The sequence below is a fragment of the Rhipicephalus sanguineus genome, unplaced genomic scaffold (assembly GCF_013339695.2).
Source record: "Rhipicephalus sanguineus isolate Rsan-2018 unplaced genomic scaffold, BIME_Rsan_1.4 Seq3799, whole genome shotgun sequence".
Classification (NCBI taxonomy): domain Eukaryota; kingdom Metazoa; phylum Arthropoda; class Arachnida; order Ixodida; family Ixodidae; genus Rhipicephalus; species Rhipicephalus sanguineus.
The window spans coordinates 1-72,089 of NW_023615134.1; the positions used below are offsets into that span (position 1 = coordinate 1).

Sequence of the window (72,089 nt, forward strand, 5' to 3'; positions counted from 1 at the left end):
CCTTTAGCGGGAGATGGTGTGATTTTTTTCGATCATGTCGCGTGGCGGTAATAGTTTTTTTGTGGCGCGTGCGACGTTGTTCGTTCACTGAACGGCTAAACTTTTTCCGGAGGGGCCAAGGCTGGGCACCGCCGAAGCGGATGCGAATGGTCGTGCGTTTCGCTTACAGAACACAAACTATTGCGCCGCGGAAAGCTTGGATGAAGTGCTTCTTTTTTATTTTTATTTTTTACTTACACTAGGGAAATGTAAAATTTAGTACAAAGCAGAAAAATATCCTAGAATTCCTGGTCGCGGTAACAGGTAGAACACGTTTACAATGAAGGTCTCACCGTTTTGTGCGAAGCGGCCAGGTTCCGTGTCTCGCAGGGGTCCCGCTCAATGTCGAACAAGTAGGGACCCTTTTTCGGCGGCTTCATGCTGGCTGCAGACGCGCACTTCACCGTCGCCTCCTGCGTCCAGTTCTTGTCAGATTCGAAGCGGAGTCTACCGTACAGTGACTTGAACACCCTAGCCGTCCTGCGATAAGGCACATTGTATTGGTATGGAACGACGGCAGTATCCTTGTGGGTGTTTTTATTGCGATAGCAATTATATGGACAGTCTCGGCTGGATTTTGCCGTCGCCGTCATGCACCGTATATGTATAAGTATGTATATATATATATATATATATATATATATATATATATATATAAAAGCCCCAAAGAAAAATAATTCAGAAAAATGCTTCCGAAGCGCGGAATCGAACCAGGGACTTCTTGCTTCGCAGCGAGTGGCGCTAACCACTAGGCCACGAAACGCAGATCCCCCACGTAGCTAACGGCGAGCGTTATATACACACACACCCTTTACCACTGAACGGACTGAGAGACAGCAGGCGCTTATAATTTCTTCATTACCAGCGAGATGGCGCTAGGAGCGCGACGGGCGCATTTAAAAGTCGTCGGCGAGCTCGCTCGCTTCTTCTTACATTTGCGCAGGGAGAACCTTGCCCTTCCGCTGTCTGCTCGCGCGGTTTTCTCGTGGTGAGGGGAAGAGGGATGTTTTGATCTTTCACCGTGATGTCCGCGCTCATGTTACGGAGCGTAGCATAGTCACTCGAGCTCAAGGGACGACGCTAAACGAACAAACAGAAGATGAGCGCGAACTATCAAGTGTCACAGCTCGACACTTGAAGCACGCTAGTTTCCTTCGCTGCTTCGGCCGCCTTTGCAACAGGAGTGCTGTTCAAACTGAGAGTATTCATTGGCGAGCCTCACTTCGTATAGCATTTTACAGCGAAAGCTGTTATGAGATCATTTCACCGGCCGTTTTTGGCGCCGTAGTTGTCCGCCGCTGCCGCCGCCGCCGGTGTCCGTAACCAGTATCGCTCGAAATAAGAAAAAAAACGATATAAGGAAAAATTCCAGGATGGAACGAGGTTCGAACCTGGGCCCTCTGCGTGGGAGCCCAGTATTCAACCTCTGAGCCATGCCGGTGCTTGAAACTGCTTTGCAAAAAGGTCCTATACAGGCTTCATGTCGGGAAGGAACCACATTAGCATATGCAATATAGCGTGGTAGAAGAGTAAAATAAGCACCAAGCGTCGCACAACGCGAATTCTGTAACCAGGCGTCACACAATGCGAATTGCGCAACGAGTAGGTTGTTGAATGCTTCCAACACATTACAAAGGGCTCTGCCATAATTCTTCATCGTCATCAGACACAGCATCAACAAAGTGCGCATAATGCCTTACATGCGTTAGCAGCTACCAATGCTCTCCGTAGAATGACGAAGAGAGAGAGAGAGAGAGAGATAAAGGTTGAGTGAAAGGCAGGGAGGTTAACCAGAAGTTTTTCGGTTTGCTACCCTGCACTGGGGAAGGGGTAAGGGGGGATAGAAAGGTAAGGAAGAAAAAAAAGAGTAACAAAAAAGAAAAGCGCACACACACTCAAGCACGGGAGCATCATAGTCGTTTAGTGAGGTCGGTTGAGCGGAGAAACTTCAGCAGCGCCTTCGTCGCTTTCTGGTTGGAAGCTAGAACGTTCCGGCACTCCAAAATTGATTGTTCAGAAAGCGGCTGGTCGTCGAGGCGCGCTAGCGTTGCTGAGAGCAGTTGTCTTTGAGGGCAATAGTGAGGACAATGACACAGGACGTGCGCAATGGTTTCCTCGCTGCCACAGTGAGCACAGGCAGCACTGTCTGCCATTCCGATTCGGTAAGCAAAGCTGTTCGTGAAAGACACTCCAAGCCACAGGCGGCAGAGGACTGTTGTTTCGGATCGGGAGAGTCCGGACGGAATTTGAAGTTGAAGTGACGGATCCAGGCGGTGAAGGCGGGAATGCAGAAAACCGGACGTATTCCACATTGAATGACGAAAAATGGCACAGTGCCTGCTGCCCTACATCTCAAAAATTACAAGGATATATAGCGTAGTGGGTTCCTCGCAAGTGCACTTGTATTGGTTGCCAAGGAAGCCCATAAGCGCATGATCCACTTCCTCGTGGTCTCAGTAAAATACAATGATTTATAGCGTAGTGGGTTCCTCCCAAATGCACTTGTATTGGTTGCCAAGGAAGCCTATAAGCGCATGAGCCATTTGCGCATGTCGTCGCTTCAACGAAGTGCACATAATGCCTTACAGACGTGTAGCTGGTGCCTCGGTTCTCCGCAAAATGACGAATAATGGCTTAGTAGGTGCTTCGCAACTTCACAAAAATTGTGATTTATGGCGTAGTGGGTACCTTGCTAGTGTACTTTTATTAGTAGCCGCAAGAGAGCATGCAACGGGCTCTAGAAACGCCGCTCTTCCAGCTTTCGCTGTGACTGTGCTGCGGTTTCAGCGCAGGCCTGGCAATTTATTTATTGAGGTCAACTTTCCTGGCTCTCCTGCCTCATTCGCCTAGGAATACGGGGAAGGGTATGGGATATGGGGTCGTAGGAAATACCCGGTGATGAAGAGCGCCAGTTTCCCAATTAAAATTGTACCTCCCCTTTATGCATGTAATCACGAGGTTTTTAAATGCGAAGCATTTCTTAGCGAACTTCTGCGAGTTTGAGCGTATCTATCTATCTATCTATCTATCTATCTATCTATCTATCTATCTATCTATCTATCTATCTATCTATCTATCTATCTATCTATCTATCTATCTATCTATCTATCTATCTATCTATCTATCTATCTATCTATCTATCTATCTATCTATCTATCTATCTATCTATCTATCTATCTATCTATCTATCTATCTATCTATCTATCTATCTATCTATCTATCTATCTATCTATCTATCTATCTATCTATCTATCTATCTATCTATCTATCTATCTATCTATCTATCTATCTATCTATCTATCTATCTATCTATCTATCTATCTATCTATCTATCTAGCCGCCTAGGACTTTGTGCTCTCCTGGTCGTTTCGTTAATCGTATGTATACCAAAATTGGTATGGAATAACATGACCGTATTACGAACATAAATGACAGGTCATAACATGAAAATGATGACATGCATGTCATGAACAGCATGATTTACATTCCACGGCCTTGGGGCTCTTGCGGTCATTCCGTTAATTTCACATATACCAAAACTGGTATGACGTGACAAGAGTTCATGGCGAACATAATGACTGGTCCTAACGTGCAAATCATGACACTCATGTCATATGCGGCATGATTTACATGACATGGTCTCAGGACGCTCGCGGCCGTTTAAATGAATGGATATATACGAAAACTGGTATGACGACATATTTCGACATGACGAACATAAGTGACACGTGGTAACACGAAAATCATGACACGCGTGTCATGGACGACATGATTTACATGCCACGCTCATGACGCACTCGCGGCCGTTTCGCTCGGTTGATATACACCAAAATTGGTATTGCGCGATGTGACTGTATGAAGAACATGAATAACATGTGGTAACATGTAAACCATGACATGCATGTCATGTATGTCATGATTTACATGCCACGCTCATGGTGCATTCGCGGCCGTTTCGCTGTCTTGATATACACCAAAGTTGGTATCGCACGACGCGACTGTATGACGAACGTAAATTAGAGGTGGTAACATGAAAATCATGACATGCGTGTCATGTACGACATGATTTACAAGGCACGCTCATAGTGCGCTCGCGGCCGTTTCGCTAGATTGATATGCACCAAAATTGGTATTGCGCGATGTGACTGTATCAAGAACATGAATAACAGGTGGTAACATGAAAACCATGACATGCATTTCATGATTTACATGCCACGCTCATGGTGCATTCGCGGACGTTTCGCGGGCTTGATATACACCAAAATTGGTATTGCGCGATGTGACTGTATGAAGAACATGAATAACAGGTGGTAACATGAAAACGATGACATGCATGTCATGTATGTCATGATTTACATACCATGCTCATGGTGCATTCGCGGCCGTTTCGCGGGCTTGATATACACCAAAACTTTATTGCACGACGCGACTGTATGACATATATGACAGGTGGTAACTTGAAAATTATGATATGCATATAATTTACGGCATGATTTACATGCCACGCTCATTGTCCGATCCCGGCCATTTCGCTAGCTTGATATACACCAAAATTGGCATTGCGTGACGCGAATGTATGACGAACATAAATGACAGGTGGTAACATGAAAACCATGACATGCATGTCATGTATGCCATGATTTACATGCCACGCTCATGGTGGACCCGCGGCCATTTCGCTCGTTTGATATACACCAAAATTGGTATTGTGCGATGTGACTGTATGACGAACATAAATGACAGGTCCTAACATGCGAATTATGTTATGCATGTCATGTAGGGTATGGTTTACATGACATTGTTATGGTGCGCTTCCGGCCGTTTACGTAACTGGATATATACCGAAATTGGTATGGCATGACAGGAGCGCGTGATGAACATAAATGAGCGGTCATGCAGTGTATATACCAGAATATACGTTTCATTGGCATGGTATATACCACATTGTGCATGCACGCGTGCATGGCAAACATGCGATATGTGGTGAACTAGATGCAATGGCATGAATGATTTCATTTGGCTCAAAAATAAACAAAGCGATGTATCCAGCTCTTTGCTGGCTGCTTCGCATTACATCGATTCCCACAGTGCGTGGGATCTGCCGAATTTTTTGTACATAGACCACACGTAGGAACCAGACGTATATTACTAGGAGTTTTGTATCTACAGCAAACAAATAATAATCACTTCAAGGTGTACTGCAAACGTAATACAATATTTCGCCCGCACGCCTTCTTTTGTTGTTTTTATATCTTATATCATTTGGGACTAGGCGGACAGCATTCAGGCTTAGGACAGCAATACCTGTAGTAAATGACGTCTTCTATCAATCTTTTCTTCATCGAGACAAACGACTCAAAAATAATTACGTGCATTGGTATAACTTTATTTGTTACAGCGGATCTGGTTTAATGATATCAGACGGGCAGTTTACTTATGCTAGCAAAAAAAATAAAATAAAACAATGTCAGGAAACTGCGCGAGGTACGCCGAATCCTATGGATTTTTGGTCATAATAAGAGCATCTTGCATAGCAAGTCGGACGTTTTCAACGAAGTAAGAGCCTCGCATTTCAACTTCTGAATACCAACACTTTGATTATTAGGCATGCCAAAGTAGACGCTGGCGTGGCTAAATCCAAGAACACCCCTGCACATATATTTAGGGGCACCTTAAAGTACCCCCCCCCCCCTCCATGGCCGACATCCCCTGCAACGTCATGCCTGATAATCGTGCCGTGTTTTTGGCGCGTAAAAGCTCACCAATGATTATTACATTACTAACCGAAGCGTACCTTGAAGCTGCGCGCAGCGGCGTCAAGTCGTCCAGTGGATGATCCATGCCTTTCACAGGGTGGCGGTTGTTCTTCAATTTGGTGTCGTTTTTCGATGCCTGAACCAAGAGCTTGTAGCGGCCCACTCTCAGCGCCATGGCTCTGCTCACTGGATCCACGTTGTGGAGTATCTCCTGCCGCGGCCATTCGGTGCCTTCTGATAGCGCATGCCACACATCGAAGCCATCCGTAGGACCTAGGTGTTCCACGTTTCCACCTAGAAACCCGATATTAATAGGCAGCTTGTTCTACTTTGAACATGTGCTAACGCTTATAACACTTAATCAAGGCACACCGTGATCGGCGCAGTGAAAATTGCCGTTATGAAATGCGCATGATGCAGCGATTCTCACGAAAAGCGTCTCGTTTGGAGAGGCTTAGTTGCGCAACGGTTTCACAGTTTTGTTGTATTTGAATTGACTTTAAACAGAGCCCCGCGAAATAAAGTTAATCTCTAAGCATCCTTTATCCCAAGGTTGTCTAGATAGAAGGTCAACCACGTTATTGGTTGTCGTTTGTGCACAACTTTTTATTTTTGAGACTGAGAAAAAAATTAACGTAGCTTGCACTGGAGGCACAAGGCTAAACAGACAGGGAAGCTGATGTGCGCCTAGGTAGTTCTTGATTTTGCTCTTTTGCTAAGTTTTGCAAGATCTTTCTTCCTTTCTTCCTCTATTCCTTTCTTTTCTTCTCTTCTCTCTGTTCTTTGTGGACGTCTTTTTTGTCTATATTTCTTTGTTCTTTCTCTCTCTGTATTTCTTACTTTCTCTTTTTGCCTTTCTGTGCTGTGCTTTACTGTCTCCCCTACTCCTTCCAAACCTACTCACGCTGGCACCTGTCCTCCTGACCCTCACTATCCTTCCCCCTCCCCCCTGCTATACTATACTATACAAGGTTATGCTATGTTCTGCTGGTGTGCCTGGATATCCGAGCAGTTCAGACGCTCGCCTTCGGACAGTGGTTACGCGGGTTCGAATCTCGCCTAGAGAAGAAAGTTTTTCCCTTAGAAGTTCTCTCTTTCTCTATCTTTCTTTCTCTTTTATTTTCTCTCTCTCTCTCTATTTCTTTCATTCTTTCTCTCGCTTTGTGCTCGTTCTCTTGCCCATCAGAGTTATCGCATCACACGCCGGACAAATCGGCACACGTGTTCTGGGAGCGAAGTAGAAGAGGAAGAAGATGACGAAGAGAGCGCGTGCCGCTTCATGATGACAATTTTCTATCTTCGACACACGGCAAAACTCGAGCGTAACAAGTCTGATGTAATATATTACTTCGTGGGTAACCCTTCGTGATCCTTACACAACGTTAATTGTCCCTTAGGTCTCGCAATGTTAATTAATTGTTTTGTCTCGCCCATAATGTTTATTGAATCCCGTGCCGGAGACATCGGCGCACGTGTTCTGGCAGCGAAGCAGAAGGTGTAGGAGACGACGACGATGAAGAAGAGGACGGAGAGAGCGCGTGCCGGTTCGTAGTGATGATCATTTCTGTTCGCAGCTCACGGACTAACGGCCGCCTTCAACAGCCCCGCTTTTAAAAAAAGAAGCAATGAAGCACACCACTCTATTAGTAGTAGTAGTAGTAGTATCCCCTACTGCATCCATGGCTCATGCCCACTCTGGGGGATTGGCCAGGAAGTCATCTTATGAAAAAACTTTTTTTTAAAAGTATTTTGAGTATTGAATGCTGATGCCAATAAACAATAATAAATATACAAAAACAACGTACGCATCAATGAAATAGTGCAATAATAGTTTTTCAAACATTCAGATCAGACACTTTAATCGTTGTCCGGAATAGGAATTCGAATAAACATAATAATAAGAAGCACAACAATAATAAAAATAATATTAAAACCTTTGTTTTCTATTATAATAATACTTTTACAACATTCAGTCGAGGTAACCTTACTGAGCTCCTAACACACAGTTTCGCAGCTGGAGACAAGTTATTTTCCGACGCAGTTGAAATATACGCACATACGGCGCTTCTTCCGGCCTCATTCTGCTGCTTGCGATTAAAGTGAAGTGCTTACTAACCTCTTTTCACTTTTTCTTTAAGGCACATAACACTTGACACCAATTTAAGGCAAGGCCCATGATGACTCGACCTTTGTTCCGCCAAGGCATTTCCTTGTAGGTTGGCACTTAAACCCTCAACATTACCGCCGACTGGCCTTGTTTATGAAACTGTTGATGCAGTGAGGGCACCTCCATGGATGGCGTTTATGTCAGAAGTGTTCTGCGAATACGGATCCTACCGCACCTGCAAGTATGGGTGCATGAAATAGTCGATAAAATACGGACCACGTCACCATCGCCTTTCTATATGGTCTTAAAGGGCCCCTAGACCGCTTCGAGCTCAACGACGAGAGAGTGGTTTCTATCTCGCCCTCACTACCCTTTCAAAGGCGCTGTCTTCTCCTCGCCACTTATTCCTCGCAAAACACGGGCTCAGTGTCAGCACTGAGCGTTGAGCCTATCGGCATTTCTCTCATTTCGGCCCACGCTATTATACCCGCTTGCTCGGTCGAAAACGCACAAAACGAGGTGAAATCAGATGATCGGGCACAATGGTCATACGAGATAAGGCAGGACGGGCGTGTGACTGCATAAGCAGGATAGGATACAATTCACAACTGATAATCCGCGTATATGGACCAATTGAGAGCCTTATTTTCTCATGTGATCACGTGAACAGTCTGCTGGAGTCAGGAATACTGTTTAAAAGGCGGCAAATGCCAGGGGGTAATAACACGCTCGTTGTTTATATCTTTAGAGGGTGTTCAGGGGCCCTTTGATAGTGACATAGCTCGAACTCTTGATTCCACGCTTTATAAAGAACAGCCGATGGTTGTTCCTCTAGGGAACCCAAACTCAAGTTTCCGGCGCGACGACAGCGCGGCGCCAGCCGCGCTGCGGCTCTGTCGGAACGCTCTGAACCTTCGGCGCGGCTGACTCAGCCCCTTTCACGGTAGCGGTAGCGCACGTGCGCAGGCGTTCTTCTCTCGGTGCGGGTAACTGGGGGGCCGTCAGCTGGGTACGTTGAACCGAGAGGCTTGCTGTGCGAAGCTGCGCATTTCAGCGATGGCAGAAGCGACCCCGCGGAAGCGCAAGCGTGGTCCGAAGTATTGCGGTTTAGCGGCCAGCCACAACAGTGCAGACAACACCAAGGCACGCGATTCACGTGTTAAACTGTATTGTTTCCCGGGCGTGTCGTACGAGAAATAAAGGCGGCAAGCGTGGATAGCTGACAGCGCTGTCTCGCCTTCTATTTTGGCTGTCTGAGTTCATCGCTTTCGTTCGTTCCGACTACCTGAATCGGTAAGTAACGCGGCGCATGCACGCAGCGACTGCATTAATGATTACTCGCTGTCTTCTCGTATTGTTAAAGTCCAGTTACGGTTTTAGGTGAAGCAACTTTGTGTTTTGATTCCCCGTGTTCGTGAGACCTACCAGTCGTTGTTGAACGTTCACATTCGCGTTATACCGTTAGCATTGCGCGGTTGGTTGAATTCAACTGAACTCGGCACATCGTCAGAAGTTCGGCGCCTGCATTTCACGCGTCGGGACGGCTGCTTTATCACGCCAGAACGGACGTCTGTGCATTTGCAGCAAGCTTTGACATCGTTCTGCAGGTTTGCTTTGTTTTTGTCACTTTATTAGGGTGATATATATTTAAGCCGCTAAATATAACTGGCACTTAATACATGCTTTGCAATTGCAACCTTGAAGTAACCACCTTCTGACTTTGTGCGATTTTCTAGCCGCGTTCACGCAGCAGGTTTTATACGCCTGTCAAGTCGATATCATAAAAAGAGACTGCAAGCATGACGCGAGAGCCGAAAAAATGAGGCGAGCAGTTCATCTTGCTTCACAGTGGTTAAAGCTCAGCTAGCTGCCTCGCGTCTTAATCGGCGGGTGATTCTCCAGCGGCACGGAGGACTTGACTCTAACCTTCTCAGGAAGCAGTGCCATGGCCGTATAATCTTTTTTTCGCACGCCGCAAACGTTTGTTCACGAAAGTACACGGCTGCTACTGTAAGCATGCCATATCAAAACAACAATCATATGATTCGTAGTCCACGCCGCAGAACATCGATAGCGTGCACGGCTTCATTTCGGAGTGCATGTGGACCATTATTCATCTTTAACATGACAGAATGAGACTTACCTCGAGGTATACGTCCTACACGGTGTAATCGCGACTTGGGAAATGCATTTGGCTTTGAGTTGGGCGTCGTTGTTGTCGATCGTCTGCTCTTCACCGTTAACGTGATTGACGAGCCTTTCTCATTTTCTCAAGTTCGCTTTTCGGAAGTGCCAGTCAAGCTTGAAAATCCTTTTGAAGCCGCACTGCAAGCGGTACATTGTGAGGCGGCGCAAGTGCACCGTGAGAGCTCTGCACGTGCAAAGCGAGCGGCAACGCGGTGGAAAGAAGGGAAAACGCGCGCTGCTAACACCCCAGTTTCTCTTTTTCTGCCAGAGATGGCGCTGCCTGTCAAGAGCAGCAGCGCCGCTAAGCGTTGCTTGGGAAGCCTATAGTGCCCCTGCTTCACGTGTTATACACGTTATGCAAATCACTCACCGGCAGCTGAATACAGAGTCGGTAGCCAGTCGACGATGTGCATCAATTGACGCGACAGCCGACGCCGCTTCTTGAGCCGCGTGCTCCAGACAAATCCCGGAGCCCGCAACCCGCCTTCCCAGAGGGTGGCTTTGTACCCACGGAACGGCCAGCTGCTGCCGCCGCTGAAATCTGCACCTTGGAGAGATGCGCCGTTGTCCGAGCTGAACACGATTATGGTGTCGTTCAGCATGCCGGTCCTGTTAAGAGCATCCACCACGGCCCCCACCGACTCGTCTAACGCGTCTACCATGCCTGTAAAGAACAAAACAAAATGCACTAGTCACTCGCAAACGTTTGAGTTACAAAAACAACAACAGCGAAATATTGCGGGCTGTTTGCACTACGTCGCGCAAAGCTTGGCACAGCGAAGCACGGGCCCGTCGCCGCTCGTACTCCCCGTCGACCAACACGTCTAGATTGGAGATGCGCGGCTTCCTCCTCGGGAGTGCACAGCCAGCCTGTGCACTACACAGCGGAGGTTGCGCGCGATGTCTGCGCCGGTGAGTGTGGCTTAGCTACAGCGCATGCGCTGCTTGGCCAGGTGGTGCGGTATCTGGTCGCTAGACGACGCGAGGCTTCCTTCCTCTTTCTTTCTATCTTTTTTAAGGGCGAAGCTCTTAAGCTCCAGGAAAAGCGTCCGCCGTCGGCAAAAAAAATTGCAGTGGCTTAGCTCGGCTATGCCAGGATATACGTAGCGTTAGCAAAGGTTCAGCTGATTATTCTGAGCTCCCCAGATTGTCTAGGATTAGCTTGATTGTCATGCTTACTGCTGCTCCAATGACACACATTCGGCAACATCGTTCAGAACCGGTGGACCTGGCGGCGTGGCCGGGTAACGATACCAATTGGTAACGCTAAAGAGCGGAATGTTCTGCTTAAAGGGGTCATGAACCACTTTTCCAGGTAATGATCTAATGGCCTCAGTATCGGAGTGTACTGCCTCCCGAATCGATTGCCGCAAAAATTTCTCGAATCCGTCAAGAATCAGCGGAGTTACGGGGGTTTGGCGCACGCTCCCAGCGCTTTCTCTCTTTTCTCGTGCCGACGAGCGCACTGGAAGCTAGACAGGGAGGGATGGCATGGGGGAAAGAAGTTACGCCAGCGCGCGTCATGAAACGCGATCGCTCTCCCGCTGTGATTCGCTTGCGCGAGTGCGGCTACCGTGTACTGAGGAGTGCGGCGCCGGCAAGTGGCGGCACCCCGCGGCAAGAAGCGCATCTGATCCGAACGCCGCTCTCGATTTACGTCGGCTATCGGCCAATAAGCATGCTATGTCTCTTGCGACGTACAGCGGACAGACGCCCCGCCCACCGACGAGAGTGAGAACCGGCCTCTGTTTGAAAAGAGGGTGCCTGGGGAAACGGCAACTTCGCGCTCCGCTTGTGGCCATTACGCGGCGCGCACGACTGTAATATTTGGCAGAGCAGTTCATAGCCGTGTCAGCTTTCCGCAGGATGTGTTTTTTCAATCAGTCCAAGGGGTGCTTCATGACCCCTTTAACGAGAAAGTTCTTGCAAGTTGTACAAACCCGCGCCACGCTTTCACCCCACTCAGGCGCCGCCACTAAACTCAACGTTTCACGCATGGCACCACTTAGCGGTGTCATGTCTTTCATGTGCCATAGTCTTTCACACGCGTCGCACACGTATCCAAACGGATTGTTTACGAAGTCCGTCTCGAAGGTCCGAGTCACAGTATAGGTAGTCGAAGGTCACAGTATAGGCAGTCGACCGGCGAGTCTTGACGTCATCGCCGGAGTCTTGTTGTTGCTGCTGCAGAGGTGGTCGGGCACGTCGCTCAGCATCCTGGCGACGCCGCTTTGCTAGACGTTCCTCCCTTTCCTCCAGTGTCTCCGCAGCACGTTTAGCCTTCCTCTGTTCATTCTACGTACGCTGAACCGCTAATTGCCAGGCAACTACTTCGGGATCCGATGACATAAGCTTCTCGGCTCTTCTGCGCCGTTGAGCAGCATTTGCGCTCTCCTTCTCCATGGCGTTACCCACCTGCAAACGCCAGTCAGAGGCGCTATCAAGCGGCACCAGCGCGTTGTCAGACGAATAGCTGCGCGCGCCATGGCTACGACGTCACCCCTCTCGAATGCGCAGAGCAGCAGCGGCGAGTCGCGCGCGCCGGAGCCAGTCTGTCTGCCCGGCTACGATGCCAGATGCCACTCCTCCCGCTCTCCGCTATCAGCAGCGGCGAGCCGCGCGTGGCGGTGGCGGAGGCCGCCTCCGCACTCATCCTCGCGCATGCGCAGCACGGCTCATGATGACCCACGCGAAATCGGCTCCGGCTAGGCAAGTGTAGCTAACGCTACAAAACCCTTCTCGCCTAGCCGGCGAGGAGCAGCCAACCGCCGTCTCACGCCCACTGACGGAGACAGTCCGCGCAGCCGCCACGCCGAGTTTGCCCAGCGTGGCTCGAGCCGATTACGAGCGACGAAAGGGCCGCGCTTCTGCCGGGGGTGCCACAGCCAGGATTGCACGTTAGTTTCTGGCGCTGGAGTTTGGGCATTCTCGCAAGGTCTGTGACAGACTGTGGTTCGGCTATGTCAACGCCAAGGAAAGACCTAGGATCAGCCAAGGAGGCCATGTTAAGCCCCTAATATCGACCAGCTTCGCTATATATATATATATATATATATATATATATATATATATATATATATATATATATATATATATATATATATATAGAAAAGCCACAAAGCAAAATAATTCGGAAATACGTTCCGACGCGCGGAATCGAACGGGCGAGGCTAGGCCACGAAGAGTACCGTCTTTCAGCATGCTTACGGTGAGCTATTTATATATGCCATTTACTTCCGCGTGTTTTCTTGCTCACCAGCGAGATAGCGCGATGTGTGCGAGGGGCGCGCTTTAAAGGTCGTCGCCCCGCCCGTAGTGATGCGCTCACGCCTCCGTGCACTTCGCCCTACAGGGCATGGTCGCCTGCGCGCGCGCTTTTCTTGTGGAGTGGGGGCGGGGGTGAGGGGAGGGTCGCTTTGTATGTCTCGTGCTTTCACCGTGATGTCCGCGCTGAAGTTACAGAGCGTACGAAGGTCCCCCCGCTTACTGCCGCGGCCGTGTTTGTGAAACGAGCGCGTTGTTCAAACAGAAATAAGTAACAACTGAGGCAGTTGTTAGTTCGCGCTCGTCCTGTGTATATTTGTGCGTTCGTTTCATGCGTCCTTTATGTTTGAGAAGCGCGCTTTAAGTGTCCAGCTGTGACACGTAATAGCTCGGGCTCGTCCTGTGTGTGTTCTTTTCGTGCGTCGTTTGCTCTTGAGCGACGCGCTAGAAATTTCGAGCTGCTTTCCGTTCTTCGCGTTACATTTCAATTCGTTGCTATCGCATTCATTGCGTCGCCGTTGCGGCGAAACTGTGACTTTTTTCTTTTCCGCATGTCTTTCTCTCGATTTCTCGGTTTCTCATTATTTCTCTGCTAAACTTTACTGTCCCCTCCGCATTTCCCTTCTCCTCACCATCGCATCTCTCCTCCTCATGCTCACTTTACGCCAAGCTAGAACGGTTTAGTTGTTTAAACGTAGAATGAATAACTCCTCAGTCAGGCAGTAGTGCATGCGTCATGCCGGTGAATTATAACATATAGACATAAGATAACTGTCAACTAGGGGTGTGCGAATATTCGAAAGTTTCGAATATTCGTCGAATATTACATTCGAAATAATTGTATTCGATTCGAAAATCGTGTATTCGAAAAGTCTCGAATATTCGATAACTTCGAATATTCGAAAAATTCGAATATGCGATTCGATTATCATGCATAAAATAACTCTTCTTCCACATTTCTACTGCGCTCGTATAGCTAAAAAACGTTTCTGAGAGGATAAACATCGTAGAACACGGAGGCACGATACCTGCCTGCGACGAGCGCCCCAATACGTATGATTTATTGCTGGTGCATCTCCGACGTGCAGCGTTGTTGGCGATCATGTAACCGTACATTTTCAATATTATGCGGCCGTAACGGGCCGCACTACCACTCGTTCACTATGCGGGACCACTTCTGAAGAAAGACAGTGACCCACGTGACTGGTGGCGGACTGTAGGCGCCTTCAGATACCCCAGTCTGGCAAAGCTTTGCCCCATGTAACTCCCTATACCAGCCACTTCTGTTCCAAGCGAGCGTGCCTTTTCAGTGGCGGGGGGGGGGGGGGGTGTTGTCTCTGTTAGAAGGGAGCGCCTGCTGCCTGATCATGTGGAGCAACTCATATTTCTTCATGATAGCATCTAGTCATTACTTTCATTGTGCCGTGATATTTGCTTGTGTTGTGATGTGCATTGTGCTAGCCTGGACATTGTGTTCTGGAGATAGCAGTGTATTTTGTGTTGCCAGTAAGGCTGTTAATGTTTTTTCTTTTTTTTTCAAATAGCTACATGTTAAATAAAATATTGTTACTGTGGAGGCATTTTTCCTTTGATATTCGATATTCGATTCGATATTCGAAGGTGGATATTCGTATTTGATTCGTATTCGAAAAATTTGACATTCGCACATCCCTACTGTCAACACAACGTAATCAAACAATTATATAGATGTGCACAGTTGCGTTAAAATAAAGGGAATATTATACGCATTAAAGAGGCCATGAAGCACCCCTCGGGCTTGTTGAAAACAAAAACACGTCCTACGGAAAGCTGACACGGCTATGAACTGCTCAGCCAAATATTGCAGTCGTGCACGCCGCGGGGTGCGCGAAGTTGCTGTTTTCTCAGGCGCCCTCTCTTCAAACAGAGGCCGGTTCTCAGTCTCGTCGGTGGATGGGGCGCCTGTCACTTGGCGTCGCGTATCTGTTTCTCCGCGTCGCAAAAGACATAGCATCCTCATTGGCCAATAGCCGACATAAATCGAGGGCGACGTTCAGATAAGATGCGTTTCTTGCCACGGGGTGACGCCACTGGCCGGCGCCGCACTCCTCAGTCTGCTAACTTTACACGGTAGCCACACTCGCGCACGCGAATCACAGCAGGAGAGCGATTGCGTTTCACGACGCGCGCTGACGTAACTTCTTTCCCCCGTGCCGTCCCTCCCTGGGTAGCTTCCAGTGCGCTCGTTGGGACGAGAAAAGAGAGAAGGCGCTGAGAGCGTGCGCCAAACCCCCGTAACTGCGTTCGTTCTTGACGGATTCGAGAAATTTTTGCGGCAGTCGATCAGGGAGGCTGTAAACTCCGATACTGATGTCATTAGATCATTACTTGGAAAAGTGGTTCATGACACCTTGAAGAGCGGCTGACAATGCTCCTTTCCTCAAGAATTTTTTTATTGTAACTTCTGCAAGGCTCTTGCTGGCCATTTGCCCAAAAGATTATTTACGCTGAATGGTCAGCGATCTAATGTCCTTGGAGTTGCCTTATGTCGGCCTATTAGTGCATTGTTATTCGGGCAAGCTAGGGTGAGGTGGTGTATACCTTCGTCTGTGTGTTTCATATAGCCATATATGATTGATAGCCACGACAAAAGAAAAAAAAAGAAGAAAAAAGTTACACGCTTGTAATACCTGTGTCACACGGGCACTTTTGAACGGCCATCCAGTCGTCCAGTCGAAGGCCATTGAAACGCCACAACTCTCTCGACTCGATGGAGTTGTTCAGCAATTCTGAACGGCCGTTGAGTGGTTCGGGCGTCTCTCGCAAAAACTGCGTGGCGCTGCGGATCTTTATTTTTGTATTCATGTCACCGAAAGTTAAATAATACAAATCCGATTAAAATCACAAATATGCCTGTTGTTTTTGTTTGAACATTTTCATAAAGTGTTTATTTGTAGTTAGCAATACATATTTAATTTTTAAGTTGTTGAGCAGCGAAACTGTGGCGAGTGATACACGGCAAGACGGCACGATAAAGACAAGCACGTTGCTGATGTCGAGAGTATGTGCAATTCGCACATTTCAAGTGGCACAAATACTTTATTAAATAATCGATAGCGCTCACTTGTACTGCTTTAAAGCATACTGGTTAACGTTTTCTTTTTTCAATCGTGGGTTCGGGTACACTGTGAACGAGAGGGCACGTTTGCGCTGTTTCCGCTTCTGTCGCTCAATAGCCATCGAAGTTTCAACGGACGTGTGAGGTGCTCCGTTGACTCGATAGACTATTGACTCGATGGCCTTTGAAATCGCCCGTGTGGCAGCTCGCGCTTGACAGTTGAGTCAATAGACAACCGGTTCAATGGCCTTCCAAATGCCCGTGTGACACGGGTATAACATAAGGCGAAGGCCCGGCTGCACTCATGTAAGACAAGTAACCTGCAACGAGCAAGTACCTGTGTTTTGGGCTAAATTGACCGTTTGATGGGCCGTGCGATCACGCTTGTCTTTGCATGTCCTTTTCAAAGGTGTGCAGGCTTCAGCGAAGTACCCTTTACGCGCCTGTAAAGCAGCACACGCAACCACTAAGCTGCACACTTTGTTCATGCTGCTGCTGCTGATGATGATGGTGATGATGATAACGACGGCGATAACGAATGGATGACGAATGCTGGTTGAGCCCTTCGTCATTGGTGAGAAGCTTTATCACAATACGTATAGTATGACGCCTAGTGCAATTCTACGCTTCTGTCACGCAATATTACGTCTGTCGCGCAATATTGCATCTTTTCGCCCGACATGACGCCTTTGTCGAGTCCACGCAGAATGCCTGGGTTCGAGTGCACATGATGCCTTACAGATGTGTAGCGGCTGTGCTGGGCAGCATCGAAGATACATGTATCTTAGATACTGTTTGCGTATTTTGTGTCTGTATCCCGATACATCTCGCAAGAGATGTGTCAGTATCTGTATTTCCGATACATGAAATAATGCATCGTGTACCTTAAGATAGAGCATACAACGATCGCAACGCCACCGTAACAAACAATAAACATCGGCTGATCTCCGCTTCTCAAACTGATACTACTCCGACTAGGCCGCCTGAATAAAAGTAGAGGCAGTGACATCTTTCCGCCAGAGTTTTCCAGTGAGGGCATGACAATGTCCTGCACTCGTCCTGTGTTTAATGTGTCTTTCGTCCCGTCCTTCGTGCTGTTCTATTTTGCAAACATGGCAATGAAGTCTGGGCGTCCCCGGGTGGAGCAGCGTCACGTGGTGGCGCTCGCGCCGTCTCGACAAAAACAAGCGCGCGAACATCTCCGCACAGCCGACTTTTTGTTTTCTCGATTTTTTTTTCTTTCGTTTCAGTTGTGTCAGTGCCATGACACTCGCGTTTATCCACTGTCCTGAGGCGTGTACTCGCATGCATGTGGCGTCAATTGCGCAAACTCTGATGGCGCTACGGTGTCGTAATCAAACTTTCGCGTGCGTGGTGCTTCCTTGCGTAGTCTGAAGAACACAAGAATGTGGTTGCTTTTCATCTCGTGGCCTTCACATATCTGCGATTTGAAGGATCTCTTGGATGTCAGTTCGACCTAAATGCCATGAGATTGGCTTATATGCAAGTAGGATTCTAACAACCATAGCACTATCGCTGCCGATTTTAGACCTAAGACTGAACAAGCGTTTTCCCAACAGAAGGTATCTTGGCGTACCGTATCTTTTTTTTATTGCTATCTTTATTCAAAAAAGTTTTTAAAATAATAATTTTATTGTTAGCACAAGAGCTTTCGTAGCTGTCCTTCTTTTGCATCTCATACACCACCTAGGTCACTGTCCTGTTTTTCCTGGTATGTTTACTTCAATATGTTTTTGGCAATGTGCTACCAAAATAAGCTCTCCGCTTTATTCTTATTTCTAACCGTCTGCTTCGTTACATATTTACATTCCACTTGAGTTTGCTGTTAGGCGATGCTGTGGACAAATATTCGCAATGCCCATAGACTGTCGCGCCACCGAGCGGAATTCAGGAGCCTCCTCTCGAGGAGGGTTAGTAGACGACAAAATGGCGGCACTATGCAGTCGCTCCCTTGTTCGGCTGTGCTAGCCTCAGTGTTAACGCGTTGGCAAGAAAGGAACACTACGACTTTGCATGTTCCCTGCATCAGTGAACAAACCGGGCCCTCCGTGACACGAGAAATCTGATTCGTTCTTGCGAGACGCGAAGTTATTTTCGTGAAAATACGTGGCAACTCGCGCTTTCAATGCTAGCCCACATGGTACACATACTATCAGCTTCGCGAGGCTTTCTGTAGCCACGTAGGTAAGTTAAATGTTATCGTCTGACATATTCAGTTGAAGCTCACCCTGTTTTACTAGCATATATAATTGGTCAGTGTTTCTTGTAGTGCATGAGTCCCATAACACTGTACGCGGGAGGGAGGTCGCGCGGACTCGCGATGTGCTCATGTATAACTGAGCGATCTCAAGTTGGCGATACATTAAAATAGGGCCTGTATCCTTTGTCAGCAAACCGCTGTTACGAATCGTGCGAGCGACGTTTCTATCATTCGAGGACGCGTCTGCTCGACGCCTTTCGTGGAGGGAACGCTTTCCATCCACGCCGTCCTTCGCCAGTGTGTTGGGTTTCATAGCCACCGCTGCGCCGCTTGTTTTTGTACGTTTGTTGATAGGTGGCAGCACACTGCAAGCAATTTGCTTGTTGACCGGTCTGAGAGCAAAACGTTCTCCGCGCCAAGACGTCTCTCTAATTGTAAACGTGGTGACGCGGAGTGGTCGAGGTCGTTCGGCGGAGGAAATTCTTCAGATTGCTTTCAGCAGTGATGTTGAAAGAAACCATCTTGACGACGAGGATTTTTCACTGGACGTAGAAGACTGTGAAAGCACCGAGAATGACAGCGACGATGAACCACCAGCTGCTAACTCACGAGGAGCGAGTTGCACTTCACGTCCCCTCGTGCGTTAATGTTCTTTCACGCTCGTAAGTCACTTTGATTGTATTTAATGTATAATATCCTTGAGCGAGATTAAAATAAAAGCACAGTTCCTCTTGTGCATTGCATGTATCACAATTATTGTGGATATTATGGAGCGCCGCATGCCGCCAACACGCTCGAGCTCGACCAGCGAAGCGAAATGGTTAGAGCGATGGAACGTGCAGTCACCGCCACAATCCACGCCTCTCGGCGAACTTCTTCGACGTTGCGAAAAGCATACGTGTGCATTCTTTTCGATATTCATGTTTCGATCGTGCTGATCGAACCTGCAACATGCGAGTGAAGTACACACGGCTAGAGTCTCAGCATGGCTGTGACACAAGCGCTACTGAATCATGTTAAATGCTTGTGTTCCGTTGAAGACGTAACTCCGCGTTTCCGACTGCGCAAGTAATGACGACGGGGTATTATCACAGAACACTTTTGTTTGCAAGCCATCATCACGCGCAGCAGCGATGGCGCTACTTGCTGGCGGTCTACTACTGCGGCAAATCCGTCAGGCAGGCTCGGTACGTACTACCTCGGAGTGCCGTTCAGCTCATACGTTAATTCTAGTTCATACAGGTTTATGTAGCACGTACAGCATTTCGCAAAGCATCGTTATGCACGGTAACGGAGCTGAAATATAAACTTTCACTTCGCAGCAAATAATTAGGTGGCGAGAACTTAGCACTTTCCATGGTTTGGGAAAGTATTTTAGTCTCATATCCATTTCAGCGCAGCTCATGACTTCATCCGGTGAAAGTGGCACGGGCCCGTGCCACTTTCACCGGATGAAGTCATCTGTTCCTATGCTAACAAACGGGTTGACCCTCCTCCTGGCGCCATCTTGAAAAGCACGGCGCGCCACCTATAGTTCGTGGGCATTGCGATATGGCGTACCTGGGCGCACAGTAGTAAAACCTCTGACTACTTCTTTGTAAAATAGCGAAGTTGAGTAGGCATTGTAGTAATGGAAATTATTACGAGCCATCTTAAAATGTTATAGGAATAGCATTCGAGATGCTAGGTCATACCAAATGCCCAGTTTTTCTCACGAGCACCCAAGGAGCCGTTCTATGCTATTTCCCATAGTCACTGTATTTTCTGTTGTCTAACCCTAGCATGTAAGTTGACGACAATTTACGATTAATTGTCATTGCTATTCGGGGTGCCGCCTGTATCGTGTTTCTATAGTTACTCATTGTGTAGAAGCTTGGTAAGCTGGCCCAGGTTGTAATGGTTCATGGTCCAACAGCGCCAAAAAAAAAAAAAAAGAAGAAAGATGGACGAGAACACAGAAGAACAGAAGAATACGCAAATAGGCGATGGTCATTGTGATTCATTATGATTGTTTGATACGAAACCGACTAGTATCTTCTTACTTCTATTGTTTTTCCTTTTTTAGGGCTTCCTAATTTTTTTTTTTTTTTACTGTTAGTAAACACCAAGTATACGGAGCTATAAGTGGCAACAGTGTGTATAGTGGCGGTTGCCTGTGACGCTTTGTGCAACTATACGATACGTCTGAGACGTTTCTGGACTACATATATCCTCTCGTAGAAGAAAGACTTTAAGATATTGGACGTTAGGGAGCACATCTCTAGCGCATGCTTTACGCCAGCAGGTAAGTAGAATATGAAAGGACATCGCAGTTTTATGTCCTCTACGTATACACCACGCGTCACAAAACATGCCGCTACGAGCGTTGCTGCTGCTGTATGCCTGTCCGGTGATTTGCTATTGTGTAAACGGTAATACGTTTGGGGACAAGCTAAAACCGCTATTTGCGCCATCGTGCGAAGGGTTCTTGTTGCGCTTGTAGTTAATCGGCATCCCACTAGCTGTCGGCTACCAGAACAGCGGCTCCCATCAGTTACTAAAGCGACAAGCAAAAACAGCTGACAGCGCAGTGTATAAAGAGCTGTCACGTTAAGCAGCTAAACAGCGCCAATAAATTATTTCGGAAGGATACTAATTTTCTTTGAGCAATAAATGCTGATCTTTTGATATCATAACGAACATTTTATTCAAGTGAAACAAATTTGGTTGCAGTTACGAAACCTTCAAGCAAATATTTATGCACATAGTCGCTTACTGCTATATAGACCTATAATAACAAATATGCGAATGTATTGAAGTATCTCAAGATACAATTACGAAATATTGTATCGGATACAATAATTGCGGTAATATTTTGTATCCGTATCTCAAATACTTCTTGCCCGAGTATCTTCCATCGTATCGCGATACAACTGCAAAGTACCATTGCCTAGCCCTGCAGAGTAGCGGGTACCTCGCTTCTCCGCAAAATGGTGAATAATCGCATAGTAGTTGCTTCCCTACTTCGTCAAATTATGATGATTTATGACGTAGTGGGTACTTTGCAACGGTACTTGTAGTAGTCGTCCCAAGAGAGTTGACAAAGGGCTCTGAAAAGGCTGCTCCTGCTTTCGCTGTGACAGTGCTGCGTGTTCCGCGCAGGCTTGCCGTATTCCTTTATTTTTCAAGGCCAGCATCTCATGAGGCACTTAATGCTTTGGCTTGAATAAGGAAAGGCGGAGGTTTCCACAACAAAGTTCACACGGCGATGTCGTTACGCACTGTTGAGTAGCTGCCGACTTCTGGTGACATCGGTACATGACTGCCGTTGAAACCTATCTAATGCAAATTCTCTGAGATCCTCTAAACGCTGCCTTGTGGCCTCGAGAATACGATCTAGCCATCTTGTGTATATGAGCGGGAAATTTTCAAAGTGCGTTCGACGATCGTGAATTGTGGTTATATTATACCCGCTGTGGAGTATGTGAAAGCCGGATGAATGCTCATCAAATATGTTCGGGTGCTATTTAAACTTACGCATCATCTTCTTTAGTCACTTACCTGCGTAGTAAGTTCTGTCCTTGTGACCAATGTAAGAAAACTTTCTCACGTTCTTTTGAGGCGCTTGAAAAGGATCTGCATATCCTCCGACGTGCGGAGCTATATGGCTGAAATAGCCGAAAAATGGCTGAAAAAAAAAGTGACACTACGTTGTCATTAGGTATCCATGGAGAGAAGTCACAATGTGTTGTGCTACTCTTCTTGAAAGAAATCGCCTTAACAGTCGTGACAGTTCTAGTGATTTAACTCATCGGTGGTATTTCGTTCGCAAGCACCGGATCTTCTTACAGTTACTATCGTGTTAATCGGTCTATCGATTGTCCAATTAGTCAACGAGCTTTTTCGTCACATTATTGGTATACTATCAGTGTATAAGCACGGAAACGTGACTGGTCCGCTCACCTTAGATTTGTCGTGATTCTCAATGAGATTAAGGAACTTGTTGGTGAACAGGTGAGTAGCGTAAGTTCCGTTTTCTCCCCAGTCCGGCGTCTCGTTATCCCTCAGGTCAAGGCCGACGTGCTCCTGCAACGCAATGTGCAAGATGCATTGTTCTCGCTCTCAGAACTGGAGAAACTTGGTCAATTTGTTAGACATTCGTCGTAGAAGAACAAAATAAGGCTTGCACACATGGACATGCAACGGACGTTTCGCATAGCATATTCCTCTCTGGTGTGGCCTACAACTACGTAGACGCACTTGACCTCTGTTTTAGTTTTACGGAAAGCAGGCGATACAAGCAGTTAGTAATGATAATTGTTGGGGTTTTACATCCGAAAACCACGATGTAATTATTAGACACGCCGTAGTGGAGGGCTCCGGAAATTTGGCCCTGGGGTTGTTTAACGTGCACCTGTGTCTAAGCACACGGGACTATCGCATTTCGCCTCCTTCGATATGCGGCCGCCGCGAATACGAGCACTTGAAAACATCCCCTACTCTAAAAGTACAATTCCATATTTCAGCTAACATAAGATATTACCGATAAAGCATTGAAAGTCACTGGAAATCTTGCGTCAGCACAGAAGTAATAGAACGCATTTTGAAGATAAATTATCAGGTCAAGCAGACAACATATGAACTATGTTAAATTGTAATAGTTAGGTCCAGTTCACGTACAAACTATGGCCTACATAAATTAACATCATTAACACTGGACCTACTCATCAATCACCTCAAGATAATAAACTTATGTTCTAGGTTTTGTGGTCAGTATTGTATTGTTTCTTCTCGTCGGTGCTGTGGAGGAACTTGCAGTGGAAAATACCACATGTGTACTATATTGTTGTTTTTCTGTGCTGTTTTCTTCTAAACAGTGCAGGAGAACAATTGTTTTCTCGTGCATTGTTGCACGCACCTTTTATGGCTGTATCATTCATAACCTGAAGGCGATCGAACTACTGCGGCTGCTGTATGGGTGACAGCCTAGTCAGGCAGCTTCCGGGCCTTTTCCTGTGTCTTCCGAGACAATTTGAAAAAAAAAAAATATTACCTTGAATAAAGAGTGAATGAATGAATGAAATGACACGAGATAAGGCAAACAGTCCCTTTTTCAGATTCTTTCGTTATCGTTTCTGTGTAATGCTGCTTCGTGATCTATTTATTGCTCACGAAGTTTTTACTCGAACGTGGAGGAGGTCCCTAAGTCGAGAAGTTGGCTACAAAAGCAAGCCGCTAGCGGTAAATATGTTCGAACGCATGTACATGTCTGATCAGTAAACATAGCAATGACAAAAAATTAATACAAAATTAGGGCAGTATCGTAGTAGTGATGGCAAGCCTGAAGGAAGTGCGGGGCTGGGCGGCCTTCTTTGCTTCCTTTACTTTGCTCTTTCTTTTTTCTCTCTCATCTCTGTTTTTTTCTTTTTTGTCTCTGTTTATTTCTATTTCTTTCTCTTTCTTGCCTTTTTTTTCTCCCTGTTCTATCTCTCTCTCTCTATTTCTTTCTCACTCTTTCTCTCTTTCTATGCTATATTTTATTCTCTCTCTCTTCCTCATTTCCCTTCACCGCACTCTCACATCTCTCCTCATCATCCTCACTTTCCTTTCCTACCATCTTGCTATACTATACTATACTATACTATACTATACTATACTATACTATACTATACTATACTATACTATACTATACTATACTATACTATACAAGGCTAAGCTGTGCTCTTCTCGCGTGCCTGGATAGCCGAGTGGTTGCGACGTTCGCCTTCGGATCGTGGGTACGCGGGTTGGAATCACACCACGCCAAGAAATTTTTTTCGCCAGGAATTCCCTCTTGCTCTCTCTCTTTCTCCATCTTTCTCTCTTCCTTTCTCTCTTCTGTACTGGTTCTATCGCCCATCAGAGTTATTGCATCGCACGCCGGACAAGTCGGAGCACGTATTCTGGGAGCGAAGCAGAAGATGTAGAAGAGGACAAAGAGAGCGCGTGCCGGTTCATGATGATGATGGCTTTCGGTTTGCTCTGCACGGACTAACGGTCAGCCTAAACATTAGCTCAGCTGTTAAAAAAAAAAAGCTTGGTAACGAAAGAAATGCAGAAAGAAAGCGCTTGACATGCAATAAGTTGCATTGCGGCGTATGACGACGACGACGAAAGCTCTGGCCGCCATCCGCAATTATACTTCTTCATTTGCATTGCAGATAACACGCGGTAAGTGTTACGACCCAATCTACGACCGTGCCTATCGACTTCTGAGAATCGGCCTCCGACGCTCCCTCTCAACAGACTACGCCCAGATTTTCTCTTCGTGGGTCCTTGCTGCTTTATATAGTTGGTTATGTTTTCTGCAACTATAAATATCAAAGATGTTCTCCCCTATGGAAGCCATCTTTTTTTTTTTCTTGAACAGAAACCACGAAAATTAGCGGATAGGACATATGAAATGAACATATGTCGGCGCCATTTCACGCGTCGTTATGGGCAGCTTCTGCTAAAGTCATGAACGAACAAGCCCAAGAGCACACGGATTTGCTGTAGTTTGTTTATTTGTTTGTTTCTGCCTTAAAATTGTAAAATATAGCTCCTATGAAAGTTAGGACATACGAGTTAAGTAGCTGCTTTTTAAAATATATGAATTTGGAGGCCTCTTTGTATTGCGTTCCGGCAACAAGTAGTATGGAGAGGCACATAGGTACTTACCTCGCCAGATGTGTGGTCGTAGTAGTCCTCTCTGCCGGTATAATACCCGTAGAAAGTGTCGAATCCGCGCCTCAAAGGCGTATACGCGGTTTTAAAGTAACCAAGATGCCACTGCAAAAGTGGAAAAAGAAAGAAAACTGTATCAGAGCGCCTTAACCCATAAACTTCATCTCGCAATATTAACGATGAAGGCGTATTGACTCGCGCACCCGTTTTCTTTTTCATTGCGGCCGAGGTCAACCGCCTATAAACGTCTGACACTTGTCATCGCCCGGCAAAGTTCGCACTCGAATGTGTCGTAACCGTCTAGAGTGTTTTCGAATGATCTAAGCAGATCGCGCGCGAGAGGCGAACAGGTGAGCACATTCTGGAACTAACGCCAGCACGAGCGATAACGCTGGAACATCCGATAACGCATGCATAAACGCCGACTCGTTTCACCCGCATATCATATTTAGACACCGATGAGCGAACTCACCGCTATTATTCTACTGCCGTCGTTACTTGAAGACGTTTGCCCAATGAAGAGTTCAAGCTTTATTTGGCGGAGGAGAAATTCTAGAGGCCGGTGTACTTAGATTTATGTGCACGTTAAGGCCAACTTCGGCCACCATGCGAAAGTAATGGTGCTTTTATGTTCCTGAGACGCTCCTGTCACGAGCCCTTTTACGTCACGAATTACAAAGTTCGGCGCGAAATTTAAAAATGAGACTTTGAACTTGGTTTTCTCCTCTAATAATAAACCTATGGTGGTGAAATAAACTACACAGGAGTTCTCCGAGGACACTTCATCAATCTAAATCAATTCATTGTTTCTCGTTAGTGTCCCTTTAACATTTGCGCGTATGTCTTGAAACAATGTTATTCAAGAAAATCTATAGAAAACACCTCAACCTCATGCTAACATTACGTTGAAACTAGAATCAAGGAGTCCTAAAGCGTTGGTACATGTCTGGTTCCGTGGTCGTTCTAGTCTGTCCGATGCTCATCCTGTAGGCAATCGTAATATAGCTTGCTTGACTTGCGGTACTTACCATAAGTTTATGACTGCACCCGTCTTTCAGATATTACACGCTCATACTGCGCTAACTTCAACATTTAGCGCATACACAAAAGCAAGACTGCATTGCGACTTTTTAACGCGAAAGTGTTTTATGCCGGGGTCCAGGAAAACTTCAGTGACGTATTTCCGTCACAGAAGTGATGTCGAAAGCTGCACACGATGAGGTGGCAATGAAAAAGAAATCCGGCAGATCCCACGCACGGTGGGAATCGGTGTAATGCGAAGCAGCCAGCAAAGAGCTCCATACATCGCTTTGTTTATTTTTGAGCCAAATGAAATCATTCATGCCATGGCATCTAGTCACCATATATCGCATGTTTGCCATGCACGCGTGCATGCACAATGTGGTATAAGCCATGCCTTTGAAACGTATGTTCTGGTATATACACTGCATGATCGGTCTTTAATGTTCATCACGCCCTCCTGTCATGCCATACCAATTTTGGTATATATCCAGTTACTAAACGGCCGGAAGCGCACCATAACAGTGTCATGTAAATCATACCGTACATGACATGCATAACATAATTCGCATGTTAGGACCTGCCATTTATGTTCGTCATACAGTCACATCGCACAATACCAATTTTGGTGTATATCAAACGATCGAAATGGCCGCGAGTCCACCATGAGCGTGGCGTGTAAATCATGCCGTACATGACATGCATGTCATGGTTTTCATGTTACCACCTATTATTTATGTTCATCATACATTCGCGTAACGCAATGCCAATTTTGGTGTATATCAAGCTAGGGAAACGGCCGCGATCGGACAATGAGCGTGGCATGTAAATCATGACATACATGGCATGCATGTCATGGCTTTTATGTTATCACCTCTAATTTACGTTCGTCATACAGTCGCGTCGTGCAATGCCAATTTTGGCGTATATCAAGCCCGCGAAACGTCCGCCAATGCACCATGAGCGTGGCATGTAAATCATGACATGCATGTCATGGTTTTCATGTTACCACCTGTTATTCATGTCCTTGATACAGTCACATCGCGCAATACCAATTTTGGTGCATGTTAATCTAGCGAAACGGCCGCGAGCGCACCATGAGCGTGCCATGTACATCATATCATACATGAGACGCGTGTCATGATCTTCATGTTACCACCTCTAATTTACGTTCATCATACATTGCGTCGCGCAGTACCAATTTTGGTGTATATCAAGCCAGCGAAACGGCCGCGAATGCACCGTGAGCGTGGCATGTAAATCATGACATACATGACATGCATGTCATGGTTTTCATGTTACCACCTGTTATTCATGTTATTCATACAGTCACATCGCGCAATACCAATTTTGGTTTATATCAACCTAGCGAAACGGCCGCGAGCGCGTCATGAGCGTGGCATGTAAATCATGACGTGCATGACACGCGTGTCATGATTTTCATGTCACCGCGTGTTAGTTATGTTCGTCATGTCGAAATGTCTCGTCACACGAGTTTTCGTATATATCCATTCATTTAAACGGCCGCGAGCGCCCCAAGACCATGTCATGTAAATCATGCCGCACATGACATGCGTGTCACGATTTGCACGTTAGGACCTGTCATTATGTTCGCCATGAACTCTTGTCACGTCATACCAGTTTTGGTATATATGAAATTAACGGAATGGCCGCAAGAGCCCCAAGGCCGTGGAATGTAAATCATGCTGTTCATGACATGCGTGTCATGATTTTCATGATGTGACCTGTCATTTATGTTCGCAATACGGTCATGTTATGCCATACCAGTTTTGGTATACATCCGATTAACGAAACGGCCAGGAGAGCAGAAAGTCGTAGGCGGCTCGATAGATAGATAGATACGCTCAAACTCGCAGAAGTTCGCTAAGAAAATGCTTCGCATTTAAAAAGTTGAGCTAACGGGATTCGAACCCACGACCTCTCGGTCCGTGACCACATATGCGGGGCACGCTATCCACAGCGCCACAATCACACACACTCTGGAGGCTTTACGAACGCGCCTTTTATATCTAACACTTTCCTCTCACAGTACTCTTGGTCGGTGGCGTGGTGTCGTCCTTTGGGAGCGGTAAAGCGACGTAATCCATGATGACCGTGGCCTCCGCGATTAACTGCTGAAATGCGTCGTTGATACGCGTCCGTCCCATTCGGCGCGTTTCCAATAGGAGAAGTGCAATTTTGTCAGTGCCTTAACACACCGCGAGGTGGCTACCTTAGCCCAAGCGTCGGCCTCGCTCATAGCATCCATCCATACCAAAAATAGCTCTGCGGGGCGCGTCTGCCTCGCCTGGCTGTAATACCGCGTTCCCCGCTTACGCTCGCCCTGAGAAATATCGCGGCTGGGCTACAGAGGAGACACAAGTAGTTTTGGGACATTAAACCCCAGATATTATTATTTTTACAGGGGAGACACGACGTGCGTTGCGCTTTCCTCTAGTTCGGCCTTGGTGTTCAATAACTCTTTAACATGACGCGGGATGGCGACCTTAGCCCAAGTTCTGCGCCCAATCAGCGACGCTCTTCTGGCTGTCACACCACATTTTCTGATTACGCTGTCACCGTTAACTACTAGAACTACCACAAGGGTTGTTTTAATCATTGATCATGGACGTTAGTCGTAGGGATAAATATGTACCACCACGCGTCGACGTCGGTGCATTCACGTTAAGTGTGCTATCCGCCGCGAGATCGGGCTATAGGTGGCAGCACCGTCGCCGCGTTTGTGTAGATAGGCGGTCGGCGGCGCGTATACAAATGTACGCAGCGACGCTTCGCCGTAAGCGGTTTGAGTCGATTGTTGGCGAATAAAGAGCGTTGACTGCAGCCTAATGGTGATGTATGTGCCCTCCATTGCCACATCAATGCACGCAACCGTCCTAACGTACCTATTAATTGTGAGAGAAGTGTAATCTGGGGCCATTCAATGGGGTACTGGCCTTCAGTCACATTCGTGTTTTGCCCCGTGTTCGATGTTTTTTTTTCTTGCTTTGTTTGCACGTGTTTAAATTGTGTTTTGCCTATACCACAATATAAACTGTGTTGCGCGACTGAGCCATTGAAGTATTTACTTGTTGCTCTAGCGGATACAAAGAAAGAGAGCCTGTATTTCTGCGTAATTAGATGAAGTAGAACTTTGCGCACTCCGCTTTTCTGTTTGCATGAATACGCGTATTGCTGTAGAAATGCGTGGCTTCAGGTCTTTTTTACCGCTTACCATCCTCTGCAGACGATAGTTCATGCTTTGCGGTATCACAAGGATTTCTAAATCGCCAACACATCGCGAGATGGTGTGACTAAAATTCTGCATTCACACCTCGACATTTAGTACTTTTTTTTTTCGTTTAGGACAACGCCGAATGAACTATGTGACGTGCTTGAACGAGAAAGTGGTACCCACATTGAAATTATTTTGGCGAATGGGACGGTACGATGGTTAGACCTAGCGCCATACCGACACGGGCGTGTACTCACTAATTAGAGGGCATACAAGTCTCGTAAGGCGAAATGCTTATGTATATCGTGCAGGCATACGTAAAAGCATTTGATAATGTGCCAGCACAACGGAATAAGCTGTAATCTGAGGACGCGCATGACGTACGCACACATGCGAACACGGTGTGGCTTGCAGACGACGCAAGGAGCCATCCACACCGCGTGGTTTCGTTCGCTCACCGCTAGGTGCCGACTCTGCTCGATCTCACCGCCAATATTGCTGCCAAACACCAATAGATAACGTGCAAGCTCTCGGATATGAATCAGGTCCGTAGCCAGGGGGGGGGGGGTAGGGGGGGGGCAAGGGGCACGGGCCCCTCTGAAATTTTGGTGAAGTAGGTGTTTTTACCAGAAATAAATAATCAAAATAGGTGTTTTTCTCACAAAGTCAAGGTTTTCAGCAAATGCCCCCCCCCCCCCCCCCCCCCCGAAAAAAATTCCTGGCTACGGGCCTGATATGAATGTACAGTAAACATTCAACTCAACTACTTCTGTAAGGACGCGTTTTACTTTCGTGTTATAACGATTCCTATGACGGAGGGATCGGCCATTTTTTTTAAATAACACTGCTGTTAGTAACACTACTCAGCCTAATTTGCTGAATGATCTTACTTTACCGATCAAATGTACTTCGTATCCTAAGTCTTTGAAATGTTCAGGCATAATCTTCAAATTGAGTGGAAGTCCCCAAGGCTCCGCGTTGTAGATGACGCCCGATTGCATTCCTGCGAGAAATAGCGATAATCTCGTGATGCAAAGGCGTGCTTTATAAATAAAGATAATCAAGAACGTCTGAACCAATATGAAACTTTCTATTTCCCTGAAATTCAGTTACAGGCACGCCATATTAGGTGTGATGGCTGCAAACACTCACAGCACATCTTAGCAAGAAGTATAAAGAACTTCTGATGGACATCGTCTCCGATTCTGCTGTATCAGAACATGCAGCGAAGTCACATAATAAATAAAATTTCACATTGTGATGAGTACTGACAGAAAAATTAGGCAAGACGTCCTTACTGGGTAATTATCAGGTCGAGCGGAAGCATTGTTTGCGACTTCGTCACCAAATTAATGCATGGCTAGTTGTTATTAACTATTACTAGGTTTGCACTAGCAAACATTAGCCGTGATCAGCAAATACTAGCCTAGATGAGCCGTCATCCAGCCAACAGGAGCTGTCACTTCGCCAGCATTATTGGATAATAATGAAATTGGTAACTATTCTGTTCTGTTCTGTTCTGTTCTAACTGTTTCCTTATTAAATTCTCGTTCTATAACACACACACACACACACACACACACACACACACACACACACACACACACACACACACACACACACACACACACACACACACACACACACACACACACACACACACACACACACACACACACACACACACACACACACACACACACACACACGCACACACACACACACACACACTTATTTTTGTTTATTTATTTATTCCTTTGTTTATTTATATCAAGTGGCCCAGTTAATTGCGCCAAGGGCCGAGGAGGAGGTGCCGCAGCTCCAAGATCGAGCCGCTTTGCAAATGTGCATTGCTGTCTTCAAAATCTGTCGCTCTGAGTAGTAACGGGAACGATCACACAGGAAGTGTTTTAAGTCTTCCCTAGTATTACATATTCAGCACACTGTAGAGTCTGACTGTCTAATCTTATACTTGAAGTGGTTTGTGTGGGCAGCGTCGAGTCTATATAATCAGGCTACACCCTGCCTGCTTATTTAAAAAATAAAATCGTTTGTGCTGCCTCTGTTAAAATTTTGACTTTTCAGTATTGCGCTATAGTCTGGTTGACCTCCACTGTTTTTCCTTTTCCTCGTCTCTCTCTCTCACTCGCCTTATACAGGATCGTCCACTTGCTGTTACGTTGCGGATGAAGCCCGCATGGCTTTAATGCTTACGCAATCAAACTCAGGGAAGCAAAGTTCGAAGGAAATATTTTGCAGCATTCGCGTAATATAGCATGTGACTTCATAAATTTCGCACTGACGACCCTGGACTGCATCGACTGTATCGGGATCTGGAGGTCCCGATACACAAGGGACCTCCTTCTGTATACTAAGTATTTGTTATATTGACCAACTTTTAGTAATGAAGTTGTGATTCTGATAATGGTCTTACTGCTCAGAAACCGGAGGACAGCGCGTTTAGAATGACGAGCACCTCCCACAAAGTGACATACCAAGAGCGAACGACCGCCACCGCAGTCGCAGCGCTTCCACAGAAGCAGCGTGCAACAACTGATGTGCATCCTCGTTACCGAAGCCTCAACGTTCTGCGCAGACAAGCGTGACGTTAGCCACCGTGGCTGCCGTGCATTACAGACCCGCGATGCGGTTGACCTTATACGATGCAATTAAGTTTGACCGCAATGTCAAGCTTGGTTGAATAGCGTTGCGTGAGCAGGACTCGATAAGTCTTGAAGTGAACAGGGATCTTCCACGCAGGCTTCGGCGAGAAATAACGGGATACGCCCGGCGACACTGTCGTACGGAGCTTTGTAGTTCTAGCCCAAGCTCAATCACTGCTTAAGTTAAGCGCGAACGCAGCGTAACATTCGTTTCTTGCTTCTTTTCTTTAAATATGTATTCTAATATGTAATGTGTATTTGATAAGGAGAGGTCAGTGTGTGCATGTGTGGTGCTGGCCACTTCTCTTTTCTGACACGGCAGTTTTCCTCGTAATATTTTTAACAAGCACAACAATTGAAAAAGGACCACACAGGCGGTCATTTACATGCACAAAGCCTGTGGGCTACAATATGAATCACCACGCTACAAAAATGTTCCATTAAGCTTTCTATGGTATTCGTAAATCGCGGCGTTATTTCTTTTTACAATATTACAAACAAAAAATATGCAGTCGTCAGCGTGCAAAGGGTTATTCGCTAGACGTCATCGCACAGATGCAGGTATTTGCCACTGTTTTTGTATAGCGGGATGCTAAAGATGTCTCTCTGGATATAAAAAATTGTACAGCTACTAACGTCAAATACCGTTAAGTGTGAGTTCAAATATAGCATAATAAGTTCTTACCTGTTCTCATTGGATATAATCCGGTAAGCAGCGCGGCCCTGGAAGGTGTGCACAATTGCATGGTGTAGTAGTGGTGGAGGAGAATGCCCTCTGAGGCAAGAACATCGAGGTTGGGCGTGGGAATTTGGTTCGAGCCGTGAAAGCTGACGTCGTTCCAGCCCTGCGCGTTCGTGCGAGGAGTAATTCGTCAACTCTGTTGCACTTAGTTTCAACTCTGCATGTGATGAATGGACAACTTGGCTAGAATTTAAGGGCGCGAGAAATACCGAACATGCTATAAACCGATGCGCACTATTTCCAACGCTGCGCAAACAGTAACTAAAGTTCTTTTAAGGTCTGCAGCGTTGTACTCTTTCCTGGTGCAAGAGACAGTCAACCACATATGATTCGACGCATTACCTACCGCTACTTCAGGTATAAGATTTCTTCTTTTCTGCTAGAATACATGCTATGAAATTAGCATGCTTATTCCCTCCTCATCATTCTGATTGCTGATCCACAACCTCTCAAGTGAAATTGCTTACGAAACCAGAAACAGAGCTTGTTAATTGAGGCGAAAGCTGCAAGTACCTCACCAGACTGTGAGCTTGAGAAATGCGGCCTACAGTACAGAGACTGCTGCTGCACTCGGTCAGCGAGAAGGGTGGCCAGAGCTTGGCTAATTTTATGCCGTCATCGTGACGTCACAGATGGCGCAATCAAAAAATAATTGTTGGGCTTTTACATCCCGAAACCGCGATGTGATTATGAGGGACGACTGACTGGAGTGCTCCGGAACTTCCGACCCTCTGGGATTCTTTAAGGTGCACCTAAATATAAGAACGCGGGTCTCCAGCATTACACCTCCATAAAAATGCGGCTGCTGTAGCCGGGATTCAATTCCGCAAATTTCGGGTCAGCAATCGAGCACCATAACAGCCAGACTACCACGGTGGGTCAGATCAGGGAATTCGTAACATTATCGCGACATGTGATGATGTCATCACGTTACATCGTCGCTTAGTGAAAAGAGGGTGGTGGTTCAATACAATGGACTGAAGCGATAAGGAAGAGGACTAACAATAAGGAAGAACTTGGAGGACGCTTGAGCTTCGCCTTCAAGGGTGGAACGCGATAGCGTAGTCGGGCACCGTTCGCATTCTCTTCTCAATCGCTTGTCACGCTTCGCAACAGTTGGAAAGTGCCCTATACGCCATATTTCATCAACTCGTGAATGAGCGAAGTACCGACTACGCTTCAGCAAAGCAATCGCACCTGCGCAGCTGCTCACTTTGTTGATACCGTGCTTGATTATGATTTGCACCATAGCACCATAGATTACACCATAGCACTTTGTAATGGGACGGTATGGTTCTGTTCCACGCTTCTGTCATTTGGTATTACATTATTTAACGCAATTCTCGTACTACATGGCGTCTGTATATGTTTTTTTTAACACGAAAGTGCTTTATGCCGGGGTCCACCAAGACTTCAGTGACGTATTTCCGTCACGGAAATGACGTCGAAAAAATATGCACAATCAGATGGCAAAGAGAAAAAGGTACCGTAACGGGCATCGAACCCACGACTGCTCGGTCCGCAACAACAGATGCCGGGCACGCTAACCACTGCGCCATGGTCACAGACTCTGGAGGATTTACGAACGCGTCTTTTATATCTACCACTCTCCCGGTCGGCTGGGCGGTGTTGACCTCTGGGAGTGGTAACGTAAAGTAATTCGTCATTGCTGTGGCTTTCGCGACAAGCGCCTGCAACGCGTTACGCGTCCGTCCCATTCGGCGCGTTTTCAATAGAAGTTGAATTTTGTCAATGCCTTAACACACCGCGAGGTGGCGACCTTTGCCCAAGCGTCGTGAAAGCGTCGGCCTCGCTCAGCATCACGCTAATACAAACCAAAAATAGCTCTGCGACGCGCTGGCTGTTACACTGCGTCCCATGCTCACGCGCTCGCCCCGAGAAAAATCGCGGCCGGGCTACCGGGGCGGCACGACGCGCTTTGCGTTTCCCTCTAGTCCGCCGGTGGTGTTCAATCACATTTTAACATGCCGCGGAATGGTGACCAAGTTCTGCGTCCAATATGCGACACTCTTCTGGCTATCACACCTCGTTCTCTGATTACGCAGCTACCACAAGGGTTTGTTTAATAATTTAACACGGACGTTAGTCGTCGGGATGGAGATGCACCAGCAATCATCCAAGTGGGGTGCATACACGTTAAACGGCGCCATTAGCTGCCAGACATCAATATACATTGTGCAAACTCTCTTATATCAATGTACAGTAAGCATTCAGTTACTTCTGTAAGGGCACGCTTTACTTTCGTGTTATTCCGATTCCTATGACGGAGGGATCAACCGTGTTTTTTTTTTTCGAAGCGCTTCCGAGCATGCATTGTTCTTTCGGGGGGCTCTGCAGCGAACACTGAAAAAAGCGTTTGAAATTAACCATGTCAATATGGGGTACCTTGACGTCGCAAAGGACAGGACATTGCCTCTATGACCTCTTGTCCTCCACTGGCCTGTATAGTGGAGGGCAAGAGTGCTACATAGGAGTGCTGATAGGTGTGCTGAACCTCCGCGACCAACTGTGACGGGAAAATTGGAAGGCATATGCCTTCCACTCTTTCCGTGCGCGTCACAAATAAACAGCAGCTGGTAGGTACTTTAGCCGCCATCATTATCATTTTGGCTATGTTATCTTATTATCGATCCATGTATCTGTTGTTCCTCTGAACATCTTCGTCCTCATTGCAATATAGGATGTTATAGTCGCGTCGCTCAAATCGCTTTGGCGGGAACGCGTCGAGGCTTCAGGAGCGTAGCCAGGCGAATGCATGCATAATTTACACAGCATGCATAATTTACATAGCGACAGAAGTATTTAAGCGAGATGGCAACAGCATATTAAGTACACGCATAGCAAGTCACGCAGGTTAAGCTAGTGGAAGCCAGCGACAACTCTTGTCCGCGGAGGGTGCGGCCACAACGTACAGATTTGCGCGCCCATTTGCAGTCGTTGCGCACGAGCAAGTTCTTTTGCGGCACACCCTGCTATAGCGGGTGCATCTCTAACATCAAGATGAACTGTCGAGAATGCGTGCATTAAAATTTTGGAAATTCATCACTGCATAACTTTTCATAACTTTTCAATGCGTTTCAAAGCGCGGAAAGGTTGTCGAGACTCTAGTCACTAAAACACTTTTTAGTCACAGTTTCTAACGCGCTGACACACCCTCTGCCGCAGGCACGTAGCCAGGATATTTTTTCGGGGGGGGGGGGGGGGGGGGCCAAGGCCTAATTGTTCGAAAGAAAGCCTTTCCATGGCAAAAAGAAAAAAAAGTTGCCTGGAAATATAGAAAGATGGACGAACTTCGGGGGGGGGGGGGGGGCGGGCCCCCCGGGCCCCCCCCTCGCCTACGTGCCTGCTCTGCCGCATATTCGCCTTTTCGGTGGGCTTCAAGATTGCGATAGCAGAAACACGTGTTGTACCCCAAGAAACTTCCGGTCACTTCAATTATCGCTCTCTAACACCGAGGCAGAAAGAATGCTTTTTTTTAAGTTGCACCAGATTAAGGAAAGACTCTTTTTCCTTTATCGGGTAAAAGGAAGGCGCTTAATGTTAAGGGCTAACTCTTATAATCTTGCGTGTAGCTTAGAAGAATATTTGTTTGAAATATTTGGCCAGACACAGGGAGAAAAGTGTTCAAAAATGTGCGGGCTACTCGCAGAGGCTTTTGTTCTCCGCCATGCTATACTAGGCTACGCCGGCGCTCAAAACCGGAAGCTGTTCAGCAGCTATGTTTGTAAACAGCGAAAGAGTCTATAGCCTGACACCAGACTACTGAAGTTGGTTCTAGGCTCGAAATCGCAACGTTAGAAATTTCACCGCATCATTTCGAAGTTGCTTTTACCATATTTGCCTCGCTTATTCTCGGTGCGTGATTTAAATATGTCGTCTCACTTACCATCCAGACTAAGGTTGTCTTATAGGATGCCGAGATACACGTGTGGCTTTCTTGACATGCATTCGCTTTTTAGCGACATATTCCGGAACCACTCGAAACATCTTGGCGCAATCGCAAGGCCAGCGCGTTCCATTATTGACTAATTTTAGCAGCTCAACTAATTTTTGCAGTTTTCGTAAGTTTTTACATTCTTTGTTGTCAAATATGTGATGGAGTTGGTCGGTTGCTAGCAGGGTGTCGGAACGAAATGTTTTTCGTTTCGGTTTTAGTTTCGTTTCACCGCAAAAAGTTCCGTTTCGTTTCTGTTCCGGAACGAAAAAAAAAAAAAACGTTCCGTAACGGTTCGTAACGGTTTTTTTTTCTTTGTATAAAAAAAGAAAGTATGAAAAAGGTGAGGCAATCATTAAAAAAAAAAAAAACATTGGATTTGTGATGTAGTTTCTTGCCCTCCTCTTAAGAAAGTGGCACAAGGGTAAAACACGTTCTTCAGAGGAGCGGAAGTAACTATACCACGTATTCCTGTCAACTAGCACAAACCAGTATTCATTTTAAAGTCATAGTATTTATTTTCTCACAAGATAAATACTATTTTTTTTTAGTTGGCTTAATTCTTTGTATCAAGGGAGTGAGCACGATCTCAGAAGCAGCACGTCATTGAGTGTACTCTCTGATGTGCGAGACCGCTGTTCTAATAAAAAGATCGCCAGGCCTGCGTGAAACACGCAGCAAGTCACGGCAAAAGCTAGAAGAGCAGAGTTTTTAGAGCCCGTTGTTATCTCTTGGGGCAACTAATACAAGTAAACATGCAACATACCCACTACGTCATAAATCGTCGCAACTTTTCTGAAGTAGCGAAGTTCCCACTATGCCACTTTTTTTTCATTCTTCGGAGAATCGCGGTACCCGCTGCACATCTGTAAGGCATTATCTGCACTTTGTGCTGTGGCTGATAAGAAGAATTATGGCTGAGCACTTTGCAGTGGGTGGGAAGGAGTGTTGCGGAATGGGTGCCTCCATTCGATTCCAATTCCATTCCGGGGAATTAGAACTTGCCGCAATTCCATTCCTTTCAATTCCTCGGAATGAAAAAAACTTAGCCCATTGGCACTCAGGGAATGGCCTGGCAGTCCAATTCCATTCCTGTAATTCCTCAACGTAGGAAAGGCATCTTGATAGTTTTATCGAGTTAAGAATGAACGCCCCCTAAACCTGATGTCATCAAATGCATTAAGAACTGCAAAAGTACGCAAAACACGTTGCCAAGGTCGAGGAATAGTAGCTTGGTGACATGTGTCGTGCAGTACAACCACCCTACTAATTCCCATAAGGGCAGTTCTCCCGCTACCGATAGTATTTTGCGTGGTCAACATGTTTGAACGAATGGTGGTGTTTCAATATTGTTTAAGCTTAAATCTGTTAATGCTAAAATGACGACATAGCGTATTTTTATGCTGACAAAAGCGCCTTTGCATCGAATACGGAACACTAGGCCGCACTCACGCTTGTCAAGCACTCACGCTTGTCAGCACTCACGCTTGTCAAGCGCGCCTCGCAAGCATGGATGGGGTGAGCAGAACTTTCTGTGTTCGCCTGTGCGCAGGTATGCAATGTCTTCCTTGTCGCAAAGGTTATTTACGTGTGTCAGGTACTAAACTGCTCGTGAGATAAAGATCAGGCTGTGCATAGAGTATTCGCCACTTTCGGGTGGGGGTATCAACGGGAACCAACGCGCAGGGGTAATTTGTTTCTCCCTTCGGTATCTGCTGGGATAATGCATTTGTTTGTACACTAACTTATGCCTCCGTTTGTAGTACGCGCGTTGCTTATAATTGTACCGTGCTTGTAATCAGCTAAGCCATTTTAAAAATACTGCTTTAGTGTTAACTTGCGAGGCTCTGACTTACTAACGTTTGAAGCTTGAAAAACAGCACGTAGACGAAGACGTCCTCTATTTTCGGAAAAAGACGCAATTCCATTCCCATTCCATTCCTCCGAGCGTTGTCCCCATTCCATTCCGGGGTCGCTAAAATGTGGAATGATTCCCGAGTCATTCCAATTCAGGAGTGGTAACTCCGCAACACTGGTGGGAAGCATTAAACCACACACTCTTTGCGCTATTAGCATTGTGTGATGACTGGTTGTTATTTTACTCTTCTGCCACGCTATATTACATATGTTAACGCGATTCCTTGCCCGACATGACGCCTGTGTAGAGTATTTTTGCGATAGAGTTATAAGCACCAGCGTGACGCTGTGGTGGAAGACCCGACTGCCACGCAGAGGGCCCGGATCCTAGAAATTTGTTTCTCATTTATTTTTTTCTTATACCACGCGTTAGCGGTCACGTACACCGGCGGCCGCGGACAACTATGGAGCCAAAATCGGCTGTTGTGATCTCATAACAGCTTTCGCTGTAACAAACTTCAGCGCCGACAATGCCCTCTCCACTTTGGCCTGCTTGACAGGTGCGCAAAAGTCCATTTCCGTTAATATAAACATCTCTGGTTGCCACTGTTCTCGTTTTTCGCACAATTTCAACATATCTTTGCTTTGGATTTCCTGTCTGAGGTACGCGCTAATACTATACCCTGAGATATGCTCACGTTGCATGAGCTCAGTTGTTCCGGATTGCGAAATTTTCTTGTGATCCGAAAAACGATTAAAAAAATTTCGGTTTCACTCCGGAACGAAATAATAAATAACGTTTCGGTTACGTTTTCGTTCCGCTCAAAAATATCGTTTTTTGTTTCGTTTTTCGTTTTCGGTTTTCGTTCCGTTCCGACACTCTGGTTGCTAGCCGCTTCACGTAGCCACGTCCAATGCAGTTGTGGGCACGCTTCCAAACCCATTTCCATGGGAGTGGCCCCTATCATCACTTGTGAGTGTACGAGACGCACTACCGGCTAAGAACTAAAAGAGGATACGCATTTAAGACTTGCAAAAATTATGCAGCCACTGCGTTCTCATTAGAATGTGAAGTCATGATGTGTGACTGTCATGCTTCAGCGACAAAAGAAGCTGTTATGTTGATCACATGCAACAATAAGTTTCAGTTAAATTGTGGATGTGGAAGTCCGGGTTTGCTTTATACCGGTGTCACACGGGCACTTTTGATCGCGATCAGGGCCGATCCGCATTAGGCTCCACCAGGATTAGCTGCTGCTACACGGTTACTTTTAATTGCGATCACGTCCGATCGGGATCAAGACGATCACGATCTGCGCATCGCGATCTGGCTCCCAGCTCGCGATGCGCAAAACTGGATCCGGATTAGTTCGGATCGTCTAGCAGCGACGATTGTGGATCGCGATCAAGAAATCCGATCTGGATCTGCCCTAATCGCGATCAAAAGTGCCCGTGTGACACCGGTATTATACACTTGGAGAACTTAAAGTGGACACACGGAACTTGAACAAGTTGAATAAGTTTCTGTTCTTAAACTTGAACGCGAGCGGCTTCTAGTGCTGCACGCCGTAACACAGACACAAAGCAGTGAAAACGCACGCGCATTTAAAGGGGTCATGAACCGCTTTTCCAAGTAATGATCTAGTGACTTCAGTATCGGAGTTCACTGCCTCCCAAATCGATTGCCGCAAAAATTTCTCGAATCCGTCAAGAATGAGCGGAGTTACGGGGGTTTGGCTCACGCTCTCAGCGCTTTCTCTCTTTTCTCGGGCCGACGAGCGCACTGGAAGCTACACAGGGAGGGATGGCACGGGGGAAAGCAGTTACGTCAGCGTGCATCGTGAAACGCGATCGCTCTCCCGCTGTGATTCGCGTGCGTGAGTGCGGCTACCGTGTACTAGGGAGTGCGGCGCCGGCAAGTGGCGGTACCCCGTGGCAAGAAGCGCATCTGATCCGAACGCCGCTCTCGATTTATGTCGGCTATCGGCCAATGAGGATGCTATCTTTTGCGACTCGGAGATGCAGATCACGACGCCAACGGGCAGACGCCCCGGCCACCTACGAGAGTGAGAACCGGCCTCTGTTTGAAAAGAGGGCGCCTGAGAAAACAGCAACTTCGCGTTCCGCTTGTAGCCTTTACGCGGCGCGCATGACTGCAATATTTGGCTGAGCAGTTCATAGCCGTGTCAGCTATCCGCAGGATGTGTTTTTTCAACAAGCCCAAGGGGTGCTTCATGACCCCTTCAACAAACATTGTACTGAAGCGCAATGATAGCACGGGCAACCGCGAACACAATACATAGCAGGTAACATGCGTGCCTAGCAGGAGCAAGGAAATAACAAAAATGACAAATGTCCGAAGCATGCTGCCTCTTGTGCACCTCATGTAAATGATGTTACGTTGCCCGTTTCAATCCCGGCAGCGGCGGCCGCATTTTCGTTGGAGACGAAAAATGCTTGAGGCCCGTGTACTTAGATTTATGTGCACGTTAAAGAACCCCAGGTGCTCGACATTTCCGGTGCCCTCCACTACGGCGTACCCTATAATAATATCGTGGTTTTGGGACGATAAACCCCAAGAATTATTATATTACGTTGCCCGTTTCAGGACAGCCGGTGACGTTCTAGCCTTCTTCGTGATTGCTGGTATTGCAAAGCGCGCTTCAGCAAGGTCGTCCTTATCATAAAGGTAAGGACGGCATTGCGGCAGACGTACAATTTGCAGGTAGTAAAGTACGATTGCCAGCAATAATGTGAACGAATGTTGCGCGCGGCCTTTCTACGAATACTACTAGGCACGTGCAACTATGTATACTCAAAACTGTGCTGCAGCGTTCCATCGCGGCTGTGGTATACTGTACGGGTGATGTGATACTAGTTATGCGAGTATTATTGGTCACACAATGAGTCAGTACGATACATTCGAAGTACCTGTAAAGCTGCAACATGTACTTCGCGATTTCCCTGCCTGTGTCCGATAGCGATAGGGTTTGATTTTGTGACAGCGAACATCCCTGTACATATACTACACTTGCAGCTGTTCTTTCTGCCATTCGGTCGTTGGGAACATAACATAATACCTCCCAGTTGTATATGTATACGGAAACTTGCTATCACAAAAACAAGCCTATGTCGTTCTCGTGCGGCCGAAGAACAGCTGGGAGATTTTTTTTGCTGCCAAGAAGGGGGGGAGGAAGGCGAGGGTGCGTCGACTACTGGAGTTTGCTACTGAGGTTGAACTACTGGGTGTTGACTGTTGAAGCGCCACCTACACTCTCTGCCCTCCGAGGAAAAGAAGAAGAAGAAGAAGAAGAAGAAGTGTGCCTACATTGTCGGACATTTCCGAAGGCCTTCTCATTTCAATTTGCTGTTAAACTTAATTAAGCTGAAGCATTCGTATAAATGATAATAAACTGGAGAGGAACGTTAAGTGATGTTCCTGCATCGCGATATTTACTTCAATGTAAACTCGTTCCTCGAGAGATCAGTAGAACCCGAAATGTGCATTGCAGATCATGCACTCACCATGTCGTCCGCCAGGATGAAGACGATGTGTGGCCGAGGAGAGCATGCCGCTGGCGAGATCACAACACATGATACGAAACTAAGCAGCACTAAAAAACTTGTATGGATCACAGCATAAGGGTACGGATGTAGCTGCTGCAGGGGCATGTTGCTGCATTAGCTTGTATGTAAGGCCTATAAAGAAAAAGAAGAAAAAAATGATGTTCAGAAGAAACCGAGCTCTCAGGATAATCCGGTAAAACTCTTTATGGTGACCGGTGTAGTTCACGAGTTCGAGCTTTGGGGCTCTCTGTGCGGTTCACATGCCGAGAGCTTCAGTGTAAATCTACCGCGTACGTATCTAATCTCCTCTGCATACGACACAATGGAAGGATTACCGGCAGACCTTTTGTTTCTACCTTGTAGCTCTATCGTTCGCCGACGTCTAACTCACAAATCAGGAATGCATTCACGTTCTGTTTGCTCTTCTGCCTTCCAATCTGCTCTTAAGCGTTCGCCATATTGCTGTAAGTAGGTAATAGCACGAGGATATTCAAACGTATGTGTTCAACAAATACATGTTTCCCCAATGGCCGGAAACAGTTCGAAAGGATGTCTGACGCCTTCTATCGGAGTATCTTAATGACACTGAGGTTGCGAAACTTTGGAAGAAGAATGGTGAACAGTGAAATAGGCGCACATGTGTAGCATCTGCCGGCCCACATATTTAGGCCGAAGCCTGCCCGATGCCTAAAACGGTCAACGAACTAGAACTATAATCAGCTGGAAACTTACGACTTGGATCAGCGCTTGCCTTTTTTTGAGCAGTGGTTCGTCGCCGACTGATCGTACTCTTTAAACTCCGCGTAGAGGGCCTCTTAAAGAAGCGCTTCCTGTGTGTCTAAGCTCAAAAAATAGTCAGAGACTCCTTAACAGCCAAGAAGAAAAAGTTTAAGAAACATGGGAGATACCAAGCACGCGCGGGAGGCGGACGGAATCGATAAGCACTGATAATGAACGTCCTGCCGCCAAGCATACGGCAATCAGACGCTCTGCGAATGTCTTTCAGTCGAGCTTCGCTTTTCTTCAATGAATCCAGTTTACACAGTCAAACAACTGTGTTTAAATGACACTCTCTAATGAAGGCTAATATAATGGTTGTTCAATAATCATTAATAACTCTTGGTATTAAACGTCACAAAACCCCGATATGATTATGAGGGACGCCGTAGTGGAGGGCTCCGGAAATTTCGACCACATGGGGTTCTTTAACGTGCGCCTAAACCTAAGTACACGGGCCTCAAGCATTTCCGCCTCCATCGATTTATTGACGGTTAAAGATCAGGTTGGTGATGAAAAGGTAACAAAAGAATCAGAGAGGTACCATCCACGTGATAGTTTCAACTGAAAATTTCTAACGGCATCCTCGTAGGGCTGCCGCTGTGGTACCGTGGTTGCGGTGTTCGGCTGCTAACCCGAAAGATGCGGGCTCGATACCCACCGTGGCGGTCGCATTTCGGTGGAGGCTAAATGCTAGAGGCCAGTGTACTTAGCTTAAGATGGCAGTTAAAGTGCCCCAGGTGGTCGAAATTTCCGGAGGTCTATTCTGCGGCGGGCCTCATTGTAATATCCCGGTTTTGTCACACAAAACCCCAGAAATTATGGTCAGACTTGCGCCCCACATTGGCGAAAGAGGGGGGGGGGGGGGATCCCCCCTCCCCCCTTTCTTCACCTAAGGGGGGCGCAATTCTGGCCATGTTTTTACTCAATTGGACATGTTCCGTCATCGTTTAAAGAGCAGGGTTACGGCCACGCGGGTCTTTGACGATAATGGCAGCCGAAAGCCCCTCTAGTTGCATTCCAGGGGTCGTTTGCTTCCCATCTGTACTCCCAGAAAGCCAAGAATCAAAGGCAGACCGTTGTGAGAAGCACACCATGGCTTCATTTTCATTTTATTTCATAGATTGCGAAGCTTGCTGTATTTTGGACTCGACGAACGGGGGGGGGGGGGAGGCGGGTAGGGGGTAGGGGTGTTAGATGAAATTTGCCCCCTTCCCACCCTTCCTCATCCTCCCTAATGGGGAACCGTGCGCATGGCTATGTTTGTGAAGTACACCTGGCAAGATTTTTTGTCACCCTGTGTGAGGGAAGCGAAGCCAAGCAAACATGCTTCGTCGAATATACATCATATGGCGCCGCTTTCGCAAGGCAGTACGCGCTTCCCATCCGCCATAGGACAAACAGACCAAATTCTAGATTCGTGTAAATACGTAGCATGTGCTTGCTGCTACTTCTACTTACGTGCGATATTAGGACAGGCGCCTGTCTTCTGGATGGGGGGGGGGGGGGGACGCTGCCGATAAATGTTATCGCGAAGTACTATTTCGGGCTCATGCGGTGACTTAACGGCAGCGAAACAGAGAGAATTGCAGTTTTTGAATGCATGCGCAGAGCTTGGCTGGACCCAATGTTTCGCGATGTCATGGCTCAAGTTTATATGCCATGACTACTTTATGTTATTGTTCGTTCAAGTTCCTAGCTGAGCTGCCCGAGCGCATGTGCCGGGAACGCGCGCTGTCATTCGCTCAGCTGTTTGCAAAAACAGGACATTAGCAGCAACACAAGAACGCTAGCGGGCTATACAAGGTAAATGTAAATGGTAGCGAAGCTTCCATAGAAGCCCATACGTTCAGAAAATGGCTGCTCATCAGCTGCTCATGGGGCATAGCGCCATCTGTGTGAGGAGGGAACACTTCCGGCGAAACAAAAAATAAAGCGGATGTGACGCAATATTTGGTAAAAAAGTGACGTCATTTTGTTGGCACTAGCGCGAAATTTGACCTCAAACTATTTTTCTTAGGCCCCTGATCGCTAAGGACTCGCGCTACGGCGAGCCGGCAAGCAATTGGCGAATGCGCTTGAAGCCAATGCTAGCTAAACTAATATCGACCCGTGACTAAACAGCGGTGTTTAAGTGTACCGTCGTGCAATTCGCCTTGGTTTTACCAGGAAACCTTATTCTTTGAGCTTTTATTCTGCGTTCGTGTCATCTTCCACAGCGTGAATAAAGTAGGCAACAGCGTACCTCTCATGTTTGTAGCGTTGCTTCCTTGCTTCGCACATGCGCAGGGGACTTAAAGAGCGCATTGCATGTGTGCTTCAGTTCTAACGAGAAGAAATCCGCCTGGTCACGCCAAAATAATGATATTTCAGTTTTATTCAATGGTCACAATAACGCAATTTAGCACACCCTACACAATGAGCAACAAATGTCATAATAAGTACAAAAAGTGCGTACACTACGTGCACTATGCTTTGCCTTTTGTTCCGATAAAGTAAACCTTACGTGTAACGTATCAAGACATGCGAATTGTAGTGATTGTAGCGCGACAGATAACTTAGCGATCTGCTCACCGATAACAGGACCGCGTGTTCACGAAGGAAACCGGGCAGCAGGAATACTGATCCATGAAAATCCAGCAAGCACACTACTGCGAACCGTTGCCCCGGTGTCTTATCTAGAAGAGAGGGCTCGCCAAGCATACGCGTGTTGCTATTGCATCCTTGGAACAGCACATCGTTTCCGCGAGTACCGATGAAAGCATTCGGCGTGAAATGTTAGCCGCCTCGTGCCGTTGTCCGTTGAACACCGTAGCCAACACGTTCACCAACGATGAAACGCACCTCGCAACTTCGCGCACACCAAAATCAAGTTCTCACCACAATAATCCACAGAACGCATGCAAGTGCGAAACATCAGAACACCTGAGGGGCCGTGTCGCCGCAGACGAACTTACGAGCGCGCCTTTCAATGCACCGCAAGGGCTGCACTGAATGACAATGACGTGCGCCTCTCTTCAGGGGGCGCTTTATAAAAAGGTTTTTCGTAAGAATTAAACACTGTCGTACATTCTTGGCAGATTGCACCTACATAATATTGTTCGGGAAATAAATGTATTTTGTAAAACATAAACATTGCTTTACGTTTGAATAAAACTTGGTTTTTCGCTATTAGTGTTTGGTCCCTCCAAACATAGTCGCGCTTCAATCGCAGCACGCATAACTCCCCTTGCTGGTGTCGTTGGCAATAGGTTCTGAACCGTTTTTCGCTCGAAGCTTCGCGACCTATTTGAATCGACCTTGGGCTATACTTGAGCCAAGGACGCCGGGCAAGCGGTGGAAATTTGCTAGCTTGTGGGAAGCTGCCACGTTGTGTGCCTCGTTCGATGTCGAACAGGTAGGGAGAATTGCCCGGTGGCGTAATGCCGGCCGCACACCCGCAGTTCACTGACGCCTCCCGGGTCCAGTTCTGTTCAGTTTCGTAGCGTAGAGTACTGTACAATGATTTGAATGTTTTTGCCGTTCTGCAGTTGGAAACAATGGATCTGCATTGGACGGCTGCGGTTTACTTGTCGCCGCTGTCTTGAAGGGCCCCTAAAGCAGCTCCGATAATTTTTTTTTAGCATTTCAAGTAAACGCTTGAAAAGTGGTTCAGAATGCCGTTACGCTCAACAATGACAAACGCGGCAGTGCTACGATCCACGGGCGCCCTGCAAATTCCAAGGAGCAATCCCTTCTCCTCTCCGGGCCTTTCGGCAATCCTTAGCACCTCAGCATTCGCCGTGACGTCAACATTGTCGTGACGTGAACATTTTCATTTCCCGTGCACAAGTTCGCCTGAATAATGAGTTTCGTCTTAAACACGCCGACTGCTGCTTTGTTCAGCGTCACGACCACGTGACAGTATAGTATAGCGGGGGGAGGGGGGTGAGGAATGCAAGTGAGGATTAAGATGACGGAAAGGAGGAGGGAAGAGGCTAAAGCGTAGCATAGCCATGAATAGTATAGTATGGTATAGTATAATGTATAGTATTGTAAAGGATTGGGCAAGGGAATTAGGGTGAGCAGGAGGGAAAGGAGGAGGGCAGAGGGTAAATCATAGCATAGTAAAGCAAGGTGGTGCTAAACAGAAGTGAGTGTGAGGAGGAGGGAAAGGAGGAGGGCAAGGACACCAGCTGCGCTGTTTCCTCAGTCTTCGCACCACTAGTGAGTAGCTGCTCCAATTTTGTTTGCTGTGCGGAAAAAAGACAACGATAAGACCGAGTAAAGGCATTCAGTCAACCAATGGCTGGAATTGTCATTTTAATATTCCTTTGATTCTTACAGGAGCTCCATCCCGCCCTTCCAGCGTAGGATGGCGTTTTGAGCATTTCACTGTACTGGGATATCTAAGTACAGTGAACAAGAACGAACATGAAAGAAGAACGTCATGAAAGAAATACGCACGCGATCATCGCCTACACCATAGCTCGAGGCACTATCGCGCGCGTACATTTCTCGTGAGGCAGCCAACTGAAGTTCGAGAAGTTAGGCCTGCGCCTCACGTGTTTGAGTCTTCGCACGCTTCTTCCTTGACAGGTAGAGATTTTCTGTGTTAGACTGTCACGTCTTCACGCGGGCGATCGCGCCTCACTCGCTGAGTTTCTAATCGAGCCAGGGAGACCAGACGCCGCCGAAGTTCTCCGGATAAGAGCGTGGGTCCACCGGTTGTGTCCGTGGAGCCACCATTTGCGACACGTAGGAGTTGAGCTTCTTGTAGAGAGTGCGCAACACCTGATCGGAGAGAAGAAATCAAGAAGGGAAATGTTTCAGTGCTATTCGAAACTCATGTGACACAAAGTGACATGCAAACCACGCTTATGATCCACATACTATACAGAGGTCTTCTGAGAGGGGTGTTTTGTTTGCCTTTCATGCTCACTAAGCGTCTTTATAATTATTTATAAGATATAATTTATATAATTTATGAGATTTATCCATCTTATAATTTAGTGGGTGGCTGGCGGCGGTGTTGGGTGCCTTATACCAACAAGGCCTGGATCGTCGTCTGGTCCTGTAGCCAGAAGCGCTGTCTGTTAACCCGTTCATTTATCCTTACCAAATGTTTTTGAGACTTATGGGCCACATCAGCCCTTGTGTAATGTATACCTCCGTCTCATTCAGATAAACTTGTTTTCGATTATTTCGCATAGCGGTAACGCTTCTTTTGTGGCACGTCCGACATCGTTTGCTCACTGAACGGCTAACTTCGTCTGGAGAGGCCGAGGCTGGTCACCCTCGTAGGGGAGGCGAATCGCCGTGCGTTTCGCTTACAAAACACAATTTTTTGCGCCGCAGAAAGTTTGCAGAAAGCGCACCATTTTTATTTTTATGTTTTACTTCCAAGATGTCAGTCGAAGCCAGAGGGTTACCGGACCAAGTGGTCCTCCCACCTCAGGTTGATACCGGGCATCGCTCGGAACACCGCTTCGAGAATAAACGATAATTTCTCTCTTTCTTTCGCTGTAGGGAGATGTAAACTTTAATACAAAACAGAAACATTTACTAGAAGTCATCGTCGCGGTAACAGATAGAACACAGTACAATGAAGGTCTCACTGTTTTGTGCGAAGCGGCCAGGTTTCGTGTCTCGCAGGGGTCTAGTTCAATGTCGAACAAGTAGGGACTCTGCTTCGGCGGTTTCTTGCTGGCTCCAGACGCGCACTTCACCGTCGCCTCCTGCGTCCAGTTCTTGTCAGTCTCGAAGTGGAGGGTGCCGTACAATGACTTGAACACCTTAGCCGTCCTGCGATCGCGTGCACTGTATTGGTATGGAGCGGCGGCAGCATCCATGTGGGTATTTTTTTATTAATATCAACTGTCCTTGCCTCCTGCCTTATTCGCCTAGGAATACGGGGAAGGGTATGTGAAACCGGGTCGTAGGAAACACCTGGTGATAAAGAGCGCCCAGTTTCCCAATTAAAGTTGTACCTCCCCTTATATGCATGTAATCACGCGATTTCTTGATTCGTTGACCACACGTAGTAACCGAACCTATATTACCAGCAGTTTTGTATCTATTGGCCTCGAGGCCCACCACTGGAAACGCCGGCGCCACCGTCGGCGTGACGTGCTTGGCAGGATCACGTGGTCTCAGCGGCCGCGTCGGCTGCTTGTGGAGCGCTGCCGCGTGCTTTGAAAACGAGTTTCAAGTACCAAATGCGCCGCGGTCTGTTCAAATACGGAAGTTTTCTCGCATTTTCTGCTCAATTGAAACCATTTTAATAGAGTTGCTGCCTCCGAAGGCGATGAACATGGGGCTCTACCGCTCGGTGCCGCAGTACCGGGCTTACGCAACGGAGCCCAGTGTAAGCCTGCACCGGTAACCTCGGGACAAGAAACTGCGTGAAGCATGGGTTGTAAAGCTAAGAACTGGCAAGTAGCCATCGGCTACGAGTCTTGTGTGCAACAAGCACTTCCGCGACGAAGACTTTCGTTACTGCGTCGGGCTTGCGATGTTCGGTGAGTAGCAGACAACGCGCACTCAGACGATGGCTCACGCGCCCTTCCCGCCGGCAAATGATGCTTATCTGCCACAGGATGGAAAAGGCGCTACCTTTTACCACGTGCGATACCATCTCAGAACCCTCCCGTGCGACCTCTTGATCTCCGGCCCCGTGCTCAGCATCCGCAAAATCGACTGCAGATGGGCAAGTCATTGTTTAGATACGTCTAATTAAAAAACTCATAAGGTCCCTTATGCATTCGCCAAAGATGACTAGAAGGCGAAAGCCATCTTCTTCTTGTCAGTCGATGCATTGATTCTCCCGCGCCCCCCTCCAAAAGCGTTCTGCACCTAACGCTGTTTTGCACGGCCTCCGTGACCGATCACGGAGGCAATGCAAAGCGACCGTGACGTTGAATACGTCATCATGTGACGTCACGTTATGTGACGTCATAATGGCGCTACATATTGGCGATCTGTGACACCATGATGACGTCATATGATAACGCCACCACCGATCACGGAGGCAATGCAAGGGGGCCATGTCGTGTGAATACGTCATCATGTGACATCACGTTATGTCACGTATGTCACGTCATGGTGATGTCATAATGAAGTTACAACTTTAGGAGGTCTGTGACGTCATGATGACGTCATATGTTGACCTCATCATGTGACGATTATTTTTTGCGTCACTCGTCTTGACGCCGCGACGGTCAATCTTCCCGTTTGAAGAGGCATCTGGCTTTCGCCTTCATAAGCTACGCGACGTTCGCTAGTTTCTAGTGGACGTGCATAGCGAGAGAGTCAAATGCTGCGGCTGTGTGCTGCATTTATGTTGGCTATAACATTGTTTCAGTCAAGCTTGCGTTACCCTGACGGAAACACTATGTCCCAAATTTATTTGTGTCACTCAAACTGACGTTGGGCCTCTCCAACCCCATGTATTTTCTTGGAGCCTTATTTATACGCGGGAAAGGTGCCACCCTGTTGGCGTTAAACACGACACTGCTGCCAAAATTGCTGGGGTACTCCTCAAATATTTACCATCTTGTTTTGCGGCTGCTGGTTGCTGCAATGACTTCTATTTTATTCACCGCTATTTCAAGTTCACGTGGTGTAAGGTCCGGCGTGTCGAGAACGGGGGGGATAGTTGTGTCTTAACCCCAGAAGGCGGCTTCCTAGAAGCCAGCCTCGGAGTCGAGGGTCGAAGCGCAGCGACGCCCGATTCGAATGTAGGAAGCGCGGGGACAAAAGAACACTCCTCAGCTGCCCATAACCGTTCGAACAAAAAGACGCGCCCTATTGACCATCGGTTTAACGACCAGCGCAGCGGCCCGCAGCCCCGCGGGGGGTCCGCGAAGCGGTGCGAAGGAAGCCAAGACTGTGACACCGTAAATCTCGCATAGGATCCGTGGACGCCTGTCGTCCACGGAGACGAGATGTCGTCGAGGACGGTGCACGTGGCACAGATAAATCTCGCAAAGTGTCTCTTAAAAGCCTGTCAACGGATACGAGATGTTTCCGAGGAGGGACGGCATGGCTCGGCTAGTTAACCGGCCGCACAGTGTATGAACACGAGCAGGGTAACTGAATGGCGCCACCATCGTGTATGTTCTTTTGAGTGCACTTCTGAGAATGTTGTTTGCCGGACGTCTTCCACGTCTCTCTCTCAGGCAGGAGGCTCAAAAGGCTTCAGAGAGAGAGGGTGGAGGTCTCCGGCAGACCAATTTACAGTCGACCCAATAAGCGGTCTGAGTGATTTTGATTTGCCGTGGGGAAAACTGGGAGGAGCGATGATGGTGTTAAAACCTGGCTCCCGGCTCCTCACGGGGGTTCTTGTCGCAGGAGCGGTGCTACGCACTTGTCGGCTCTGCCGAATGATGTTGCCAAAGTTCCAATGTACATAGCTGCCATGTAACCTTGTATATATTACTGTATATAAATATCGAGTTGTTTTGCTTTAAGAAAAGGAGTCGTCTCCGTTCTTGAGAGGTAGCAGCAACTACGACGAGGCAAGGCAGCTACGACCAACCTTCCACTCCCTTCTGCAACTGACAGCGGCTACGCAGCTGAGAGAGCTCTGCTCTGGAGTCAAGAGGGAGTGGGGAAGTTGTTTTGCAAAGAAAGGAGTCGTCTCCATCCTTGAGAAGTGTGAACAACCACGATATGAGGCAAGGCAGCTACGACCAACCTTCCACTCCCTTCTGCAACTGACAGCGGCTACGCAGCTGAGAGAGCTCTGCTCTGGAGTCAAGAGGGAGTGGGGAGAAGGTGTGGAAATTTACTGGCGCAGTCGAGACAGGATCGAGACAACGACGACAAGGGACGCTCTGCGTACCAAGGAGATCGTCGTGCTGCGGAGGAGACGCAGGAAGAAGGCCAAGACGTTGAGCGTCAGGCTGAAGCAACGAGGGAGCAAGCCACCGAGCCAAAGGAGTCTGCGGCCCGGTAACCATCGACCCAAGCAGGCGGTTCGGCGACACCTCAGGCGACGGCGAGGGCCTCACAACGGGCAAGGCGTGACAACAGCGAGCGGCGCCTTCACAAGTGGTGAGTCCTCGGGTGTTTTTCCACCTCAGTGGTACCGCTGCCTGTTTTTTGTGGGTTATGGACACGAGGTTCGCTTATTTGAACCCCGACAGGCGTTCGCCAGCGATGAGGCGTGGGTCAGCGTCGGAGGACGAAAGTGTCCAGGGAAACCCACAAGTGGTTGTCGCGCCGGAGAGCCAGGGAAATGAGCGTTTCGGAGACCTCACGCCAGAGCGCAGGCTGGAGGAGTTGCGAGCTGAGATGGAGAAGCTATCGCAAGTCATCAGCGGTAGCGCTCGAGACAGCGAGCTCGCGTCCGTCAGGCAGGATCGATGTGGTGAGCTGAGACGCTATTCAAAGGTGCTCACTGGAGTGCTTCCTAAATTTCCAACCGAGGCTGAAGCACCGGTGTGGTTTGAGTCGGTCGAGAGCGCCCTAGAAGCTTACGAGGTGCGAGGGAGTTTTAGGGGACAACTTGTTTTCCCGTTAGTGGCGGAAAAAAGTTCAGTTTTTGTCCACACGACTTAGCCCGGCAGAGCACAGAAACTATCAGAAAGTCAAGCAGACAGTTCTTGACGAACTTAAACTGTCGGCAGGTGAATACCTCAAAAGGTTCTTGGGGTCAGGAAAGCGGGCAAACGAAGGCTGGAGACCATTTGCAACGCGCCTTGAGAGCTACCTGCACTTTTACCTTGACGCGAGGGGTGTCTCGACGTTCGAACGGTTAGTAGAGTTGTTGGTCGCTGACCAATTAAAGAGAAATCCGTCAGAGGAGGAGGCACTGAGGTACGTGACACTCCAAGAAGGTAGGCAGTGGGTTAATGCGCCGGAGCTAGCGGCGTCGCTGCGCACGTTCGAAGAAGCGCAGGGGATGAACAGCGCGGCGAAGCAGAAGGTGTCGGAGTCGCAGAGCGCGAACATTTCCAAACTGGACACGCAGCCAAGTTCGCGTGGCGGTGCGAGAAGTCCAGGCGCGGAGACGAAGCCTAAGCTTAGGGGCTGTTACGCGTGCGGTGCTACGGGGCATCAGAAGTGGAATTGCCCGATGCGACAGCAACAAGCGCCAGAGGTTTCGGGTGCTAAGAGCGAAAGCTTAGCGGCACGCGTGTTGGTGGGAGAGCCGGTGGCCGCACACAGTGAGCTTGTTCCCGTGTCACTCGACTGCAAAGATATGCGTATCGGAGCAGTCCTGGACACGGGAGCGGAGATTACTGTGTTGCGGGAGAGCGCGATCCCACCTGAGATGGTGCAGCCACACGGAACAATTAACTTAACATCTGCTTTTGGCGAAACCGTGCAGGCAAAGCTCGCGGTGGTTCCGTTAGCGATGTCCGGTGGATGCGGCGTTTGCGCTGACGTGAAGGGAACGGTCCCCGTGCTTTGCGCGCTAACTGACCGGCTGACAGCACGAGCCGATTGCCTGCTGTCAGAAAAAGCGTGGAAATCGCTTAAGGAGGAGGGCGCTTCAGAGAGGACATCGAAAAAGCGCGGAGGAATAGGCGACACACAGCTGACGCCCGTTAGCGGCCTGTTGCCCACAGGCAAAGTACAGAAGCTAGAGATCGAGAGCCCGGTCTTGGAAGCTCAGAGGGAAATCGCGACAATGGAGGGGGTAATCACCCAGGCAGTCGCGAGGAGCGGGGACGACGAGGGCCCTCAGGGTAGCCGCGCGTCGCCCGGTGAAACTCAAGCGGCGGGCAAGAAGAGACAAGCGCGTCGGAGGGATGTCGCGGAAAAGAGCAGGCCGGCTCAACGCTGCAGATAACCGGGGCGGGACAGGACGGCATTGTTGAGCGACACCGCGAGCGCTCGTGTTTTGTGCGGGTGCCAACAGGGCCCCGAAATCTAGTGCAAGTGAGTAAGTTGCGCCCGCGTTGCCCGAGAAGCGAATTAAAAGGCGTATTCTTCGAGGAGGGAGATGCGGCTAGCGAGGTAGCATGTGCTGCCGATGCCGGAACAGTGCATTCCGCAGCAACATCCCATCTTATAATATGTCGTTCAGGTCGGAAAACGGGAGCGCAGCCGAGCCAGCGAGGTTTTGGGGAGGAACGGGGGCCCGCTCGGCGGTGAACCCAACGTGATTTCAGGGAGACAGCGCGAAGATGTTGTGCACTGGAAAGGGGAGACGACAGGGCAAGTAGACCAGCTTCTCGAGTTAGGAGAGTGCAATGTGACGCGTCCGTCGGTACGCGACTTGGGGCGCGTGGTAGGTTGCAGCTGTCAGGCGCCTGACCCCGAGATACGTGCGGTGAGCAGAGGGTTGAGTTCGCCGGCCACAGAAACGGAGCCCCGGGACGTACTGGGTTTGTGTGGACACTACCTGAGCTACGGGCAAAATTACGCGGAAGTAGCTAGGCCGCCCACTGAACTAACGGGAGGGCGAGTTCCGAACCGGATTCCGGGTTCCGCAGGGGCTGAGGGGGTAGCTCGACGGCACGATGCCGCACTGTGTGAAACAGCGCCATTGATAAGATCAGATCTCGAAAAGCCATATGGGCTCTTCAAAAACGTGTTCGCAGCCGCCACTGAGGCCTGCCTGTCGCAACGCGCGGAGAACGGCCCTGAGATGTCGATCGCGTTTGAGCGTCACGGGTTTTCTCCAACGCAAGCCCGCGAGACCTTTGCAGTCAGCTGGGATCCGAGAGTTCAGTCTCTGGCTCTTCGACGGATAGATGACCGTGGCCTCTGGCCACCACCCACTATCATCCCTGACGCGAACACACTGTCAAGGGCACCTAAGGGGCGCTGGGGATATGGCAGCGGTGCTTCAGGGGCTGATAAGACGCGAGAGGACTAGGCACGTGGTGGACACTTAAGAGTGACGTGCGCGAACTCTGAGACATTTGATCAGCACTATGTGTTGAAGTGTGCGTGTTTCAGTGAAGTGTATTTTCTTTGTTCTGTGACTTCCCGAGCATTCGCAAGTTTTCTTGTTGTGTGATTCGCTTGTGTTATTGATTTTACTTGTGTATTCAGTGACCTCTGGTCATTTTTGGTTTGTTGGTTTAGTTTTGATGGCGTCCGTTCAGCATAGCTTAGCGGCAGCAGCCGAGGAAATACTGTGCGTGTCGCGGAAACGCCTCTGGCGTTCAGAGAACCGCGAGGTGCGGCCGCGGGCTCGGGTGACGTTTAGCGCCGTCCCTTTTTTTGTGTGTTATTCACGTAGCTACATTGGAGCGCGTACGTGAATCTTAGGAAGGGCGTGTAAGGTCCGGCGTGTCGAGAACGGGGGGGATAGTTGTGTCTTAACCCCAGAAGGCGGCTTCCAAGAAGCCAGCCTCGGAGCCGAGGGTCGAAGCGCAGCGACGCCCGGTTCGAATGTAGGAAGCGCGGGGACAAAAGAACACTCTCCAGCTGCCCATAACCGTTCGAACAAAAAGACGCCCCCTATTGACCATCGGTTTAACGACCAGCGCAGCGGCCCGCAGCCCCGCGGGGGGTCCGCGAAGCGGTGCGAAGGAAGCCAAAACTGTGACACCGTAAATCTCGCATAGGATCCGTGGTCGCCTGTCGTCCACGGAGACGAGATGTCGCCGAGGACGGTGCACGTGGCACAGATAAATCTCGCAAAGTGTCGGTTAAAAGCCTGTCAACGGATGCGAGGTGTTTCCGAGGAGGGACGGCATGGCTCAGCTAGTTAACCGGCCTCACAGTGTATGAACACGGTCAGGGTATACTTGAACGACGCCACCATCTTGTATGTTCTTTTGAATGCACTTCTGAGAATGTTGTTGGCCAGACGTCTTCCACGTCTCTCTCTCAGGCAGGTGGCTCAAAAGGCTTCAGAGAGAGAGGGTGGAGGCCTCCGGCGGACCAATTTACAGTCGACCCAATAAGCGGTCTGAGTGATTTTGATTTGCCGTGGGGAAAACTGGGAGGAGCAATGATGGTGTTAAAACCTGGCTCCCGGCTCCTCACGGGGGGTTCTTGTCGCAGGAGCGGTGCTATGCACTTGTCGGCTCTGCCGAATGATGTTGCGAAAGTTCCAATGTACATAGCTGCCATTTAACCTTGTATATATTACTGTATATAAATATCGAGTTGTTTTGCAAAGAAAGGAGTCGTCTCCATCCTTGAGAAGTGTGAGCAACCACGATATGAGGCAAGGCAGCTACGGCCAACCTTCCACTCCCTTCTGCAACTGACAGCGGCTACGCAGCTGAGAGAGCTCTGCTCTGGAATCAAGAGGGAGTGGGGAGAAGGTGAGGGAAGTTTACTACCAGGTTTTAGGAAAGGTATGGCTATTGCATTTTGCCAATCTTCAAGCATTATGCCAGATTCCCATATTTTGTTGAAAACTTCGAGAAGTGCCTCCACCGATGCTTCGGATAGGTGCGCCAGAATTGTGTAGTGCACACGGTCTGGTCCTGTTGCCGTTTTTTTTTTTTTTACACCAGCAGAAAGTACCCTGTTTCATTCTTTTTGTGTGAGAGGATAATTACAGAGTTCATTTGAGCCCTCGTAGTAGGCAGCCTTTGCTTTTCAGCAGATTCTTTGTACTTGGGAATGAATATCTGTAATTCGCCGAAGATGAGACACTGTAAATGTTGTTTGTGTGTGTGGGCTGGTAAGCATGGTATTGTGCGATGAGTACTCTCCTCTAACCTTCCTCACCTGGTCCCAGGTATGCCAAGATGTGACCGAACTATTCATGTATTATATATATTTCTGCCATGAACACTTTTCTGCCTGCCTTCGAATATATCGTGCTTTGGCTTTTGCCTGTTGAAGCTTATGAGGTTGCTATATGTTGGGTACTTTCGTAAGATTACTCAGGCCTTGTTTTGCTGTTTTTTTCTTTTTTTTTTTGCTTCAGTGCACTCATTTGTCCACCAAGGGTTTAATTTTTTGCGCACAAGACCGAACGATTGCGGCATCGCCTTTTCTGCCGCTGAAATTATAACCTGAATGAACCTTTCATAAGGTTCCTGAACGGAATGTTCCAGTGAAAAGACCTCTTCGAGTTTTGCGTTCTCGGTAAAAAGCGGCCAGACCGTGAGTTGAAATTTCCACCGGCGTGGTTTGGCAGCTAAAGTTTGGTAGGATGGTATGAGTCTGTTGATGGAGGGCTGATGGTCACTACCATATGACGTGTCTAGGAGTTGCCCATTAAGATCGCTAAAAAGACATGGTGAGCACAAAGCAAGATCTAGACAACTAAAAGTGCGTGAGGTTGGTGAAAAGTAGGTAAAAGCACCTGTGTTTTAAAAGACAGATATCGTTTGACAAGACAAAATCTTCAACGATCTGCCCTCTTTGATCAGTTTTGTCACTACCCCAAAGAGTAGAATGAGCATTAAAATCTACTAAAATATATGGCTTTCGTAAGTGTTCTATTAGATTTTCTAGGTTTTAGTGGCAAAATGGGCGTGGGGTGGGTATAATGTGACTAGATGGTGATGGTTTTGCACGACAAAATGGTGACTGCTACGACCTCGAAAGATATATTCGGTTGGACATCTCAGGTAGGAGCGCTGCCCTAGACGAGAATAGCCACACCTCCCGAAAGACGGCTACAGCATTCGCGATACTTTCGGGCAACTGTGAAGCCCTAATGATTTGATTATGTTTTGCACTAAGGTTAGTTTCTTGAAGGCAGAATGCCACTGGTGAGAAACTTGTTTATAATGTTTTTTTATGTCACCTAAATTGTGCAGTAGCCCTCTCCAGTTCCAGTGAGTGATAAAAGCCATGATGGATTAAAATTAAGCATATATACGTTTGCGGATTGTTTGGTTAATTAAAAAAATGATGGGTGACATATGCTGAGCAGCTTTACTGCATACCAGAGCGATAACCATTTAGGTTATCGATTTTTGCTGAACAAAGTTATAGAGATTTTGCCTTTCTTAGCGCTCTCCTGAGAGCGCTTGTCCTTCGGTGTTGTTGACACCAAGGTTTTGGGTTCGACCTCCATTGCCTTCTTGGAGACGCTGGAGGATCAAGAATTTGGCGCTGAGCACGGGTTTCAGGCCTTTGCGTTAGATAATTTTAGGGCCCAGCAAGACCGGAGTCTGCGGGCCCTTTGAGGTGGATGGAGCAGCAGCCGCATGCTTTCCTCAAGGCGCGGGAAGGAGTCACAACCGGGCCACTCTGTGTGGACCCGGAGGATGTCTGAGGACTCTGTGGCGCTGCCCCGCCTGCGTCACATCGGCATAGCTCCTCGGAAAAGGTACAACACCGCTGGCAGGCTTCGTAAAATGATATTTTTTTTTCTTTGATGGTCAGAGCGATGATTTCTTTTTCTTTTTTCCAGGATGGACCACGAGCGGGAGTAGGCTGGTTACGGTTGACACAAAGTGGCCATGAAGTGCAGTTTGCAGCTGTGTGGTCGTTTTTCGCTGCATTTCGCGCATGTTTCTTTGTCTCTGCATGCGTGGGATGCGTGACCGAATCTTTAGCATTTGAAAAATCGTCCTACTGTTGGAATGTAGAGTCTCACATAGATATTCATGTACTCTGCATCAAGAGAGGTGGGGCATTTCTCTAGTTCCAAAGGTTAGTATGACATGTTTTTGTGGGCACTTCCTGTTCGTTGCGGCGGATAACTATTCTTTGTACCTTTATGACATTCTGGTCTTGAAAGGAAATCTCCTCGGATATTCTCCCCTGCTGGTGTCTGTGGTGCAGAAATTGTCACGGTAGTGTCCACCAATACGGTTCAGTTCGGAGATCTTCGGCACTTGGTCTTTGTCGCAAGTTCGAGGAGTAGGTCACCACTTGATATTTCGGAAGTTTTTACGTGTGCCCAATTTGTTATTTAAGGCACTTGACCACCAAAAACGGGGATAGCTTTCTTATTGGTGTGCCGTCGCTGTGGATTACGCAGTATTTAGTGAATGATTCCTTGGACTGTGTAGAAAAGTGAAAGCTTGCATCGGTGTGGCCTCCTTTTTCGAGACCGATCAATGACTATTGGCTTTGAGGGCCACCACAGGAGAGACTGGCCCTGCTATCGCTATGACGTGTTAAACGACATCACATATAATTATTATAAGTTTATAATAAGTTCCACCCGCAGAAACCAGGTGCGCGCGTTCCCTTTACATCAGTATACAGATGCATACATCTGTATGCAGATCTTATAAGATAGTCGTGCCAGCTAGCTGACATTCCATTGGAGTATTTTCCGACCACAACATTTTTTGAGCACTGATGTCAGAATTTCAGATGAAATTGCGAATCGTTCAAGTAGTTTTACCTAAAACCGGCGGCAGAAATGCATATCTCTACTCCGTAATAACTCCTAAACATGTAAAATTGCTTGATGTCCCTAAAATTAACAAATACAATTAATATAGAGCATCTGCGCAAATGTGTGTGTGTGTGTGTGTGTGTGTGTGTGTGTGTGTGTGGTGTGTGTGTGTGTGTGTGGGTGTGTGTGTGTGTGTGTGTTTTGTTGGGACAGTGAGGCTGTGGCTGGAGCTTGTTTTCCTGTGCTAACCGCCTTTACGTATACACCAGAGCACAGTGAATGCATGCATGCCGCCATATTTGCATCGCGCGTCGTGCCAATCTATCGCAAACGCGGCGAAGCCACTTCCCCGGGCTGCCATGCCAGCAGAAGCTACACAAAGCAAACGCGAAACTTCCAAAACTCAGTCCGTCGAAGAGTGTGTTTCACGTTTTTTTCTAGCCTGCGGAGACTTTCGCTGTTTTTATTAAACATCAAGAACACCTTACTCATGCCGAGTTCACAATCGTCAATGTCTACAATACGTGCTGTGCAGGCTACAGAAGCAACTTCCGTCAGGTACGTATACGCTGTTAAATTTGTAAAAGAAAAGAAAAAGACCTCCGTGCGTTAGTGTGCGTCACTCTTAATTGGCATGCAGCATGCGAAAGGGTCCAAATGTGTTTTGATCACAAGTTGCGCGCACAGTTTTATGAAAAATCATCATTTCAACATGCATCGCGTAATAAATGTACGCTTCGCGGTAGTTTCACGGCACGTAAATTTTATTCCATGAGCGCTCTTACAAACACGCCGTCTTGCTCACAAAAACGTCCAATCCGCGAGTATCACCTGCAATGTCGTTCATCGATCCCTTTTGGAAGCTATCTGCGTGATCTTAATCCAGTAACGAGTATGCTTTACAAGCGAAACTGTGCTATATAGTTAAGCCGATACTGAAACGGGCGGAATACCGCTGCATGTCTCCTAATAGGGGATGGATGGATGGATGCTATGAGCGTCCCCTTTATAACGGGGGTGGTGACGAGTGTGCCACCAGGCTCGAAAAAAAAAAAAAAAAAAACCCCTTTACTCTTCTTTTTCTTAGCGTTGGCCTAGCGTCTTTCATTCAATTAAAACTATTTTACTCCAGAAAAAAAAAAAACTTAAGTTTTCAGCTCCATTCTCTGTCCTTTACGGCAGAATGTCATTTTTTTCCAATATTTATTTTGGATATCCAAAATGTGCAGCGCCATCTGTCGACAATCCCGTAAGCTCGATCCGCCATGTTTTGTTGGGCGCGAAAACGAAACCAGTCTCATATCGCAGCCTTTCAGATGCTAGTTGCTGATTATTTATCTTCGTTCTGCGATGACTTTCCAATGCTTCGTGCGCTGTTCAGGCAACGAGGGAGCTCAGACAATGCCGGGAACAAAGTCGCACTAATTTTGATCGAATCGAATTGATCAGTTACCTGAACAAAGAAAAGAATATACCGACGTGACGTGAACTTGTTTCGTCAACAAGATCGGCACTGCGTCTATAGGTTCGGAAATGACCGGTGCGCGCAGAAGCGCCCTTCAACCTCAGTTCTCAATTCTCCGTGCAATTTAGTTGCTCGCCTGCAACATGAGCTAGATTTGCAGAACTATATATTACGATATATGCATTTAAAAACAGACGGCCGACGTCGCACGCGCGTGAGAGAGCTTGATTGATCAACATTAGCTTGTCGGTGTTGCAGATCGATGAAGCAAAGATCTGCGTATATAAACGTGCGTAAGTGCCACAGACGCTGCTGCGCGTCCGCGGTAAATCAGTGCCGCCACTCGAGACCCGATCGCAAAGATTCACACAGCAATCGCTTTGCAAGCTTCGCAAGGTGCGCCAAAGTACATACGGTATAGTCCGCACGCCGCGTCTGCCCTTCGCTTTACACCACCTTATCCATCCGCTTTTATTTTCTTTTGCTGCCGTCGGTCAGCGTGCGCTACGAACACGGAGCGAGTGTTCGGTAGATCATCATACTCATCTTTCTGCTGATCGCGGGAACTTGTATGCTTGTATGCTGTTCGCAATAGCGCGCGGCGCGCGATAATGCACGCACATGCGAAAGCAAAGAGTGCAATATTTAAAAAGATAGGTCAATGATCGCACACGTATCGCGTTCAAGAAAACCAGAACGACACTAAATTCCGCGCGATAGATTAGGACCGCAAGGCATTATAAACAACCAGTGTGCATTACTAGAGCCGCTCTCTCTGTACACAGTCCAAACGCGCGATCTGTATTTTAACGCGGTAGCGTTAGAGAGCTCGTGTCGCAGAAATTCCGCTGTCGGCGTCGGCACCGTTGGTTGTGAGCGAAAAATCATCCGTGAGCGAAAAATCGAGAAAGTAGCAAATAAAATAAACGATAAAATCTTCGGTCCCAATGAGGATCGAACCCGGGCCGTTCGCGTGGCAAGCAGGTGTCTTACCACAAAGCCACGATGTTGCTTGCAGCTGCTTCGGACAAAAACACTACATAAATGTCATGTAGTGAAAGGAGTCTCGACGCATTTTGTTCGGCAGGTGTCACGACGAAAACGAGCCCATACGGTAGGCGCATTCGCGAGGCCATCAAACTACGTCGAAAAACGCCGGGATAGTGCAGCCATCGCCGCTAAATACGCACACGAACTTTCAAACAGCTCTAAAAATGGACAACTATGTCCATCTAGAGGAAAACATATCAAGCCAACGCAGCAAACGCTAGATAATGTGCTGCCATCGTGAGGCATTGTGAGAAATATGTCTCGACTTTTCATGGCATCCGAAAGGGCCGGCGCGCGGCGTATATCTTGGAGGCCATGCGACTCTTGCTTTAGATCGAAAGCCTGTAAAATTCGCGCGCATGTGTGCGTGTGTGTGTGTAACAATACACATTAATAAGTATGCACTTAGTGGTTGAAGTGCGCACTAGGGGCCGGATTTCGCTATCGCGTTCAACTCTTAAAGGCGAAGCTTAAGGGTCCCCCAATTTTTTGTTTGGTTTGCGGCGCACCGCTCATGCACATATCCATGCCTTGTTAACTTCGAAAAACTACGACACACGCTATTGCGAAGGGTGTAGAGATACCTGTGGCTAAAGAAATTAATCGAGGAATGCAGCACAGCGCTGCACAAGTCGCGCAGAAGCAACGTGGTTTCGATATCTGGCGCGTGTTTATAATCGCGGTGGGAAGTACAGCGGAGATGTATTGCTGTGCAAGGGTATCTTAGAAGTTTGACAGTCACATCTCCTCTGCAATGAACACTTTTCTTGAACGCTTACCTAAGATCGAAGCACACGCCACTATATAGAGAACAGCTTTGCGAAGCGATGCGCGCCTCGTGCAGCTGCCGTCCGGATGAGTTTTGAAGCGCGCAGAGCTCCGATATTGCGTTCTCGTCGATTTGTGGTAGTACAGTGAGGTTCACTGACCATTCGGCGCTGGATGACGAAACAGACGTATTTTCTCGGTTCGAAAGCTCCGCCAACGACTGCGGCTCAGCCTCTCCGTGGCCTCTCCTTGGAGACGCTAGCAGAGGATTTCGCGACGGCGCCCAACAAAAAATGGCGGACGCGCCCAGTGAGGCCAGAGGACCAAGCATTATGAATATCCCCTATTAAAGGTGTTCTGTACAACCATAGGCTAAAATTTTAACTGTTTGAGCTAGCGCTACACCTCCGTTTGCGACGTGAAAGACATTTCGAAGACGAAGGCTTGTAATCTATCTTGAAGGCGTAAATGCGACAAAAATTTGAAAATAGTGAATATTTATTTTTATTTCACTCGTTTCCATAAAATGTCAGCACAGGAACATTCTTTTGGGTACAAGGTATGTGCTACATGAATATGGCCATGCTGCGACTGTTAAAAGTATTATTTTAAAAAGAAACGAAAAATGCACCACATGTCTCATTTTGCCCCAACCTGCAGGGCAAAACGAGACGCTGCGTAAAGAAAAACGAGACAGCGTGAAAGAATTTTATCCTTTCAGTTTCTTGCAGGCGCCACGCAGTCTTCGTGCGCGCAGTATACACTATATACGCATTGAATCCAGACAGAACCCGGCGCTGTGTTGCTCCGAAACTCCTGAAAAGCATTCAGTGCTTTTTTCATGTCGTTTTCCTCCCAGGAAACTATAGATGATATTCCCTTGAACGTCCGCACCATCCTTAGCAAAACAGTATTATATATATTGAGCGTAAAAAAATCACACCATCTCCGCTAAAGGGGAACATGAGGCGATGCGAAGCAGTGTTTCGGCATGTCGAGCCCGCGTTTCAGAGGGGAAGTGGAGAGGGAGAAAGTGGGAGATGGGAAGGGGAAGGAGAGAGGGGGATGGAGAAAGAGGGAGATGGGAAGGCGAGAGGCGTAAAGTGGGAGAGGGGAGGAAAAGTGGGAGAGGAGGTGTGTGGAGAGGGTTCGCACATGCGCAGTAGGGGTGGTCACGCCGCACACCACCACCGGATTGAACTCCGCCATAAGATGCTTCGCATCTAATAAATGGTTCACTTAATAAGACACTCACTAAGGCAGTTCAATGCCTTTTTGTCGCGTTTTGTCCCTGGAGGAGGAGAGGTTGAGGAAAGGAAAAGGCGCAACTTCTGCAACCCTAATTGGGAGCCTGGGTGCGAGACTGGCGTGCTCTGGTGTGTAAGAGTGTGTGTATGATGATTCCTACCAATTTACATGGTCATCCGTAAAAGCTAGATTATAATTTTTCCAAACACTAACTGAGGTGTGTGTGAAAGTGGTACTTTCGGTACAAAATGCCGGAATCACCATTCGCGTTTCCCTGATGAACGTATATGAATTAAGATAAACATTGTCAAAGACACCAGATCCTGTAAGATGCCCTTGTATATATATCGGGGAGCGCACATTGCAGTAGGAGTTTCGTCTCCGTGCAGTACGTACATGTGATCGTATATACATAACTCCCGCGCCCGCCAGCTCCAGCAGTCGACTCTCGGCTGACACTGAATCAAGCAATGAAACAACATGATGACACAGAACTGACCTTTTCGGTAAACACGTTCATTCCGGTTATGGAGTTGGACGCTCGTAGGGCTTCAGACGCCTGCCTGGATGGTCGCTCGAGGACGGGCTCAGCGAGCTGCGGTTAAAGTCCCTTAAAGGGGTCATGAAGCACCCCTTGGGCTGATTGAAAAACACATCCTGCGGAAAGCTGACACGGCTATGAACTGCTCTGCCAAATATTACAGTCGTGCGCGCCGCGTAATGGCCACAAGCGGAGCGCGAAGTTGCCGTTTCCCCAGGCACCCTCTTTTCAAACAGAGGCCGGTTCTCACTCTCGTCGGTGGGCGGGGCGTCTGTCCGCTGTACGTCGCAAGAGACATAGCATGCTTATTGGCCGATAGCGACGTAAATCGAGAGGCGGCGTTCGGATCAGATGCGCTTCTTGCCGCGGGGTGCCGCCACTTGCCGGCGCCGCACTCCTCAGTACACGGTAGCCGCACTCGCGCAAGCAAATCACAGCGGGAGAGCGATCGCGTTTCATGAAGCGCGCTGGCGTAACTTCTTTCCCCCATGCCATCCCTCCCTGTCTAGCTTCCAGTGCGCTCGCCGGCACGAGAAAAGAGAGAAAGCGCTGGGAGCGTGCGCCAAACCCCCGTAACTCCGCTGATTCTTGACGGATTCGAGAAATTTTTGCGGCAATCGATTCGGGAGGCAGTACACTCCGATACTGAGGCCATTAGATCATTACTTGGAAAAGTGGTTCATGACCCCTTTAATATATAGAAAGTAGCGACACTCTCCTCCATATCCTCTCCAAAGTGTCCAACCCTCCTCTCCCAAGTGTCCAAACCTACTATATCCTCTCCCAAACGGCCACCGTGCGGGCGCCGGCCCTATAACCCGGCTCGCGCCACTTTCATCGTGACATAGCATTCTTGATGGTGGCTCGCGCCACCATCAAGAATGCTATGTCACGCTGATAACGCGCGCAAAGTTCGTTATCAGTGTGACATGGTATTCTTGATAGGATAGTGGCGAGAGCCGGGTTTGGCGAAAAATAAAAACGTAAGAAAGAAAGAAAGATGTTCGCGCACATTTCCCGGGCGATGGCCCGTGAAACGGGGAGGCGGAAGGCGGGAGAGGAGGGTGCTCGGTGTGGCGGCTCGGTTAAAAGAAAGACGGTACTTTCCCAAAAATATCCAGGGACTTTAGCTGCGGTAACTCAGGCCTCTTTCTGTGCAGCCGGTGACGTCGAACTGGGCGATGCTGTGGCTACTCGGGCTTCCGCGGATAGTGGACGAATCTCGAAAGGCGCGGCGACCCAATAAAGTATCCGGGCCTCGTGGACGACAAGGGATAATAATGTAATTGTTGGCGTTTAACTTCCCAAAGCCACGATATGGTTATGAGAAACGCCGTAGTGGAGGGCTTCGGAAATTTCGACCACCTGGAGTTCTTTAACGTGCACCTAAATCCAAGTAAACGGGCCTCAAGCATTTTCGCCTCCATCGAAAATGCGGTCGCTGCGGCCAGGATTCGATTCCACTATCTTCGGGCACGGAGAAAGAAGTACTTGCACTCGGGTTAGCAGTCGAGCACTATAACCACTAGACCATAGCGGGTGCTGGTGGACTTTAGCCGCGACAGACGAAGGGGGAACCGAGGCCTACCTAAGCTCTCCCGCTGAAGTGGTTCTAAATGAGGGAGAAGACACTATTTTCGGCAACTCTCGGGGGAACACGACTCAGCGCCTTTTGGAAAGGGGAGAAGGTGTTCATAGCTGAACATAGGATGGTGGGACATGCAGCAGCCAGAGGGAGCGGGGACCAGGAGCAGGTTGCTGGAGATGAGGATGTGCACAGTGGTTAGGCCATGGTGCAGAGAGCAACCAATGCTAGATGGGTCCTTCCTGAGCGGAGTTACGTCGGGGGAATACCGCAGGGACACGAGCACCGTAGTACGATAGGGTGGGGGAGAGCCCCGTCGAATCCAGGATATCGACGAGGCTCTGGAAGAGGACCTTGGATGATTCTCTTCCAGAGCATCGTCCTTCCAGAGCCTTCCAGACCCACCAAGGTCCTCTGGAAGAGGGCTTTGTTGGGTTCTGATGACCTTGGTGGGGAACAGGGTGTCTTCTTGCCTAGCAGACGGGAGAATCAGGAAACGGTAGGCCAGCTGAAGATATCGTCTCTATATGCGTGGTCGTGCGTATAGGGCAGGCAAGCAGCAGATGCTCGCCGATTCTCCGCCTCCCCGTATGAAGAGCAATCAGGGGAGGATGCAAGGCTGAGTGGGTGGCGACGAGCCACCGTCCAGCAGCACTCAATGAGAAGTCGAAGCAGCAGGTCACGATGTCTCCGAGTTATGTCACGCTGTAGAGGGCGCCATGGTGATTGTTCCTGGGCCACTCGCTTGTCAGGAATGACAGGATGGCATGCCTGGAGATGGCGGCGAAGGCGACGTCGTATGATGATATGTGGTGGTCACTGGCAGGGTAATTGATGGCCAAAGGAGCGCCAAGACCTGATATAGTGTCTGATCAATGACAGTGTAAGTACGTGGCTGTATAAGGGCCTAAAAATCTTGCGCAATAAATGTGCGTAAAATATAAATAACAAGTAAACCGTAAAATTGACGTGAAGTGTTTGCAATTGATTAAAATTCTGCCTTCGATGAAATATGTTCAAATGATGATGCCATAACAGGCACTACTCCCTCACACGGGCCCTTGCAAGTAAGGGGTTCGATTCCCAGTGCCGGCCGGAAACCAGCCGTGTCTTTCTAGGGGTAGAGGAGCACACCGGCCTGGCGATCGATTGTTTATGGGGGTACTCAATTCGAAATAAAGGAGTATCTCATTCTAAATTTTGGGAAATCAAAAGAAGGAAAACAGAAGAGGAAAGGCAGGATTGTTGTCCAGTTTCAAATAACCGGTTTGCTATCCTACACTGGGGAGAGGGATTGGGGAATTTAAAAGTTAGAAGAGTAAAGAAAGTGAGAGAAAGAGGGAGGGGAAATCAAGGCTGTTCAATATCACGCGCGCTATAGAGTCTAGAGGTATATGTATGCTCTGGGGGTACACCTGCGAGCCGACATTACACATGTACAGGTTTTGCATGTGATTTATTGAGAAGATGCAATGGAACGAGTCAAATTAGTTTTTCAAGAATGTATGTGAAAGCATTCCACCCATTGCAGATCATAATACAGTACAATTTATATCCGCGATTAATATTTCACATAATGTAACTTCGAAAAAAATATTGAAGAAAAGCTTGTCATACAGCATGGGTTTGTCCGGAAAGTAGTATAGGAGCGATTTCTTTCCCGCCAAACCTTGGTGAAGAAGTGGGATGTTCCTGTGCTGGTTGGCTGATGGAGGGACTTAGCTACCAGCGCACCAGTCGCCAGTCATTCCAAACCTTCGCGGAGTGTAGATCGAGTTTAAGGCGAAACCCTACCAAGGTGCCTTGTCATCCTCTCAACGAATTTTGTTAGAGCAGCATTACGCGGTGAAGTTTTCCTTCAAACTGCATAAAACGGCACGCGAGACCCATGACATAATCAAGACGGCTTATGGGTAGTGATGTTATGGGTCGATCAGGTGTTTTTGAGTGGCACAAATTGTTTCGGGAAGAAAAAGAACAAGTTGAAGATGAGCAACGGTCAGGACTTCCTTCAAAGGCAAAAAAAAAAAAAAAAGCACGACAATGCGCCGATCCACGTTCTTCTCATGGACTTCCTAACGAAGCATGGCATCGCAAAGCTTCCCCAGCCACCCAGCCCTGATGTCATTTTTCAGACTTCTTCCTCTTCCACCGTCGGCAAAGGGTCTTCGAAGGACGGCACCGCAGCTCAGTCCACGCAATTCAAGAGGCTAAAGAGGTTAAAGAGAATTCCGGTATCTGCGTTGCAGGGAGCCGTCAGTGATTGGCACACTTGCTGGAAACGCTGTGTTGCTGCAGAAGGGGCATATCTTGAAAACTATTAAGTCGATATGTCAGAGTTGTGAATAATTTTCCTTTTTTAAATCCAGTCCTAACTTTTCGGACAGAGCATGCATGTATGTACTGAATTGACACTGGGCCAAGGGATAGATAGATAGATAGATAGATAGATAGATAGATAGATAGATAGATAGATAGATAGATAGATAGATAGATAGATAGATAGATAGATAGATAGATAGATAGATAGATAGATAGATAGATAGATAGATAGATAGATAGATAGATAGATAGATAGATAGATAGATAGATAGATAGATAGATAGATAGATAAGATAGATAGATAGATAGATAGATAGATAGATAGATAGATAAGATAGATAGATAGATAGATAGATAGATAGATAGATAGTAGATAGATAGTAGATAGATAGATAGATAGATAGATCAAGTTTGACTTTTGCCACGCCTGTGGGTGTAAATTCAAATTGAATATTGTAGTCCAAACTTGGCCACTGCTAGCTTTCCAGCACATTCCTTAATTTTGTGCGTCCAAGTTACGAGTAGCCTTCAGCATTGTTTTCTTTTTTTTTTTCAGCGAAGCTTCTTTTTCTCTTTTTGGACCGTATATTTTACTCACGGGTGTACAAGGATTGCAACATACGCGCATTCGTCTTCATCTTGTACACAAACTCACCTGGCTTGCCGGTACGCAAGAAAAAAAAACGCATAAAGCAAAACATGCGATTCGCGTGGCGGCTCAAGCTCTGACAACCTATAGATAACGCTTGTGACTTCGTATTTGCGTTGACAGTGCAAATGACTTTACGTCACTGGCGCGAGACACGCAGGTCCTACTATCTTCGGCCGCGACTGGAGCCCAGGGAGGGAAGGCATCGCGCGCGGTAGCCGCGCAGGCACACGCAGAGGTTGCCGCAAGGATCATTTCTCAACGTCGCCTATTGAACTGCTAGTCACGGTAGCAGAACCATTAGCGCCACGTTCCAGCGAGTTGGCGGGCGGGCGGACAGCTGCGGTTTCCTCTTGGTGGCAAGTAAAAGCTTTCGTGCGTGTGGTTTGGAAAGAACCTTCGCCAGTCACCTTTCCCCTACTCGAAAGAAACTGATGCAATACAAAGATGTGAAAAAGTAAGAAAGGAGACAGACTAGTATGTTCGACACCCGAGAAACAAGAAATAACGCCAAGGAATACAGTACTGCGTCTTATTCTTTGACAGCTGCATCCGTTGCATTGACCTTTTTGACCGACACGCGTCCCAACTTGCACGATACGTACAGCAACGTTTACTAAGGTGAAAACCGTAAGTGGCTCATGAGAACTGGAATGTGACTGTCTGGCAGTGGGTCTTCGTCGGCGACAACACATTTTGTACCAAAGGTATCATGTTTGTGGCCCAAGTGGCGCGAGCTGCACGTTTACTTCGTTCACTTCGTCTTCGCGACGCGCGCGTGATTAAAAAAACAACGACCTTGTTAGATGCAGACATTTCCCTGCGAGCAACGCCCAAGCTCGGGCGCTGAGGTTGCGTGTGGTGTGTGTCGGAGAGTTGTACTTCGCAACTTCGCATGTAACGCCTACATGCCAGGTGTTTCGCATAACTATATGCGCACACACCGAATATAAAGTGGGGCACCTTTGAGACATGAGACCGATGTTATATTGTCTTCATGTTGAAAGACAGGGCGTGCAAACACGGACACAAGAAAGAAGTCAATACACCACAAACGCCAGAGATTAATAGGACGTAAGAGATCGCTAACCGGCGAGGCTGACCATCTAATCTTTGTGTACATTGCCGAGAGTGCAAATTCACGCCGAAATTCGATTAATGCGCAGTTTTGTACAGGCAGAGGAACGAAAAAAACGCGTCTAATGGTTGAGGCATGACATATCGATAATAACGATAGCGCACGCGTGAGCCAATCATCGATTAACTTTCATAACGAAGAAATCAGGTGGCTGAACAGTTGTCTCTCACGTAAAACCCCACGTGTGCCGGAATGATAAGTATCGCCTAACGCATGTGCGTGCACCGATAAGTCTTTGTGCCTACTTTCTTTTCCGCCACTGTGCGCCTATTCAGTTGTTAATAATAACAATAATATCTGGGTTTAACGTCCCAAAACCACGATATGATTATCAGAGACGCCGTAGTGGAGGACTCCGTAAATTTCGACCACCTGGGGTTCTTTAACATGCACCTAAATCTAAGCACGGGCCTCAACCATTTACACCTCCATCGAAAATGCAGCCGCCGCGGCCGGGATTCGATCCCGCGACCTTCGGGTCAGCAATCGAGCGCCGTAACCACTAGACCACGGTGGCGGGGCTATTCATTTGTTAGTGTATGGCGTTTGTGCTGTCTTGACTTCTCTGTTGTGTCCGTGTTTGCCCGCCCTGTCTTTTAACATGAATACGTACAACTAGCTCAGCTCAGTGTTATTAAAAGTTGTACCATAGTCCTTCAAGCTATTGAGGGACTATGGTTGTACTCTCCGCTGTCGCGTCAAGTTCTCAGAAAATGTTTTTTTTTTTCCTTAAGTCACGTACCCTCTCCTTCACACATTCACAGCAAATGTGAATAAACATCTTTCACAACAAAAGTATGCGACGATTGTTTTATTTCGTGCAACACCACTTTGCGGAGTCTTTAAGCAGTCCGAAGCGAAATGAGTGAAGATGGAATTACCCAGACAAGCTCGACTCGTTCTCTAAATACTAAGTTTAATTATGCCAAACTGTGGTAATAATAAACCCGCTTTCTACATTCGCCACAACTGTAGTCTTTTCTTTTCGATATGCAACAAGCGTTCCCATCATATGTTGGTGGTGGCTGCGTTTAAAAAAAAAAAAACAATTTATAAGTTGCAGTATACTTATAATATCGCAACTTATAAACTGATTTTTTAAATATTGAGTTAGAAGGCGCCGAGTGACACCTCCCTAATTTATCACCTTACAAGACATTCTTTTTATATATGTGCACGAGTACAACGCACCACATAGCAAACGCCCCTTACAAATAACACAGGACAACTTAAACGCCTATATATAATGGCTAACAGAAATGTAGCCAAATTGGAAAGGGGTTCGGTATTGCAGCTGACATGTCTTCATGGTGCTCAATCTTATTTTCTGGATTCAGTAATATATAAAATCCGATCACGCAGAGAATGAAGGTTTCGCTATACTGCGTCACAGATACACTGAAATTTAAAGCGACCAAAGTGTGGAGGAATTGCTCACGCCATGGATAACCACGTTGGCGCAGAGTTAAGCTCTGCTCCATATAGATGCATCCTCCCTCCTTAGTGAGCCGAGGCGCTGGTTTACTTCTCGATGCACTTCAACAGCATTGGCACCTACCTGCAGAGACGGGGTCTTCTCGGAATCACGCAAGTACGGGCTTTCTCAACTCTGAAGCTTTCCTAACATTGAACTAGTGTGTACTTTTTTTGTCGCACGATCTCGAAAACGGCCGTCACCGGTGACGAAGGAAACGGCGATGATCAGCCTCAAGCATGTCATATGAAACAATAAGAAATACGCTTACAATCACGATGTTAGTGTAAAATAACATCGGAAGCACCGACTGTGTCAATTCCAAGTGCGACGTCGCAACAAAACACTACAGTTTGTTTTCTTTACTTATAGTACCTCGCGAGGCTCCCATCTGCCAAATGCCCAGTATACCACGGCAAGTTATGGACTCGAGGCTGATTCAAACCAAAACGGGACTTTTCAAAAAGC

The 72,089-nt window shown here is 47.7% G+C and overlaps 1 protein-coding gene across 1 annotated transcript; it reads right to left on the reverse strand.

The window, feature by feature from the left end:
• Window positions 1-332: 332 nt before the first annotated feature.
• Window positions 333-42,499, reverse strand: LOC119377175 (arylsulfatase B-like; the record flags this gene model as incomplete). Its single annotated transcript, XM_037646758.2, has 9 exons — window positions 42,353-42,499; window positions 32,959-33,118; window positions 30,501-30,613; window positions 25,350-25,460; window positions 22,614-22,736; window positions 22,212-22,338; window positions 10,460-10,753; window positions 5,834-6,089; window positions 333-519 (listed from the first exon to the last, which is right to left on the reverse strand). Coding segments are annotated over exons 1-9 (1,518 nt in total), but the record flags the coding sequence as incomplete, so codon positions are not given.
• Window positions 42,500-72,089: the final 29,590 nt, after the last annotated feature.